This window comes from Haemaphysalis longicornis, unplaced genomic scaffold (assembly GCF_048455015.1).
Source record: "Haemaphysalis longicornis isolate Haplotype H1 unplaced genomic scaffold, Haemaphysalis longicornis Haplotype H1 scaffold_2, whole genome shotgun sequence".
Classification (NCBI taxonomy): domain Eukaryota; kingdom Metazoa; phylum Arthropoda; class Arachnida; order Ixodida; family Ixodidae; genus Haemaphysalis; species Haemaphysalis longicornis.
In genome coordinates, this window is record NW_027526295.1 from 52,032,220 (window position 1) to 52,104,308 (window position 72,089).

At 45.2% G+C, this 72,089-nt stretch overlaps 1 protein-coding gene across 1 annotated transcript; it reads left to right on the forward strand.

Moving 5' to 3' along the window:
• Nucleotides 1-4,016: 4,016 nt before the first annotated feature.
• Nucleotides 4,017-45,351, forward strand: LOC144167965 (uncharacterized). The gene is made up of 5 exons (XM_077697077.1): nt 4,017-4,031; nt 4,102-4,296; nt 6,585-6,869; nt 11,327-11,389; nt 44,333-45,351. Exons 1-5 carry the CDS (start codon nt 4,017-4,019, stop codon nt 44,348-44,350), a joined length of 576 nt encoding a protein of 191 aa, XP_077553203.1. The 3' UTR covers nt 44,351-45,351.
• The last annotated feature ends 26,738 nt before the right edge of the window (nt 45,352-72,089 follow it).

Consider the following 72,089-nt stretch of genomic DNA (forward strand, 5'->3'; position numbering starts at 1 on the left):
AATTAGTTTTTTGAAATATCTGGGTCTTTCCCATCATATATGTCAGGATTTAGGCCACGTCGGCGCACTATGGACAGTGTTCTAGACCTGAACAAGAGCGCTCTCGAAGAAACATGACAATAGCTGCTTTTTTGGATAATGGTCAAGCATTCGACACCGCGAGTCATTACCGTATTCTTGAAGGCCTTGTCAAAATGGGAATTTGTGGCAAAATACTTCGTTGAATTGAGAACTTCTTGAAGAACAGAAGAGTGTATATGTGCACCAGCCAAGGAGACAGCCAACATCATGCAGTGGAAGAAGGAGTTCCTCAGGGAAGCGGCTAAGTCCGCTGTTGTTTAATGTTGTTATGGCGAACTTGCCAGCGTTGCTTTACCCGCAGCTACAAGTAAGCATCTACGCTGATGACAGTTACAATTGGTGCAGCAGTGCTTGTTACGTGGCGATTCAAGCTGACCTCCAAGCCGGCATGGACAGCATTGAGAAGTTTCTACGTGCTCGAGGAATGGGTGTCTGCAACAAAATCCGGCATGCTTGCTTTCACGCGAAAGAAGCTGCATGCATTACGGCTCACCATGGGTGGTCAAGAAATCCCTCAAGAAAAATGTCACAAGTTCTTTGGAATATAGATTGAAAAATCGCTCACATGGTGCCGACATATGGATTATCTGCAGGAAAGGCATCACGTGTAATCAACGTTTTGCGTTACCTCGCAGGCACCGGATGGGGTTGTTCGTCCGATTCTATGCTACGACTGCATGCTGCACTTCTCCGTCAGGCCGTAGCCTATCCTATACCTGTTCTGCATGGCCTGTCAAATCGCAAGAGCAGCGACTGCAGGCATTGGTAACCGGAAGCCTAAATCTCTGCCTCGGAGTGCCCAGGCCAACGTCGGGAAATATGGATCTTGCAGAAGCAAGAGAGCCACCTGTAAATGCTTTGCGCGTGCAGGAGGTGCGCCGCCATTACCTGCGCCTGACTACGCAGCATGATTCACACCCTTTGATTTTCCACCTTCAAGAGCGTTCAGCATCAAAGGTTCATCAGGCCATCTTTGGTTATGTAATGGCCCTGCCCCTTCTGTATCAATGGCAACACAGAACTGGGTTGCCTCCATGTACTGTTCTCTGAATTGAAACCAATGCTGATATTCTCGGGATGCCCAAACAATTATCTATATCTACAGTGGCAGCAAGGCAGATGACGCTCAATTACATGCATGGACGTTATGCTGATTATGTGGATATATACACTGATGGATCGTCGACAACCTCGTTGTAGTCGTCTGCTTTCACAATACCGAGGCTCCACATCCATAACGTGGTGAAGCTTTCCCACCGCACATCGTCGACAGCTCCAGAGCTTTACGCAATCTATATTGCAGTCAAATGTATCGCTACTATGACTTCACCGACTAAATGGGCACTTCTCACAAATTCAAAAGCGGCTCTGCAAGCCCTAAATTCAATTTCAGCTTACAGTCATCACAATCTCCTTGCAAGACATATATGTGATGTGATGGCAACTGAAATAGGAAAAACTCAGAAAATAACATATCAGTGGATTCCGGGGCGCATTGGAATAAGTGGAAATTCACGAGCTGCCCATCTAGCACCAACCGCCCATTCCAATTCTATGTGTAGCGACGTGCCTTCTACCAGAGGTCATGTGAAAAATGTTTTGTAAAAACTAAGGACACGCATTACTTTGGAAACCTGGTTGACCAATAAATATCGTTCATCGCTGTTATACCAAGTGAACCCGTACCTTGGATAACGTGTGCGTCTCATCTCGGTCGCTCGGTCGACACGTTAATACATCGCTTTCGTCTTGACGTGGCCTGCAAAACGCGCTTCAGAGCGCGTTTTGCAGAACTGACGGTGTGCATCATGTCCTGCTTGAGTGCCCCTATATACGACCGAGCGGAAAAAATTGAGTGACAAGATTAGCCTGCTATCTCTGACACCCTTATATTTGCCGTACTGTTGGGTCCGTGGTACAATTTACGCAACCAAACGAAAGCCTTCCTTGCCTTAAGGGAGTTTTTTCAAGTGACGAAGATGTTCGAACACTAATTAATGCGTGCACATTCCTATGAATGGGTGCGGAAACACACAAGGGTGTTATGTATATTGGCGACATTATCTGTGTCTCATCGTGGATATTGTTTGTATATAGATGTATATAGGTTTTTTTTCACTATATTCCGCTGCTGTAAAGAATCATGTAATCATGTATATAAATATATATATATATATATATATATATATATATATATATATGTGTGTGTGTATATATATATATATATATATACGATAGAGAAGTCAAACTGAAAATCATAACAACATTTTTCAGTTTGACCTCTATCGTACCGCTAACTTCATAGCCAGTAACCTTTTCTCTAACTGTATATATATATATATATATATATATATATATATATATATATATATATATATATATATATATATATACATATATATATATATTGTGAGGTGACGGGACCGTTGCTTTCGCAGCTCCTTTATTCCAAGGCGTCAGGCGGGGAAGAACCAAGATGGCAACCCAGCGTCCCTGCTGATGATGATTAGCCGAAGACGAGGTTGTGCCGGTGATGATGAGTATGTACAGCAGATGATGCGGTAGCCACAAGCTACTGGTGATGATGATTAATACCAATGGGGACGAATATATGCTAGCAGGCAGCAAGACACAAACTCAGCTCACACTATTATCCCCCTCGTTGAAAGAAGTGGCCGCCTGGCCGCGTTTCAGAGTTCGTCGCGGCGGTTAAAAACCTTGAGCCGGGAAACGTGAACTATCTCGGTGCCACGATGGCGGCGGTCGGAACTTGGGCAGGCAGCAGGCAGGCTGCTGCAGGCAGCCTGCCTGCTTCGACCTAGCTCCGAGTCTCCTAGCAGGCAGCAAGACACAAACACAGCTCACAATATATATATATATATATATATATATATATATATATATATATATATATATATATATATATATATATATATATATATATATACGTGCTTGTGTACTATACAGAGCAAGTAGTTACGGAGTGCGCATGCGATATTTCAGCCACTGCTGTCTCAATGTACTTAATCTAACCTTGTGGTTCCTTAGGGCGACTATTGCACGTTTTGTATACTCCAATACCTGGAGTAGCCAGCTCGTGTTTGGGTTCCAGCTAAACTCTAATAAAAAAATTATTTCTCTCTGAGTTCTTGGATCACCACTCGCTTAACTTGCCCAAACGTGACATTTTGCCGATTCGAGGCACTGAAAAGGTCTGCGTTTGACAGCGTGGCTTCCGAAGCTGCATCATGGCTAAATTAGGGCATTGGGGTGACAAGGGGCGTTTCTTGACGGTCCGTCAAAGAACCCATTGCCGGAGTGCTGGCGTAATCCTAAAGAAGGTGCAGTATTTGTCCGTCGCTTTGTCCGTTCACAGTGCGTGGCTGAGCCTGCTCAGTTGTTACTGGGACACTTTCTTAGGCTACGCGGGTCGCCGAACTTCCTCGTCGCCACATGCGATAACTTCGACACCGGCGTCCATATTCTGCTGGGCGTCCGATGCGCGCCAGATAAGATCCGGCGGCAATGCGGTGGGGTTGCTCTCCGGTGGGGCCTCACGCGATTGACTCGGAGCGAAAACGTCAACCGGCCTGCGTCACGCGGCTATATTTTGGCTACATTTTGGTGACGTCACGTAGCCAAACGACTCCCGCGAACGAGAGGTGAAATCTGGCGCGGTTGAGAGCACGTCAGGCTGCGTTTATGCCGCCTCTGTTTGCACTTTTGTTGGAGCTTCTGGAGGAGGATCCCGTGTCTGAGCGTCGACTGAGTGACGACGACTTTAAGCGCCGTTTCCGTGTCAAAAAGGACACGGAGCGGATGCTGTGCGACGCAAGCTAGGCGTCGAGGTGCGACGGGGCTGTCTACAGAAGCGAAGTGATGTGCGTGCTGAGGTTCTTCGCTTCCGGCTGCTTTCAACAGATTGTTGGTAGCAGATGACGCAGCCGTCGGTCAGCCGCAGCATTCACGCCGTTGCCGAGGCGCTGAAATTAGAAGCCCTTATCGGCCATCGAGGTGCAGCGAAGTGTCAAAAGAAACGAAGGTGCGCTGCGTGCTGTGTCTCTCTTCGCAACTGACACTTTGCAAAGCGTTTTCTGCCACCATAAAACACTGTCGCCCCCCCGCCGCCAGTCGCAGCGTTCAGACTGTGGTGTCGGTACTGGTGGAGCTCCGACACACGAGGGGTTTGGATACCCCGGCGACGTAAGCACGGTGGTAAGTACTACTTCTTTCTGGCTACGTATGTTACGGAAGCAAAAAATGATGTAGCCTCATTGTTTTGCATTGACGGGACAAGGAGCGCGATGTCTGAAAAGCAGTCACTGAAATGCGTTTGTTTTGAACGGTGTCGTGTTTTGGCAGTGCTCTCCCATAAATTTCGCAATTGTGGATGGTCAAATAGTGTGTCAAAAAAAGTTAGCAGATGCATATTTAAATAATATTTTACCTCTCCCGCCTATGTTCGCTTAAGTGAAATAATATCGAAAAGGTATGTCAATAAATGTACCTAAAATGAACACGTTCAAAGGTATCGAATAGGGTGGCGTCTTGAAAAAAAAAAAGCTTATAAAGAAAGATAAATAGGTGTATCGTGTTGGGCGTGTAACTGACTTCAGAACGAACCGTGTAATATATGCGTAACGTATATCGCCCTCGCCCCCCCCCCCCTCGCCCCCCCCCCCATCGTGTGTCAACTGCTTCGGCGCCTTGTCACTTCGGCTAACATGTTATCTTCAATCCTATCTTCATTTCAAAAATTAAGGAGGGCGCATTGATGTTTGTGATGCAACGCAAAAACTGCTTTCTCTACTCCAGCTTGTTAAAATGCTTATAGTTGGCACCTATTCTTGTTGAGGCCCACAGTACTGCTTGTTCGTTCAGGTCCTTCCACGTCCAGCAGCTCTCCAAATTCAGTGTGTCTGAAAATTTATTCATTAAGAGCTTAACGCCCAAAAGTTGCGTATTGCGATATCTTTTAAACGTTGCTTATCTCAGTTGCATATTGCGATATAATTTACCCATTTAACCCTCAAGGATAGAGGCATTAAATAGGGAAGTGGAATTGCAAGATATGCTAACGTAAGGATACAGCGCAGGTGCTCAATTACAAAAATTACACCTCTTTGCACAGTTGTACCGATGCTTGTTGAAACAAGTGGTTATTGCGGATGGAAACAATACCTGCAGGAAGGCGGCTTGATTCGAGAGATGTTTTAAGAAAAAAACTCAGCAAAGTACTTAATGTTGCATGGTTAAACACCAAATTATAGGGCGTGGTCAATGTGACGTGATAAATGCTGAGGCTGTTAGAGCAGGTCGTCACGCAGAATAGCATGTCAATATAGCCCATTAAAGAAAGCTAGGTGGGAAACGTATCCTCGGGATGCTAAAGATGCGGGGCCAGTACTATTTTTCATTGATGTACATTGCAGTTGTGGCCCTGCTTTCATTAAAAAAATTAAAACGAGCTTGCCATGATGTTGCCGCGAAACATGTATGGGTTTTTTTATTTATTGTTTGTTTTTACCACGCATCCTCGCCTGGCTCTGTTATTTGTGTCCGCGAAGCGCGCCTTCCATTCTTTATTTTTATGCCGCACTGGCCATCTCATTCAGATAAGCAGACTGACTGTTTTTCCCTAACGGCACTAGCCCACAATAATCTTCTCTGATGTACAAAGTTCCGGATGTGAATCGACGGTTCCAGAAACAATTGCGCCGAAAGATAAAAGCGTGCAGAGCAGACGCCGCCCCAATCGATTCGACGAAACTGGCCCGCGCAAGTCACTTTGTTGACCGCTGCTTCGCCGCCTCTATTCTTTTGAGTTGTTAGGGAAGCACAAGTTCGCTCCAATAAACGTGCTTCTCCTTCAAGACAACTGCGTCATCCTTGGCTTCGGGACAATATAAGTACGCAATCTGATCGTGCGCTAAACAAGCACACACACGTTTTGAAAAACGGTTTTAATTCCCTGTACAAGCAAGAGTGGCCGAACAATAACATGACGTTAGAAAATCGATAAAAATATCATACTTACTTCACATTCCTCACATAACTGCCGCTTTGGCAACAGTTTTTTTCTCCCACTATAGAGTGGGCGCTCAAGTCTCAGAAAACGATAGAATGGTCCTCTGCAAGCTGCACAAGAAAGTGCCCTGCCGTTTACGTCGCTCTTCGTCCCAAGAGAACACTCTGGTGGGACGAAATCTTTGTCCAGTGCCTGCACTCAGCGTTCAAATATCCCTCCTTTAAAATCAGCTGTACCGCACGCAGCGCGCCCTGGCGCCTCATAACAGAACAAAGTAAAAAAAATAATTGCGTGTAAACATGTTCAACTAGCATTAGCAGCAACGACAGTGCTAGTGAAAACAAACAAACAGAAAATGCTTTGTTATATCTAAAGTACCGACTACAAGTACCGCAGCCATCCGGACGCGCCTTTCAGTGGGCTTGGTTGCACCGAAACCAGACGGATGCTGATCAACTCTTTCTTCGTGATACAGATCGCGCTGTGGCGGAGCGGCTTCGTAGCAAGATGGGACGACTACGGAAGGAGACTGGCCCATGATTCGCCGCTTGCAGCCAGCGTGGTCAACGGCTTTTCACGGCAGTTATCGCCGAATCCCTTCCACAGCGTGACGAGCCGATACCAAGGCATCGACACCGTGACATCACCAGAACTACCTCGGCTCGACTATAAGTACCGTAGCCATCCGGACGCGCCTTTCAGTGGGCTTGGTTGCACCGAAACCGGACGGATGCTGATCAACTCTTTCTTCGTGATACAGGTTGCTGTAAAATACCAAACATATTCTATTCGAAACAATTCCGTTAGGTTGACGGTGCTGCCAAGCCCCTACTTTCTTGTTACCATGATGTTTGATTGTATAAGTGTTATCAAATTATTGTTGCTAACGTCGGGTGATGTTGAACTGAACCCGGGGCCGTCCTCGGCCTCTGAGTCTGATTCTGAAGCAATGACTACGAAGCAAATGCTAGAAAAAATATTCAAGGAACAAACCAAGACAACCCAGACATTGAAGGAACTAACAAAAAACTTAAAACATGTTGAAACAACTGTTGCTAACATCCAGGAAAGAATTAAGGCGATTGAGACTGATATGGGTCGTTTGACAAAGTTTGAAGAACAAATTGCGGAATTCGAAGAAACCTGTCAGTCAACTAGTAAGCTGGTTCAAGATATAGTGACAAAAATAGACGACTTAGAGAACCGGAGCCGGAGGAATAATCTTGTCATTTACGGAGTTACTGAGGGTCCGAGGGAGGATACCCAGTCATTGGAACAAAAAGTGAAGAAAGACATTTTTAAGGACATATTAGGTATCGATGTAGCCTCCATAGAACGAATTCATAGAGTTGGTTACCCTCAAAGCGGGTGTCAGCGACCAGTCGTTCTCAGGCTTTATAACTTCCCCGAAAAATACAAAATTCTCTCCTGTTGCAATAAGCTCAAAGGTTCCGACATCTCAATTTCTGAAGATTTTTCAAAGACAGTTAGGGAAATACGCGCAAAACTTTGGAAATCTGCCGCGGGTGATAAAGGTAAAGGAGCAAAGGTATCGCTTGTTTATGACAAAATAAAAATTGACGACAAGCTATATGTTTGGGATGCTGAAAAGAACTGTCGAATTGAACAGGCCAAAATTCGCGCGAATTCACAGAAACGCCCAGGAACTCCTGAAGGCAAATGACAGGAAAACATAAAAACTCTCCGAATTATCAGCCTTAATGCTCGCAGCGTAGTAAATAAATTCGCACTGCTTGAAAGTATCATCTTAATTGATTGATTTGATTGATTGATTGTGAGGTTTAACGCGCCGACGCAACGCAGGCGATGAGGCGCGCCGTAGTGGAGGGCTCCGGATTAATTTTGACCACCTGGGGATCTTTAACGTGCGCCGCAATGATCGAGGCTCAGGGGGTGGTGGGGTAGCTATTGCCATAAAAAAAACGTTAAATTTTCTCGCATGCCTGACATCATTACCCATGAAAGTGTGTGGTGCAAACTGGCATATTGTGACAAAGCAATTACTTTAGGGGGCGTATACCGACCACCTAAATCTGGTCCAGAATATGTTGAAGTAATTCATGATTACTTAGGTCGACACACTAATTCTCGCTCAAAAATAATTATTACGGGCGATTTTAATCTACCAGGTATCAACTGGCTTAACCTGACGCAAGATGGCAAGGAAACCTCAAGTGCCGATTCTTTACTGTTCACTGCCTTCAGTTTCTCATTAAACCAGCTTGTTGCCGACAACACTAGATATTCCTCTACGCTTGATCTTATGCGTGTTAGTAGTTCGTTAGAAGATTGTAGGACCACAGTAGAGACTGGTATTTCCGATCACATGATGATAAACCTAACCTGTCCATTTTCAACTTGCGAAAAAGGGTAAAGCCCAAACCCACCTTTTTTAAAGACTACACCCGTGCAAACGACGCGGCTATCATGAAATACGTAGAATCCTGTTTCGCCCAATTCGCTGTTATTACTGATGTATGCACGATGTGGTCCTGCTTTAAGGCCATTGTCTCGTTTTGCGAAACACACTTTATACCAGTACGAAAGCAACGGGTGAACCGCGAATACCCTTGGGTGACAAGAGAAATAATTCACCTAAAAAGAAAGGTAAAAAAGCGACGCAAGCATGGCGACACAAGCCAGCTTCAAATCCTTATCACTGAGATGCGAGATAAAGTGCGCGCCGCAAAGGAGCATTTCTTCACGAACACGCTTCCTTCGTTTATGCGCCATGAGCCGTATAAGTTTTGGCGTTACCTATCTGCTGAAAAGACCCCAGTCCCAGAAATAAAATCGCCAAATGAAATGTTGGTTGATCCTGTAACCGTAGCCGAAAAGTTTAATAGGTTTTTCCAGTCAGTATTTACCCGTTCTTGCTCACAAGTAGCCCTAAAACCATATACTGTTAATAACCCTATGCCGGAAATAAATATCAGCGAGGAAGGTGTCCTCAGCCTTTTACGCAAGCTCGACTTAAAAAAATCTCCTGGCCTTGATAGCATAACAAACAACTTCCTATTTAAATACACTGAGTGGACTTCAAAATACCTGTACAATATTTACACAGCCTCTCTTAACACCGCCACAATTCCAGATGATTGGCGCTGTGCAAAAATAAAACTGATCCATAAGTCAGGCTCAAACCAAGATTTTAATAATTATAGGCCAATTTCATTGACAAGCACGTGCTGTAAAATGCTTGAACATATTATCTTCAAAGCAATTATGACCCATTTAGAGTCTAATTCTCTGCTTTACGAGCGTCAACATGGTTTTAGAGTTGGCCTGTCAACGGTTACCCAACTGCCTGAATTTACTAACGATATTGCCGACACACTAAATGAAAGAGGACAATTAGATGCGATCTTTTTAGATTTTTCTAAAGCCAATGATGTCGTTCCCCATCAGGACCTTATAACAAAACTAAATGCCATAGGAGTAGAAACGAAAGTTGTCTCATGGATTCAGTGCTATTTAAAAAACCGAAAACAATATGTTGCTTTAAATGAACACAATTCGAAGACTCTGGATGTATTTTCTGGTGTGCCACAAGGCTCAGTCCTTGGCCAAATTTTATTTTTAATTTATATCAACGATATCCGATTCTCTGTTGACCCATCTATTACAACTAGACTGTTCGCAGATGACTGTGTGATGTATACAGCAGTTAACAACACAGAAGATCAGCTAAAACTTAACAAATCGGTAACTTCTATCCAGGCGTGGTGCAAAGACTGGGGCATGAAACTAAACAAAACCAAAACGTTCAGCATCAGTTTCACCAATAAGAAAGCTCCTTTAAATTTCCAGTATAAAATTCAGGATACTGAAGTGGTCAAGGTTGACCAGGTAAAGTATTTAGGTGTCACCTTTTCTAGCAACTTATCCTGGGAAAGCCATATTGTCAACATATGTAGTAAAGCACTAGGTAAGCTGAACTTCTTAAGACGGCGCCTACGCCAGGCACCCTTAAAGGTTAAACTTAATGCCTATAAATCTCTGATTAAGCCAACTCTAGAGTACGCCGACATTATATGGAGCCCCCAGCAAAAATATTTAGTATACAAACTTGAACGCGTACAGAACTTGGCTTTGCGTTTTATCTTTTCCGACTACTCCCGCTTTACTAGCGTTTCCGATCTACGAAAACGGGCAGACCACCGAACTCTCTCAGACTGCAGAATGATATCTAGATTAAAGTTCCTTTATCTTTTGTTCCACGATCATTATAAAATACCCCGAACTAACTACCTCCAAGCTCCCTTCAGGCACTCTTCGCGCACAAATCATGATAGGACTATCAGGCAACCTCATAGCAACATAAACACACATAAGCACTCGTTATTTCCATCAGCCATCGGACTGTGGAACAGATTACCGGCGGACGCCGTCAACAGCACATCTGTAGAGTGTTTTCTAAGAGCCATAAATGATCTAGAATTTTAACGCTTGATAAAAGAAAAATTGCATATTTAGTGTTTATATAACTTCCTTTTGTGAACTAAACGTTTACACTGTATAGTATGCTTCCGTCCATGTGTATTCTATATTGTTCGTGTTTCTTGCCTTTTGAATACCTATGTTATCCTTACGATGAAAACTTGAATTCATTGTAACCACTCCTGCATGGGCCCTGAAGGGCCTGCAGTATGTTGAAATAAATAATAAAAAAAAATAAATAAATAATTTTAATATTTCGCTCAGCAGCATTTCAAAGATATGAGATTGTCCCAGAAGGCGCTTAATTGTCTCGATTGTCTCGAAAAGCGCTCGATTGTCCGAGAAGGAACATAATGTGCTACCCGCGTCACGATCATCCGAAGCGCACGGGATCAGCAGATTACGGGCCCGGTAGTCATGACGAAGAATCAGCCTCTATTCGGCGCTGACAAACTCAGATATATGGGAGCAGATTGACGCCACCGGCTGCAATTGATAACAGCGAGGCGGCTAAACACACAGGGAAACCAACAGCGTTCGGCGCTATCACCGCTCTTTGGCCGTCGCTATCACCTTACCATAGCGAGATTGCTTTTTTGTGTCCCGCCAGCAATCTATCTTCCCGGAGAGAAGCACTCATAGCAACCACCACGCAAGCAATCATTTTTTCGCTTCCTCTTTCATGTCCTTTTCCGCTCCGAGCTCACTGCGCGATAAAATAGAAGCTCTGGGGCCAACTCTTTGCCTTTATTGCAGAGAGAAACTCAGAGGAGTGTTGCTCAGGATACCTCGTCGCGGAACGTCATGCAGTACAACGGTGTAAGTGAATTCCACTTCTCATTCTTGTTATTACGTCACGTGCACTACGTAGTCGCGTAAGCAAAAGTCTTCCCAGTTGCAGCGAAAATCCGCCGTGTAAATATTGTGAAATCCGCATCTTTAAGGAGTTTATGGGGCGCATATAGTATGACTACATTCTTAGAGTTTCACAACATATCAGCTACATAACCGCATCGGTGATATCTCTGTGTAAAGTACAGTAGTTGCGGTTGTAGTTTTACATTGTATAATACATTCTGAAAAAAAAAACAGTTTCTTATGCACAGAGGCAAGTATGGTAGGTTCACGTTTGGAACGGTGATACGTCAATTGCTCACACGTTTAAAGGTGGGTTGACAAAAAGACACTGTAGAGTTGGTGTCATTCCAATCACTCCGAAATATACGAACGGGAGAAATAATTCACCTTCAAAAACGAGATCAAGGCTCAATAATTCTGTTAGAGCCTTAAATATGTTATATGAGATTGATGATCTTACAGATATTGCTTTAAATCGTGTGCTTTACTATGTGGGACTTCACAACAAGGTGCAATACTCCAATAATACTAGAGTTTAATGTACGACTTGGATCATAGGGAACAAACATGCACGTACTGGGGCAATCAGTTGAGTAGCAAAGAACGGCAAATTTCTACACGGCCCATGGATGTTTGCTTACGGTTGAAATATTGAAAAAAATTGCAGGTCTAGAGAAACAGAGGGCTGCGCTTTCAACAAACGCGTTTCAGAAAAATCTGTCAAAAGTAGTAAAATTAGTAATCGCTTTCATGCAAAATGAAATCACCGCTTTATTTTTTGCAATTGAAACGCGCAGTGCTTCGACATCTGGTGAGGAAGAAATCGCACCCGTTTTTTTTATTTAGCACTCGTGACGTTAAAAACATTAGTTATTTGATATCTGCATTCATAACTGTTCCAGATTGCCATGCGTTGGAAGACGCATATGTTCTTTCTGTGGATCTGGGTATGCTCAACCGAAGGAATCTCGGCCTATCTTCCCTGCCAGCAAACCACGAACCAGACGACACTCCCCCGTGAATTCAAAAACTGCAACCTGAGCTTCGAAAACGGCCATCTTCAAGCTCTTTGTCACATGCATGTCAAGCCCCCTATTCGTAACGGGTCTGATCCTGCTGATACCGAGATAATGACAATGGAGCAACTACTGGTATCAGAAGATGCCGTTCGCCCTGTGTCTTATGGCTATGCTCCAGTCTGCCTGTCTCTCCGACGTGTGCGATTAAAGAAATGGGACGACTTTCATGACAATTTAAATAGTAGTTACGATCACATCGAGATGGCCAAAGGGGGCAACCTCGGACTGCGTCTTTGGTATTCAATGCAGATATACATGCAGCAGATGACATTTGACGTGACATTCGGCAAGCCGCCGCCGGTAGCTGTCGCCATGTGTGACAGCAAGCAGGTCAACCGAAATGGCATTTTCAGCGTTTACAGCTTTGCTGACCCGTTACTCTACGCATTCCCGGGCCCGGAATATTTTCGTACTCCCGCAAATACCACCATGCCCTGGAACATTTCCTTCTTCTCCACCGATGCAGTTATTACGTTGGATGAGACATGGGAAGAAATCCCCACGGCGATTTTGGAGTTAGTCGCGGTCACACCTGTTAGGCATTTCGCGTTCTACAGATGTAATTTCCACCACATCTCCTTCAACGATATTCCTCCCATGAAGAGTATTCAGCATCTTGAATTTTCACAATCTCCTATTAAGACCGTTCATCCGGAGGCGTTTAACCGCATTCCATCGGTTGAGAAAATTTCTCTTACAAGCACTAAGCTCCCCGGTATACCAGAAGCAATATTTTCTTTGAAAACACTGGCATGTGTAAACATGTCTGGCACAAATGTTCCTCCTGGAGTGGAGTTTAACTTTTGGCCCGGCAGCCGTAATAGAAATAGCAGTGCTGTGCAATTAATTACAAGTGGAAGCAACGTGACACTGTTACGTGATCGTGACCTATGTGGCTTCCCGGATTTGCGTGAGCTATACATGGACGGGTGCCACCTGAAGATTCTACTAGGCTCCCCATTTATATGCCTGGAGAAACTGAAGGTTCTTTCTTTGCAAGCAAACAAAATAACAGAGCTCAACGAAGCGACGCTGGCCGGTTTGAAAAGATTATTAGTGTTGAACCTGAACCACAACCGCCTCACTGTCTTAAATGGCACAAATGTACTTATTCCGCTGATGTCCTTACGAGTGCTTGATATATCCTTCAACAGTATACAACAACTCCATGTGGACAAACCTCTCAACAGTTCCCCAGAAGTGCTTTTCGCCCAGCATAATCGGATAAAGAAGTGGACGCCGCCAACCTTTTCTCGAATGACTAAGCTAAAAATGTTGGATCTCAGCCATAATGAGCTCGCATGGCTGGACAACGACATGTTTCTCGACCTGAACGGCACAAACAACGTGAGCCTCAGCTACAATCCATGGGATTGCTACAGTTGCTACCTCAACAACCTTCACAACTTTATTGACAAACACCAAGTGCAGTGCGCGGAGTGCATGGACTGTAAGGTTCCAGAGGAACAACACGGATACCCCGTTCGGAGCGTTGCATGGAGAGAGGAAGAGTGCGCAGGTGTGGACTAATAAAGCGTGTACGCCACTCTGGGGATACGTTTATCATGCTTTCCGCCATGCTTGTTTATGGCGCTTACTAATGCCGCTGGTACTTTATATATATATATATCTTTGTACCTTAAAGTTGGCATCAAAGGCTGCAGGAGGCACGTGAACGTGGAGAATTACGCATGGGACGCTTTCACATCCTACAATGCCTCTGACTCAGTTTGGGTTCACGACGTTCTGCTGCCTAAACTCGAATCGCCTCCGCTCAAGTTCCGAATGTGCGTCGCCAAGAGTGACTTCATACCGGGTATTCCAATCACCGAGAATATATGCCGAGCCATTTTCCAGAGTCGCGTCTCCCACTCTAATTGAGCTCTGCCTTTTGCCGCAGGTGCTGGTGCATGTTTGAACTCAGCCTCGCTTAACATAGGTTGTCTGACAGCGAACGACACGACGGATTGATCTTCCCCAAAAAGGAGCATATGCACGAGTGTGAAATGAGCAACATGGTGCTGTTTCTCACAAAATCGAGAACCTACATAGAAGTGTCCCCGACAAATGCAACTGAGATGCGGAATAACCTTTTTTGCTTGCAGCTCAAAGCGGCTTTGCAGCGACAGAATTCTAACAGAAGCTATGATTTTAACAATAAAGAGACCGAATATATGCAAATTTGTCCTTGTTTTGTGATCAGAAGTTATCCTATAGTCTTGTTTGTGCCCATTATACCGTTAGCGCTCAGCTTATTTTATAGCCCCGTATTTTCTGATAAGTTTAGTTCATTTGCATACAAAACATAACAACAATTTGGCAGTGCAACCTCTGTCATACCAATCTCATTTCACTCCCATTTCAATTTCACTACGCAATCCCCTTACTTTCTGCGGAACAGAGAAGGTTCTGGATTATATGAGCCGCGTGAAACACGAAGCAAACTTTTGCCGCTTTTGTACTCGCAACGACACCGGCCCGCGGAAAAAAAATTCTTGTAAATTCGGCCCTTCTATTATTCGACACTATGTTGAGCTGTGTGAGCTTTGCACTATTACAAAGGTCGCATACCTTTGGTGTAATATAAATATACCCTACGTACCTACAATAGAAATTGAAGCTGGTGATGTCTTTACAACTGAGGTTATTTTAACGCCAAACAACATAACACTGAGAACACCACATTGAGGCGTAGCGTTTTTTGCGCATGTGATTTACATATGCTTCACAACCTATCGGTATTCTAACCTTTGTTCTGTTGAGCTTGTAGCCTGACACAGCTAAATTACGAATAACCAGAAGAATCCTTGGGTTAAGGGCCCATTTTGTCTTCTAGTTTCTTGTGTGCATATGCAAGAAAGGTAAACTGAACAACCGCTCCTATCTAGATTCCGTGGAGAGCAGCATGAATTCCCAGCCTGCAAAATTTTGGGAGTATATCTGGTCTCGTCAAAACACTCCTGTGATCGCATCAGCCTGGTTAATTCCTCTGGGGAACAGGTGCATGACGTCGCCAACTACGTTGCGCAGCAATTTAGCGCTACATATGGCCTGCGCGATCAGACGGTAATGAACCTTTTGTTAAACCATGTTCAAGGCCCAAGCCCTATACTATTAGACGAAGAGCTGGTTCTTGAGAGCCTAAAGCGCATGAAACCATCTTTGTCCTGTGGCCCTGACGGAATACCTCCAGCCATTGTTAAAACCTATGGCAGTATTTTTGTACCTGTTCTAACTTATATATTCAATAATTGTCTAAAAAGAAACGGCTTCCCTCACATGTGGAAAATCTCTCGAGTGCGTCCAATTTTAAAGGCAGGCCCGACGTCTGACGCAACAAATTATAGGGCTGTTTCTCTCCTTTGTGCCTGCTCCAAGCTGTTTGAGCCAGCGCTTCACAAAGTCTTATCAAGTTCTGTACAAAACGTCCTTATACCTAACCAACATGGTTTTATATCAAGGAAGTCGACAATAACAAACCTCGCCTGCTTCATGGAGCAGGCCTCCGCAGCAGTTTCAGAGAGGGGCCAGTTGGACGTTGTATACTGCGACCTGAGCAAGGCATTCGATGTTGTCTGCCACTCGTTGTTATTTAGAAGCTTTTACTGTCTGCCATTGATGCACCACTCGTGGCGTTGTTATGGAGTTATCTACACACTCGGTTTTGTTATGTGAGTGTTCACGGCAAGAAGTTCGCTATGTACAGGACAACAAGTGGAGTGCCCCAAGGCTCTGTGTTGGGCCCTCTGTTGTTTTCTATTTTTATAAACCATGTGTCAGCTGCAATCAAGAAGTCTTCGTTCCTAATATATGCTGACGACATCAAAATATTCAAACGTATTGAGTCTTCTAAGGACTGTGTTTTCCTAAACAAAAATGTGTCCTTGTTCTCGAAATGGTGTTCAGAGAATACATTAAATCTTAATCCAAAGAAAACGAGCGTCATCTCTTATAGTCGAAAAACAAACATCCTTTACTTTCCTCACACCATTGAGGGCGGCCCCCTGTCGATAGTCTCTTTGACATCACCTTAACTTTCTCGCCCCATGTCGATCAACTTACTCGGCGGGCTCTTACTCTCTTGGTTCTGTATGCAGATTTTCACGGGACTTTCGGTCTCCTAATTCATTCCTGAAACTATTCAAAACACTTTGTATTCCTCAACTAGAATATGCCTCTGACGTGTGGAATGGAACCTGTCATTCTAACAGCAAACGTATAGAGCGTGTTGAGACCAAATTTGTATCAATATGCAGGCATCGTTTTTCCTCTGGGCCTCCCGAGACTGCCTCAGCAGTATCCAGATTCCCATTACCTGTCTCTCTGAGTTGTCGGCGAACCCGCCTAGATCTTTTTCTATATAAATTGCTTCATGATATTATCACATGCCAGGAACTACTTGCACAAGTCAGCCTTCGTGTTTCGCAAAAAACAACAAGGCTTACCCCCCTTTCCATAATGCTACAGCACTCAACACCCATTCCCGCCTCCAAAGAGTGCAGCGTCTCTATAACTGTCACTCTGGGAAACTTGATATATTTCAACGGCCCCTTCGGGAGTTTTTGACTTGGTTGTTAGCTGTAATACAATAATTATTTTTCTTTTCGGCACAGTTTTTCTTATTTTTTTGTAGTTCTTTGATGTCGTTTTTATGTGTGCAATGTCTTCATAGTTCTTGTTTCTTGTTTGTACGTCCTATATATTCGTGACTTTGTGGCTGTAATTGCTTCATTGACTTTCATATATTACGGTATGCTACTTGCCTTCCATCGCACCCGACTTATTGTGCCGCGAGGAGCCACAGTGATGTGTCTGGTACTTTCCATCTTCTGTTGCTGTAATTTCATAAATCAGTTCCTGTATTTTGTTTCACACATTCATGTTTAATTGAAGCTTTGTGTTTTCGCCTATATCTGCGAATATGTTTTTATGTCTGCTTGCTTCACCCAACTGCTGTGACCATTGTTCCACATACTTTTGCCATTGATCCACCTTTAGAGTTTCGTAATCGTCTAATTTTGGTTGGAATACCTTTTTATTATCCTTAGGGTTTTATTGCTCTTTTTTTTCTTCCCTCGTTCTTCTCGTTGACTGTTTATATTTTGAGTTTCTGCTGTATATTAGTGCCGCATTTTGTCTTCCTCAGTGCGCCAGAACCAAGGCCTCGGCTGTTCCTGGGCACTCTAATAAACATTGATTGATTGATTCATTATTAATATTAATATTGTCAATATTATTATTAATATTAAAGTTGTATTCGGCTATCTGCTTACCTCTTCTCGAATACGGTTCTGTTGTTTTGAATGGAACTTACAAGTCCAATACTGATCGTATCGAAAGCGTTCAAAATACGTTCCTTTCTATCTTTAAGCACCGTTTCCGTCATTTGCAAGAAGACGCAAACGGCAGCATGTCTTGTCTCAACAGTATTCTTTCCCTTTGGTGTCGACGAATGCGAGCTGATATTAACTTTCTTTATAAACTTCTTCATGGTAATATTTTGTGTGATTACTTGGTTGCACTTATCAATGTCAACTTGCCGAACAAATTTTTTCGAACATTTCGAACTTTCAGAACAGATGCTTTAAGCAGACGATGCTCGTCCATCTGCAGAATACAATGTGCATATAATGAATATTCCGGTCGTCTTGATATATTCCAGAGCTCATTTTCTTTGTTCTCTAATGAATTGAAAACTGTTGTAGCCTAATTGACTTGGTGTCATTACAAATTGCTGCGCCGTATTTATTTTATGCAAATCATTTTCTCGCTTCTTTGTTTTCCACTTTTCTTGGTTTTGTGTTGCTTGAATTTCTGTAGGTTTGAGTGTCAGTGCTTGTAACGCTGAACTTCGTTTTCCTATTTTGAAACTTCGTAATATTTTGTAACGAAACCTTCGCTATATGTGTATAATCTATCTTCATCATGTTCATTGAGTATTTGATTGTGTATTTTCAATTTTTCACGTGCCTTCAACGTTTTTCTGGCCGGGTGTCATGGCTTATAACAATAGGCTTCCTTTTTTGCTGTTTTGCTTTCTGGGATCTCTGTAACTATTTTTACTTCATTGTTTCTGTCATACATATGGTTTTATGAGTTGTGTTGTCTTGATTTAATTGGTTTTTATGAATGTTTGCATATGGTGTAAGTAAAGATCGTTTCCCCGAAGTCCGGTGTCGATCAGGAACCCAATCGCCCGGGCTCCGGTTCATTTGGCAGGAGGCTGGCTGGGCGATGGTGTTGAAGTTCTTGGAGACGGCGGTCGAATCGACAAACTCGAGGCGTTGGGGTTGATTAAGTGAAACGACGAGTTTATATACAGCTATTTACAGTAGAAAAACTGAGTACATGAGTAATAAAAAGAAAAACTTCGAATTTCCGCTAGACGCTAGCTCCGAGTGCGCACAAATCACTCGAGCTCCTCAACTTCGTCTAACTCTCCTATTCTGGGAGCGTACACAAACCGCTCGAGAAACGACGGCCGAGACCCTGTCTCGCCGCAAGATCCGTCTAGTTGTCCGGTACGGCGTTTCACCCTAAACCTCCGACGCGAGCTTAACCTCTAGCCTAGGGGCTCATAAATCACAACCTTGCTTTAACTGTCGAGACTCCTTGTCCCGCCGGGAACTGCCCAGCTCGGCGCTCAGACAAGAACGATTTCCAATGGCCAAGTTCGGTCTTATAAAACCTTGAGATCACCCTCTCTCGGGAACGCCCATGTAGCGTTCGTACACGTGTATGGGAGTGCCCAAATTCACGTAGACAGCTGTCACTCAGCAAGCCACGGAATATTCAATGAGGCGCCGCCATCTTCGGGTCAAAGGCACGCTCGCAGATGAGCAGGTGCGGGCGACCCCGCGGGGTGAAAGCGAAATACGGCGACAGTGCACTGCGACGGCGGGGGCCCTTTAACAATGGCTTCGACGCAGGTAATCCCACCACCTCCGCGCGTCACGCCGACGGTCGTTCCCGGAATCCGACGGCGCCGACTGCATACTCAATGGGGTATTATCCCGGTGGTATGCGGAGGGCCAGACAATCCGTCTCCCGTGCACGTCGTGACGAATTGGCGATGGCTGCAGCGTAGAATCTATAGGGCTGGGCCACCAGACAGAGCGGCGGGTTCTCACACGCAGCCCGGGCGCCTAGCCGCTAATCTCATAAGTGGACCTTACAGTGTACCAGTACCAACACCCTAGGGTTGTTCCTGGGCACCGAAAATAAAGGTTGATTGATTTATTGATTATTATGATTATTATATTATATTATTATTATTATTATTATTATTACTACTATTGCCGCATGATGGCGCCAAGTAAGGACAAGTGTCTCCTCTGCTGCCTCGCGTTCTTCGGCAGGCAGGAGTTTTTTCAATGTTCTGCGTGTAAACGCCGTGCGCACGGAAATTGCATTGTTTTTCCGGACGAGGAACTGCAGTGTCTGATCTCCGGTAAGCAGCCGTTCGTGTGTAATCTCTGTGTGGCTGCGGCGTCACCCGCTTGGCCTAGCGACCGTGTTGAGCAAACCAGCGAAGACGGTCAGCCAGCGAACATCCCGGCCGAACGAGTGGCGTCCCCTGTCAGAGCAAGTTTCGTCCCTTCTGCAGACCTATGCGCAGAGGTCGGTGCCCTGAGGAATCTCCTCTCCGAAGCCTGCGCCAGCCTTTCCTTTCTCGGCGATGTAGTCACCGAGCTGCGCGAGGAGAACCGGCTTCTGCGACGGGACAATGTGGCTGGGCTTGCCCAGCAGGCTGCAATCGTCACTTCCCTGCATGAGGAGGTTCGCTGCCTCCGAGGGGAGCTCGCGCGTCCCCCGCCTCCTCCGCCTGCTTCCCCGAACCCTGCTAATCCCTTTATGCCGCCGGTGACGTCACCGCAGTCTGGTATCCGTACGAGGTCGTCGTTCGCCGAAGCCGCCGAAGGTGCAGCTGGTGAAGGTGCCCTCTTCCTGTCCTCTATCACCGCTATGCCGTTCGTTGAACACCCCAGCAGTCAACCTGCTACGGCCTTGAGCACTTCAGTTTCCCCTTCGGTCTACCCTCTGCCCCCACCTCCAAGGTCCGACACTGTGTTTAATCGCCCGCCGACGAACTTGCAGAAGAAAAGGAGCCCTCCCCGCGTGGGTGCGTCGGAAGCTTCTCAGTTGGTTGTGGTACACCGACCACCGAGCTTCAGGGCCATCTTTGTTTCAAAACTGTCGGCTAACACCATATCTGCTCAACTTTTGGCCCACTTGTCAACTGTGCAAGTTACGCTATTGTCGTCCAAACGCCTTAGGACCAAGTACGACTCCAATTCTTCTTTTTGCGTAACTGTTAATGAGGAGTGTTTTAGGCGCCTGAGCGACCCATCTATGTGGCCAAAAGGCTGCCTCTTCAAGCCGTTCCAAGGCAACGTCCACCCTGGTATGCTGCACAGCTGTGAAATAACTGAAAATTATCAGTAAGTACGATAGTCTCGACACATACTATCAAAACACTCGAGGTCTATGAACTAAGACTTCTGAATTTTTTATAAATATTGTATGCTCTAAATTTTCTGCGATTGTCATTAGTGAAACCTGGATTTCCGATGATATCTCGTCTTCCGACTATTTCCCTCCTAACTATCAAATCTTTAGAAGCGACAGAAAATTAACTGGACCTAAACAAATAGGTGGCGGGGTTCTCATTGCTATTGATCATTCAGTGCACTGCATGCGGCGTGCTGACCTCGAGACCCTAGACGAATCAGTCTGGATTGAGGTAGGCCTCACGAGGGGCGAGAAGCTACTCATCGGTGCATTCTATATATCCCCGGATGTATTACCTTCTGAATTTAATGGAACACTCACATCCATAGAAAATGTCTGAAATCCACACTCCAACCATAAGCTTATTACACTTGGGGACTTCAACACCCCAGGTATTCGCTGGAACAGTCTTTCCTCTGAGCACAAAAAGCATTATGCAGCGCAGAAATGCAGCATGCTATTAGATTTTCAATCGTTCACCTCCATGAAGCAGTTTTGCCGCATAGAAATCTTTTGTGGTAATGTTCTAGATGTGTGTTCTAGATCGGAGGCGCACAGCATCGCTCTGTCGGTGTTGACAATTGTGCAGTCCCGCGATATGCTTTCAAGCGTGGAGATTATGCTGGGCTGTATCACTTCTATTCATCTGCTCAATGGTCAAGTGTTTTTAATGTTAATGATGTTGACGAACAGGTTAGACGTTTTACCGAAATCGTCAGGAGTGGCATGGCAAAGTACATCCCTTGTTATAAACCTGTTCATTCCAAATTTCCCCACTGGTTTTCTAAAGAACTTCGAAGTTCGCTTAAACTTAAGGACAGCGCCCACAAAAATGCCAAGCGTTCTGGGCTTGACAAGTGCAAAGCGGAGTTTAGTCGGCATCGCTCACTGTGTAAAATGCTCTACCGGCGTGATCACCAGCCCTAGAGTCGTTAGAGGCTGCTGCGTCTCAGAAACCGGCTGAATTCTGGAGGTATGTACGCGGCCGTTCTAAGGCGTCTAAAGAACACGTTAGCCTGCTTAATTCCGATGGTGAAGAGGTTGAGGATGTTGCCACCAGTTTTGCTCAGTACTTTCATTCTGTATTCCAACTGCCAGATAGCAGCGGCGAACGCCTATCGTTTAATAACTCTAATTTTATTACACTTATGTTCGATGAAAAATTTTAATACACTTATGTCAATGATAGCCTTCAACGGATGAAACCATCATTTTCCTGTGGTGCAGATGGAATTCCAGCAGCCCTAATGAAGCCTTACGGCAACATTTTCGTGCCTGTCTTAACTTCCATTTATAATAACTGCTTACTTTTCGGCAAATTTCCTCTTGAATGGAAGATCGCTCGAATTTTTCCAAAATTGAACTCTGCTGATAAGTCAGCCGTTTCTAACTATCGCCCGATCTCACTCCTTCGTGTCGCCTCAAAACTCTTTGATTCAGCTCTGCACAAAGTTCTTGCTGCCTGTGTCAGGAACGTTGTGATACCAAATCAGCACAGCTTTTTTTTGGGACGATCAACGGTCATAAATCTTGCAAGCTTTACGACAAAGGCTTCAGCTGCAGTTTGTGAAAACGTCCAGTTGGAAGTTATTTCTTTTGACCTCAGTAAGGCGTTTCATGTGGTGAACCATCAGTTATTAATTAAAAAGCTTGCTACGGCAGGTGTAGACGCAAGCCTTGTTGCCTTGTTGTCCAACTATCTCCTTGACCGGTCCTTTTATGTAGATGTAAACTACAAAAAGTCTAGTGTTTACCCTGCTACAAGTGGTGTACCTCAGGGTTCCGTGCTGGGTCCATTATTGTTTTCTGTTTTTATCAATGATGTGTCAACAGTGTTAACAATCTCTTCTTTTCTTCTTTATGCGGATGATGTCAAACTATTTAGGCACATTAGCGGTGTTCAGGACTGCTGTGCCTTGCAGATATATGTGTCGGAATTATCGGTCTGGTGCAGGAAAAACTGCCTAATTTTAAACCCTGCTAAAACAAAGGTTGTCACCTACAGCCGGAAAACTCACCGTCTGCTGTTTTCCTACAGTATTGAGGGAGCTCCTCTGCAAAGGGTTGAGGAGATTAGGGACCTAGGGGTGCTTTTCTACAGTACCCTGTCTTTTTCTCCTCATATTACGCTCATCACCCAGCGAGCGCTCCGAAGTCTTAGAAATGTGTGTCCGATTACAAAGGAATTCTCTTCTGAAGATTCATTTCTTATGCTATACAATGCAATATGTATACCACAGTTAGAATGTGCTTCTGTGCCTGGAACGGCATCTCCAAATCTAGTAGTGAATTATTAGAACGTTTGCAGAAAAAGTTTTTATCCATATTTAGGCACCGTTATCACAATCACAGTTTTCATCCTGATTCTGACTTACCCATAGTCCCTTCCATCCCTTCCTTGAACTGCAGACGTATGCGTGCTGATCTTACATTTCTTCACAAAATTGTTCATGGTGACCTTTCTTGCGCAGACATGCTTAACTGTTTAGAGTTTAGTGTTACACAAAGGCCCACCACGTCGCATCGCCCGTTCTTGACCGCTGCGCGCAACTTCAATCATTCTCCTATACGCAGAATACCGAATTGTTACAACCGCTTCTTTGAACGCCTTGACATCTTTCAGAAATCCTTTACAATTTACCGTACAGCGCTGTTGAATACAGTATGTTAAATATGTATATGTCTGTCGTTTTTTTTTTTCTAGAATTTGGTTTCTCTGCGGTTGTGGCTATCCAACTGATAGTTGCCTATTTTTGAAACTGTTTACTGTCATTTGTTCGTCTTATCATTTGTCTCTACACTCTTGCCGTTGTTTTTGTTGTATTTCTGTCACACTTTGTTGCTCTGCCTGTCGTGTGGACCTTTACGACAGGCAGAGCAATATAGGCATCTTCTTTTTTTATTTTTTTACCTGTACCCAGGCTCCGCCTGTGCTTTATTTCTGTCATTTTCACTACTTCAATTTGTGGGTGTCTTGTCGGTTGTTTGTTTCTTGATATATGTAACTTGTATTATGTTTTTATGTAACTTTCTGTGCTCCAGCACACAGGCCTCTGACTGTTCCTGGGCACGCAAATAAACATGTATGATTGATTGATTGAATATTATTATTATTATTATTTTTATTATTGCAGGAAAAACTGCCTAATTTTAAACCCCACTAAAACAAAGGTTGTCACATACATCCGGAATACCCACCGTCTGCTTTTTCCTACAGTATGGAGGGAGCTCCTCTGCCAAGGGTTGAGGAGATTAGGGACCTAGGGGTGCTTTTCGACAGTACCCTGTCTTTTTCTCCTCATATTAGGCTCATCACCCGGCGAGCACTCTGAAGTCTTGGAAATGTGTGCCGGATTACAAAGGGATTCTTTTCTCCAGATCCATTTCTAATGCTGTACAATGCAATATGTATACCACAGTTAGAATATGCTTCTGTTGCCTAGAATGGCATCTCCAAATCTAGTAGTGAATTAATAGAACGTGTGCAGAAAAAGTTTTTATCCCTATATATAAGCAGCGTCATCATAGTCACAGTTTTCATCCTGATTCTGACTTACCCATAGTCCCACCCCTTCCTTGAACTGCAGACGTATGCGTGCAGACCTTACATTTCTTCACAAAATTGTTCATGGTGACCTTTCTTGCGCAGACCTGCTTAACTGTTTAGAGTTTAGTGTACCACGAAGGCCCACCAGGTCGCATCGCCCGTTCTTGACCGCTGCGCGTAACTCCAATCATTCTCCTGTGCGCAGAATACAGAATTGTTACAACCGCTTCTTTAAACGCCTTGACATTTCAGAAATCTTTTACAATTTACCGTACAGCGGTGTTGAATACACTATGTTAACCACCTGTGATATGTCTGTCGTTCTTTTTTTTCTTTTTTTTTCTGGAATTTGGTTTCTCTGCCGTTGTGCCTATGCAACTGATAGTTGCCTATTTTTGAAACTTTACTGTCATTTGTTTGTTTTATCATTTGTCTCTACACTCTTGCCGTTGTTTTTGTTGTATTACTGTCAAACTTTGTTGCTCTGCCCGTCGTGTGGCCTTTACGACAGGCAGAGGAACAAAGCATTTTCTTTTTTTATTTTTTACCTGTACCCAGGCTCCGCCTGTGCTTTATTTCTGTCATTTTCACTACTTCAATTTTTGTGTGTCTTGTCGCTTGTTTGTTTCTTGCTATATGTTTATTGAATTTTGTTTTCATGTAACTACCCGTGTGCTAGCACTCAGGCCTCTGGCTGTTCCTGGGCATGTAAACAAACATGATTGATTGATTGATTATTATTATTATTATTATTATTATTATTTTTATTATGTAAGCACACGGGTAGTTACATGAAAACAAAATTCAATAAACATATAGTAAGAAACAAACAAGCGACAAGACACACAAAAATTGAAGTAGTGAAAATGACAGAAATAAAGCACAAAATATCCCCATGAAGAAGTCTATAAAGAAAGATAATATCAGCTCGCATTCGTCGACACCGAAGTCTTCCTTCCCTTCGGTGTCGACGAATGCGAGCTGATATTATCTTTCTTTATAGACTTCTTCATGGGGATATTTTGTGTGACGACTTGGTTACACTTATCAATGTCAACTTGCCGAACAAACTTTTCCGAACATTTCGAACTTTTAGAACAGATGCTTTAAGTAGAAGACGCTCGTCCATCTGCAGAATACAATGTGCATATAATGAATATTCTGATCGTCTTGATATTTTCCAGAGCTCTTTTTCTTTGTTCTCAAACGACTTGAAAACTGTTGTAGCTTAAGTGCCTTTATGTCATTGCGAATTTATGTGCCGTATTTATTTTAGGCAAATCATGTTCTTGTTTGTTTGGTTTTTACATTTCCTGGTTTTGTGTTGCTTGAATTTCTGTAGGTTTGAGTGCCAGTGCTTGTAATGCTGAGCTTCTTTCAAAGTTGAAACTTCCGAACATTTCGTTATGAAACCTTCGTTTTATGCGTATAACTTATCTCTGTCATGTTCAGTGAGTACTTCCTGTTTTTCAGGTGCCTTGAACATTTCTCTGTCCGAGTGTCATGGCTTGCAACGCTAGGTCTCCTGTTTCTTTTCTTTTCTTTTTTTTTTTGGTGTTTTGCTTTCTGAGATTACTGTAACTATCTTTACTTTATTGTTTCTTTCATGCATATGGTTTTGGGTGTTGTGTTGTCTTGATTTTAGTTTGTTTTTATGTATGTTTTGTATATGGTGTACCAGTACCAAGACCCTAGGGTTGTTCCTGGGCACCGAAAATAAAGGTTGATTGATTGATTGATTGATTGATTGATTGATTATTATTATTCCTGATTCATTCTGATTCTGACTTACCCATAGTCCCTTCCATCCCTTCCTTGAACTGCAGACGTATGCGTGCAGACCTTACATTTCTTCACAAAATTGTTCATGGCGACCTTTCTTCCGCAGACCTGCTTAACTGTTTAGAGTTTAGTGTACCACAAAAGCCCACCAGGTCGCATCGCCCGTTCTTGACCGCTGCGCGCAACTCCAATCATTCTCCTGTGCGTAGAATACAGAATTGTTACAACCACTTCTTTGAACGCCTTGACATCTTTCAGAAATCCTTTACAATTTACCGTACAGCGCTGTTGAATACAGTATGTTAAACACCTATGATATGTCTGTCGCTCTTTTTTTTTTCTGGAATTTGGTTTCTCTGCGGTTGTGTCTATCCAACTGATAGTTGCCTATTTTTGAAACTGTTTACTGTCATTTGTTCGTATTATCATTTGTCTCTACACTCCGTTGTTTTTGTTGTATTACTGTCAAACTTTGTTGCTCTGCCTGTCGTGTGGCCTTTACGACAGGCAGAGCAACATAGGCATCTTCTTTTTTTATTTTTTACCTGTACCCAGGCTCCGCCTGTGCTGTATTTGTCATTTTCACTACTTCAATTTGTGTGTCTTGTCGCTTGTTTGTTTCTTGCTATATGTTTCTTGTATTTTGTTTTCATGTAACTACCCGTGCGCTAGCACTCAGGCCTCTGGCTGTTCCTGGGCACGTAAATAAACATGATTGATTGATTGATTGATTGATTGATTGATTATTATTATTATTATTATTATTATTATTATTGCCCGCTGTTCAGGCTGCATAGCACGTGTAACTTCTACTCTGCAGACGTAGATAATTTTAACAGCTCCCTCAATCAGTTGAGTTCAGACAGTTGCAGAATTTTTGTTCGCTAATACGCTCCCTCATATTCGCCTACATGGAACTAGACGGAATATTTCCTTGCTCCGTCATACTGAATGGATCTTGTTCTGGTTATAGTAACTTCTTTTTTACCTGCTTGCCTTACTATATGAATAGTATGCTGTTTATATGACTGTTTTGTTGTTTTCCATTTTGTGGATTGCTGTTATAACGTTACACGATTATCTGTAGTGTTCAAATGTTTTATTTCATCTTGTATGATTTATTTACGAATTCGGTTGTATCCTATCAGTTTTGGTTGTGTTCATTGCATGTAGTGTATATGCTATCTACGTTTTGTAGTGGTTTGTGCGGTAATCTTTGTAATATACATTGTAAAAGTTATTTTTTTACTCTTTTATCATATATGTTGTCTAAGTGTTCTTTCCTTTCACTCTTTTCCCTTTTTTTCACTTGTATCCATCTGTGTGCCAGAACCAAGGCCTCACGGCTGTTCCTGGGCACAATAAGTATACATGATTGATTGATTGAATAATATTATTGTTCAAAACACCCATTTTGGTTCTCTAATGAACTTCGTACCACCCTTAAGTTAAAAGACCGCTGCCATAGAAAATATAAGAAAACCGGGCTTGTTGAATGGAAAAAGGACTTCCGCTCTCACCGCAAGACGTGTAAAAGTCTTTATTAGCGGGACCAGCGCTCTTATCTCAACTCTGTGGACAGCAGCCTTGATTCCCAGCCAGCAACATTCTGGAATATATTCGATCCCCTAACAATAACTCATTTGAGCAAATTCGTCTTGATGATTCCTCTTAAAAAGAAGTTCGTGATGTTGCCAAACATTCTGCGCAGAAATTTAGTGCTACATATGGCCAGCACGATGACACTGAAATAAACGTAATGTTAAATAATGTACAGGGTTCCAGCTTAGTACAATTGGACGAGCAGTTGGTGCTTGAGAGTCTAAGGCGCATGAAACCGTGGCTGTCGTGCGGCCCGGACGGAATACCTCCCGCTATTGTAAGAACATTCCGCAGCATTTTTGTTCCTGTTTTAACTGCGATATTCAATCACTGTCTAAAAAGGACACATTTCCTCGTACGTGGAAAATTTCTTGAGTGCGCCCCATTTTCAAGTCAGGGACCAAATCTAATGCAAAAAAACAATAGAGCAGTTTTATCCTCTGTGCTGCCTCCAAGATTTTTGAGGCAGCGCTGCACAAAGTATTGTCAAGTTCTCTACAGCAGTTTCTTACAAGTAAACAGCATGGTTTTATGTCAGGAAGGTCGACAACAACAAATCTCGCCTGTGTTACGAATCGGCCAGCGCCGCCGTACTGTCCCGCATCACTCCTCGGCTGTGCGGCGAAGCCCCTGCGTGCTCCTTCGAAAACAGGCGCAACCATGTCGGTGGCAAGTTGCGACAAGCCGCGTCAGACGCTTCGCTCTCAGCGCATCAATAACTTCGGCGGCTGGCGGCGTGGCTCGTCTCCACGCTCTTTAAGGACACAGAGGCCCCGTCGATCGGAACGGAGTCCTCCTCTCTCCCCTCTCTCGGACTCAACGTGCCCGAGGCTATGAACGTCTTACGAACTCTGGAAAGAGTGTTGTGCGTGTTCCCACTTGTTGCGTTTGACCGTTATCGCTTTTGGGTATAAATAGAGCTGCCCAAGCGTTGTAACTCATTCCTGTTATAGCAGCCAATCGATGTTGTCGCTCTGCTCGAGTCCTGTATTGTAACCTCGCCCGTCGGGGCATTGTTCTTTGGCTTCGGCTCACCTCTAGCTATGAGGTAAACAGTTTAGGTTGGCCTATCAGCTCTGGACTTCTTCACGGCTGCAGTCGGCCTACCCGGTTTGAACAATTGGTTGGCAGCAGTGGGATGGCAACTTCGTAACACCTGAAGCCAGCGGTGCGAGACCCAACACCACGGACGTCAAGGTGGCTTTGGACTTCGCAGAATTCACGGCAGTCAAGGGTGAGTGCGGGACTTTTCTTCACTGAGTTTTACCAGGCTTCTGAGGATAGCCGGTAGGGCGTGTGTTTTTGTCGCGTGGGTTATTCGCGCAAACCATTTTTGGAGCAGTGGGAAAGCAGTACTCTAGACCGGCCATGAATTTGAAAGCGTTGAAAAAACCGCAGTTGTTGGAGCTTGCAAAAGAGTTGCGCTTGGATGTTACGGACGCGCTGAGAAAGCCAGAGCTGATACAGGCTATACTCGCTGTCGGCGCTGACGATGAGGAGCTGTCGGAATGCATTGAACGGATCAATGGCAGGGAGACCGCGAAACGTCAGGCCGCAGAGGCGGAGGCAGAGGCTGAGCGTCAGCGTGAGGAGCTCGAAAGGCAGGAACCCGAGGAAAGAAAGCGAGTACGGGAGCTCGAGTGGCAGAAACAAGAACAGGAACGCAAGGAAAAAATACGCGATCTGGAACTCAAACACGAGGAAAAGATGCGATGGTACGCCCTCGATATCGAGCGAATCCGAAGGGAAAGAAAGAGGCTCGAAAAAGAGAGACTCCAACGGGAGAACAAGCACCTAGAGCACAAAATTCAACTCGAGCAGGAAGAAGTGAAGCCCGAGTTTGAATTGTTGCTCGAAAAAGACCTCGTTGTCGAGGAAAGCACCGTGCCAGCGCTGCCAGTAGCAGACGCTGCTCGGGAGCGCGAGTCGGAAGCGACCGTTGCTGCACCGTAGCGCGTCAAGGTTGCGGAGAGAGATAACGACGGCGCATTAGCTCAGACTGTCGGCAGAGGGCAGTGCGTGTCCACTGAGTGTGATAATGTGTCGACTAGAGATGGGCAAAACGGCTCACTTCAGTGAGCGGCTCAGAACGGCTCAGTTCACTGAAGTGAACCGGTTCATTTGAACGGTTCAGCGGTTCATTTAGGTTTGTAACTTCTGTTAAGCATCCATAATCTAAATTATTATTCAATTGTTATTGAGTCATTTATTTTGTAACAACATCCGCTGTATTTGTGCTGAAAAGAATTGGCCGCACCATCATTACAAAAGTTTTTATGTGTCAGTGGTATTTCAGAATCACTCTCGGTCGATATATAAAGAAGAAAATGCAACTTTTTGTCAACTTTATAACCTCACAAATATGATCTCTACTAGTGAGCTGTGACGCCAGAAAAAATGATTCTGGAAAACATGATACAAGAAACTAATTTTAATATTGTGGTGGTGAACAACACTTTGTTCAGTTTATTCGAAGCGAGGTCGACGGGTCCGCTTTTTGGCAGCGATAATAGATGACGCGAAAGTTGCACACAAGACCCAGCTGGGTTGGCCGATACGCCTCTAATAACTCTACCGGAACGTGCCGACACGACTCCTTCAGAGCCATGCTCAGCACGATTCTCTAATCGAGCGAGCAGCCGCTGAACCTCGGTTCTTAGGAGAGCCGCTCTGCCAAAGAACCGCCGGGAGCCGATAATCGCCGCGGAACTGAGCGGTTGAGAAGATGCGGCTCGTTCCTGACTCGGACAACAGCTACACGCACAAATGTAACTGTAGTGATTCTAGTGAATTATATGGTCACAGGAGTTTATTTGCCTATTACTTTGAAAATACAGACGCAGTTCATTCACTGCTGCCATTGCGGCCTCCCGATCTGTCATTCACCGCCGCCGCCATCGCGGTTCCCAAATGGCGCCTGAGAAGATCCGCTTCGCGAAGAGCGGATCTCGAAAAGAGCGAGAGCCATTCTTCGGTTCTTCAGTTCAGTAACTGAACGGAAAGAGCCGGAAGAGCCGAAGAACGGGTCAAAACTGCATCCGGTTCTTCTGACTCGAATTGTCTGCTCCCACAACAGGAGGCGCGCTGGAGGAGTTTGAAAAATTAGCCCCAGCCGGCCCGGCAGTACAGTTGCTTTCCCGCGCCGATAACAGATGGCGCAGAGAGACGGCTCATTTGACCCGGGTCTTCGGTTCTTTCGCTCAGTAACTGAGCGGATTCCGCTCACCGGAAGAGCCGATGAACGGGTCAAAACTGCATCCGGTTCTCCTGGCTCGAATCGTCTGCTCCCACGACAGGGGGCGCGCTGGAGGAATTTGAAAAATTAGCCCCCAGCTGGCATGGCAGTACAGTTGCTTTCCCGCGCCGATAATAGATGGCGCAGAGAGACGGCTCATTTGACCCGGGTCTTCGGTTCTTTCGCTCAGTAACTGAGCGGATTCCGCTCACCGGAAGAGCCGATGAACGGGTCATAACTGCATCCGGTTCTCCTGGCTCGAATTGTCTGCTCCCACGACAGGGGGCGCGCTGGAGGAATTTGAAAAATTAGCCCCCAGCTGGCATGGCAGTACAGTTGCTTTCCCGCGCCGATAACAGATGGCGCAGAGCGACGGCTCATTTGACCCGGGTCTTCGGTTCTTTCGCTCAGTAACTGAGCGGATTCCGCTCACCGGAAGAGCCGATGAACGGGTCAAAACTGCATCCGGTTCTCCTGGCTCGAATCGTCTGCTCCCACGACAGGGGGCGCGCTGCAGGAATTTGAAAAATTAGCCCCCAGCTGGCATGGCAGTACAGTTGCTTTCCCGCGCCGATAACAGATGGCGCAGAGCGACGGCTCATTTGACCCGGGTCTTCGGTTCTTTCGCTCAGTAACTGAGCGGATTCCGCTCACCGGAAGAGCCGATGAACGGGTCAAAACTGCATCCGGTTCTCCTGGCTCGAATCGTCTGCTCCCACGACAGGGGGCGCGCTGGAGGAATTTGAAAAATTAGCCCCCAGCTGGCATGGCAGTACAGTTGCTTTCCCGCGCCGATAATAGATGGCGCAGAGAGACGGCTCATTTGACCCGGGTCTTCGGTTCTTTCGCTCAGTAACTGAGCGGATTCCGCTCACCGGAAGAGCCGATAAACCGGTCATAACTGCATCCGGTTCTCCTGGCTCGAATTGTCTGCTCCCACGACAGGGGGCGCGCTGGAGGAATTTGAAAAATTAGCCCCCAGCTGGCATGGCAGTACAGTTGCTTTCCCGCGCCGATAACAGATGGCGCAGAGCGACGGCTCATTTGACCCGGGTCTTCGGTTCTTTCGCTCAGTAACTGAGCGGATTCCGCTCACCGGAAGAGCCGATGAACGGGTCAAAACTGCATCCGGTTCTCCTGGCTCAAATTGTCTGCTCCCACGACAGGGGGCGCGCTGGAGGAATTTGAAAAATTAGCCCCCAGCTGGCATGGCAGTACAGTTGCTTTCCCGCGCCGATAATAGATGGCGCAGAGAAACGGCTCATTTGACCCGGGTCTTCGGTTCTTTCGCTCAGTAACTGAGCGGATTCCGCTCACCGGAAGAGCCGATGAACGGGTCAAAACTGCATCCGGTTCTCCTGGCTCGAATTGTCTGCTCCCACGACAGGGGGCGCGCTGGAGGAATTTGAAAAATTAGCCCCCAGCTGGCATGGCAGTACAGTTGCTTTCCCGCGCCGATAATAGATGGCGCAGAGAAACGGCTCATTTGACCCGGGTCTTCGGTTCTTTCGCTCAGTAACTGAGCGGATTCCGCTCACCGGAAGAGCCGATGAACGGGTCAAAACTGCATCCGGTTCTCCTGGCTCAAATTGTCTGCTCCCACGACAGGGGGCGCGCTGGAGGAATTTGAAAAATTAGCCCCCAGCTGGCATGGCAGTGCAGTTGCTTTCCCGCGCCGATAATAGATGGCGCAGAGAGACGGCTCATTTGACCCGGGTCTTCGTTTCGTTCGCTCAGTAACTGAGCGGATTCCGCTCACCGGAAGAGCCGATGAACGGGTCAAAACTGCATCCGGTTCTCCTGGCTCGAATTGTCTGCTCCCACGACAGGGGGCGCGCTGGAGGAATTTGAAAAATTAGCCCCCAGCTGGCATGGCAGTACAGTTGCTTTCCCGCGCCGATAATAGATGGCGCAGAGAAACGGCTCATTTCACCCGGGTCTTCGGTTCTTTCGCTCAGTAACTGAGCGGATTCCGCTCACCGGAAGAGCCGATGAACGGGTCAAAACTGCATCCGGTTCTCCTGGCTCGAATTGTCTGCTCCCACGACAGGGGGCGCGCTGGAGGAATTTGAAAAATTAGCCCCCAGCTGGCATGGCAGTACAGTTGCTTTCCCGCGCCGATAATAGATGGCGCAGAGAAACGGCTCATTTGACCCGGGTCTTCGGTTCTTTCGCTCAGTAACTGAGCGGATTCCGCTCACCGGAAGAGCCGATGAACGGGTCAAAACTGCATCCGGTTCTCCTGGCTCGAATTGTCTGCTCCCACGACAGGGGGCGCGCTGGAGGAATTTGAAAAATTAGCCCCCAGCTGGCATGGCAGTACAGTTGCTTTCCCGCGCCGATAATAGATGGCGCAGAGAAACGGCTCATTTGACTCGGGTCTTCGGTTCTTTCGCTCAGTAACTGAGCGGATTCCGCTCACCGGAAGAGCCGATGAACGGGTCAAAACTGCATCCGGTTCTCCTGGCTCGAATTGTCTGCTCCCACGACAGGGGGCGCGCTGGAGGAATTTGAAAAATTAGCCCCCAGCTGGCATGGCAGTACAGTTGCTTTCCCGCGCCGATAACAGATGGCGCAGAGCGACGGCTCATTTGACCCGGGTCTTCGGTTCTTTCGCTCAGTAACTGAGCGGATTCCGCTCACCGGAAGAGCCGATGAACGGGTCAAAACTGCATCCGGTTCTCCTGGCTCGAATTGTCTGCTCCCACGACAGGGGGCGCGCTGGAGGAATTTGAAAAATTAGCCCCCAGCTGGCATGGCAGTGCAGTTGCTTTCCCGCGCCGATAATAGATGGCGCAGAGAGACGGCTCATTTGACCCGGGTCTTCGTTTCGTTCGCTCAGTAACTGAGCGGATTCCGCTCACCGGAAGAGCCGATGAACGGGTCAAAACTGCATCCGGTTCTCCTGGCTCAAATTGTCTGCTCCCACGACAGGGGGCGCGCTGGAGGAATTTGAAAAATTAGCCCCCAGCTGGCATGGCAGTGCAGTTGCTTTCCCGCGCCGATAATAGATGGCGCAGAGAGACGGCTCATTTGACCAGGGTCTTCGGTTCTTTCGCTCAGTAACTGAGCGGATTCCGCTCACCGGAAGAGCCGATGAACGAGTCAAAACTGCATCCGGTTCTCCTGGCTCAAATTGTCTGCTCCCACGACAGGGGGCGCGCTGGAGGAATTTGAAAAATTAGCCCCCAGCTGGCATGGCAGTACAGTTGCTTTCCCGCGCCAATAACAGATGGCGCAGAGCGACGGCTCATTTGACCCGGGTCTTCGGTTCTTTCGCTCAGTAACTGAGCGGATTCCGCTCACCGGAAGAGCCGATGAACGGGTCAAAACTGCATCCGGTTCTCCTGGCTCGAATTGTCTGCTCCCACGACAGGGGGCGCGCTGGAGGAATTTGAAAAATTAGCCCCCAGCTGGCATGGCAGTACAGTTGCTTTCCCGCGCCGATAATAGATGGCGCAGAGAAACGGCTCATTTGACCAGGGTCTTCGGTTCTTTCGCTCAGTAACTGAGCGGATTCCGCTCACCGGAAGAGCCGATGAACGAGTCAAAACTGCATCCGGTTCTCCTGGCTCAAATTGTCTGCTCCCACGACAGGGGGCGCGCTGGAGGAATTTGAAAAATTAGCCCCCAGCTGGCATGGCAGTACAGTTGCTTTCCCGCGCCGATAACAGATGGCGCAGAGCGACGGCTCATTTGACCCGGGTCTTCGGTTCTTTCGCTCAGTAACTGAGCGGATTCCGCTCACCGGAAGAGCCGATGAACGGGTCAAAACTGCATCCGGTTCTCCTGGCTCGAATTGTCTGCTCCCACGACAGGGGGCGCGCTGGAGGAATTTGAAAAATTAGCCCCCAGCTGGCATGGCAGTACAGTTGCTTTCCCGCGCCGATAATAGATGGCGCAGAGAAACGGCTCATTTGACCCGGGTCTTCGGTTCTTTCGCTCAGTAACTGAGCGGATTCCGCTCACCGGAAGAGCCGATGAACGGGTCAAAACTGCATCCGGTTCTCCTGGCTCAAATTGTCTGCTCCCACGACAGGGGGCGCGCTGGAGGAATTTGAAAAATTAGCCCCCAGCTGGCATGGCAGTGCAGTTGCTTTCCCGCGCCGATAATAGATGGCGCAGAGAGACGGCTCATTTGACCAGGGTCTTCGGTTCTTTCGCTCAGTAAATGAGCGGATTTCGCTCACCGGAAGAGCCGATGAACGGGTCAAAACTGCATCCGGTTCTCCTGGCTCGAATTGTCTGCTCCCACGACAGGGGGCGCTGGAGAAATTTGGAAAATTAGCCCCAGCTGGCCCGGCAGTGGAATTGCTTTCTCGCGCCGGCAATAGCTGGCGCAGAGAGCGTTGACCCGGCTTTTAGGCTCTGTTGGCTCTTTCTCCATGGTTTACAGTGCTGTGGCTCGCCCCGTTCGACACGGATCACTGAGGGGGCGAGAAGGGTCCCCCTCTCTCCAAAAGAACCGCCACTAACTTTTACTGAGCCACGGCCCACTAGTTCTTTAAAAAGAACGGCTCAAAAGAACCGGATCACTCCTGAGCGACGTATCTCTAGTGTCGACGTTTGTTTTGGAAATCTCGGCGAGTGTTCGGACGGTTCAAATTCGCGGGAGGCATTGGAAACGGCTACCGGCTTGAACGTGAACATTTCGCGAGATAGCGACGTTTCGCAGGATTGCGTAAACGATGAGGCTACCGAAAGGCAACACGAGTCCGCTGAAACGGAAGTTGTTCCTTCGGACGGTAGTTCAGAAGAGAGTGAGGTGGTGGCAAAGCCTGCAGCCGAGGCAGCGAACGGTTTGCACGGTTCAGTTGGGAGTCATGACGATCGCGCCACTGAGCAAGCCGATTCTGTCCTGTCACCAGCTCAGGTAACTGACCTCGAGCGAAGATCAGCCGAGTTCGTAGAGATTCCGGCGACACGGGCAACTGAGCCGTCTTTTGAGACAGGGCAGCCTGCTTGTAGTGTAGTTCTGGCAGTGAGGAATAAGAACGGGAACACGCTTCGGTCTTCGCGTGCTGAGGCTGCCACCGAAACAGCGAGGCACGACAAAGTAGTGACTGATGGATGCTACGAGGCGTCTAATGAGCACATCGTGCCCTTGTCACTCCCAGCTAATGCTCCTGACGATAAGCCAACATCAGCTGAGCTAATTGAGATTCCAGTTTCTCTTGTGGCTGAGCCGAAGTCGGGAACCGACCAGCCAAAGGGAAGGAGCGCAAACGCGTTCCGGCGTTTGCTTTCCGAACGCGTTCGCGAAAAGGCGAGCAAGAAGGATAGAGGGAAAAGTTCCGCACGTACTTGTGGCGCGTGTTTCAGTTCGGGCACGCCACCGGGCAAAGCCGTGAGCTTGCATCGCGCCAAGGGAACGCCGCCTCCAGGAAGGAGTGCGCGCCTTACGTTCGAACGCTGGAAAATCTCGCTCGCTCCTCCGCGCGCTCGGCCTTTGTCGAAAACAACGGCCGGTGTCCTTTCACGCGGTCGCAGCAGTCGCTTTCAGGAAGCAGGTGCACCTAAAGTGCGATACAAGAAGGGGAAAACTCGGAGCAATGATGAGAGCTCGAATCGCAGATCTCAGCGCGAGAAGTGGCTTGTAGACGCCTGACTTTCTCAATTTCATTGTTTTTCCTGGGGCAGGTTTCGCCCTTTACGATTACATTTCTTTTTGTGTGGGACATTTCCATTCAAGCGAAATGTCACCTTTCAGGTTTGTCACTTGTCTAAAGTACTGCTGGGCAAAAATATAACTAGACTAGTTAGTTATTAGCGTATTTTATCGCAACTAAAAGCCTGGTAGATCTTCAGTGTTGATTTGTCTTCGCACTTGCCGGCGATGCGGTTGTGTCTTCCTGTGTTGTTCTGTTGCTTGCCTGACCAACCCAGAGACGTTCTTGGGGAGCCACTACTCGTCCAGTGACCCACCCGGTGAAGCTCCAGCACGGTGTCGTACAGACAAGGCCTGGAGTCGAGCGTCTGCCGAGCACTTCACTTCGACAGCATCCCTCCGGACAACGGTTGAAGACCCTTGTCCATCGGGATCTCGGACCCCCGGCGGAGAAGCTGTTACGAATCGGCCAGCGCCGCCGTACTGTCATGCATCACTCCTCGGCTGTGCGGCGAAGCCCCTGCGTGCTCCTTCGAAAACAGGCGCAACCATGTCGGTGGCAAGTTGCGACAAGCCGCGTCAGACGCTTCGCTCTCAGCGCATCAAAACTTCGGCGGCTGGCGGCGTGGCTCGTCTCCACGCTCTTCAAGGACACAGAGGCCCCGTCGATCGCAACGGAGTCCTCCTCTCTCCCCTGTCTCGGCTCAACATGCCGAGGCTATGAACGGCTTACGAACTCTGGAAAGAGTGTTGCGCGTGTTCCCACTTGTTGCGTTTGACCGTTATCGCTTTTGGGTATAAATAGAGCTGCCCAAGCGTTGTAACTCATTCCTGTTAGAGCAGCGAATCGATGTTGTCGCTCTGCTCGAGTCCTGTATTGTAACCTCGCCCGTCGGGGCATTGTTCTTTGCTTCGGCTCAACTCTCGCTATGAAGTAAACAGTTTACGTTGGCCTATCAGCTCTGGACGTCTTCCCGGCTGCAGTCGGCCTTCGCGGTCGCAACACCTGCTTCATGGAGCAGGCTTCCGCTGCACTCTCCGAGCGAGGCCAGTTGGACGTTCTCTACTGTGACCTGAGCAAAGCATTTGATGTTGCCTGGCATGTGTTGTTACTTGATAAGCTTTTGCAGTTGGGCATTGCTACACCCGTCGTGGCATTGCTGGGTAGCTATCTAAGCAATCAATTCAGTTTCCTTATTGTTAGTGTGCAGGCGTCCTCTATGCATAGATCAACAAGCCATGTGCCCAAAGGCTCCGTGTTGGGCCCTCTCTTGTTCCTTATTTTTGTGAGTGATGTATCAGTTGTAACTAAAAAGTCTTCGTTTCTTCTCTATGCTGACGACATGAAAATATTCAGCTGTATAAAGTCCATCGATGACTGTGATTCCCTGCAGCAAGATAGATTCACCTTTGCTAACTGGTGCTCAGATAACAGACTAAATCTAAATCCCGCGAAACAAAGGTCATGTCTGATACCCGAAAAACGAACCCCATTTTCTTTCGCTACAGTATTGATGACGGTTTTCTGTCTAGAGTACACGAGGTGAAGAGCTCGGACTGCTCTTCGACAGCGCCTTAACTTTCTCGCCTCATGCCACTCAACTGACTCGGCGGGCGCTCCGCTTGCTTGGTGCTGTATGAAAATTTTCACGAGACTTCCAGTCCCCTGATTCGTTCCTAAACCTTTGTATGGTAATTTGTATTCCTGCTCTTAAATATGCCTCTGTCATTTGGAATGGAACCTGCATATCTAACTGTCAACGTGTAGAGCGTGTACAGACAAAATGTTTATCAATATTTATGCATCGTTTTCCCTCTGAGCCTCTCCCAATAACTGTATGTTTAAGTTACCAGCGAACCCGCTAAGACATTCTTTTCTTATACAAACTGCTTCATGGTACAATTTCATGCCCAGAACTGCTTGCAGCAATCGGTTTTCGTATTCCGAAAAAAGCAACAAGGCTTAACCACCCTCTCCACACAGCTGCACAACTTAGCACATATTCTCCTGATAGGCTGCAACGCCTATATAACCTTCATTCTGGGGAACTTGATATCGTTTGCCCAACGCCTATATAACCTTCACTCCGGGGAACTTGATATCGTTTGCCCTCTCCTTGGGGGGTTTTACACCGGGCTGTTAGCCGTGCCTTGCTAACTTCATTTCGACAGTACTCGTGTTCTTCAGTTATTTTCTCATGTGTGCGTTGGTTTCACAGAGTTTGTTTTCGTTTGTTCATGTATGATGCTGGTGCTGCGGGTGTAATCGTTGTATGTACAATGACACACTTCTGTGGTCAACTCTTCATACATATTTTTAAGTGGCCTGGGCAGGGCACCATAACAAATGTTTCTATAACTTATCACTTTCTGTGAATAGTTAGAAATATTTCCTGCACTTTCTTCCATACGTTTTTGTGCAACTGATGCTTCATCCTAATGCTATGGTCATTGTACGATGTGTTTTTGTAATGTATCATAATTTGCAGTCTCTGTTAGTCGTGTAATGTAGTTTGGATACCACTTTAAATGCTATTCGAGTTAGTATTCCTGTTTATTGTTCTTCCATCACCCACCTTTTTTCCTGGCAGTTTATGTGTCAGCCGCTGATGTATGTCAATGCGGTCTTTTAATTCCCTCTCAGTGCACCAGCACGAGGGCTTCAGCAGTTCCTGGGCACTTGAATAAACGTTGATTGGTCGATTTATTATTATTATTAATATTGTTATTTTTCATATTAGCATTATTATTATTCCTATTATTATTTGACGGTACCGCGATTAATATCGGGGTGCAATAAAGCAGATCTTCTCTACCTATTAAAAATTATTCACGGCTCAGTGTCTTGTGTAGTGCTGCTACAACATGTTCCACTCTATGTGCCACAGAAATTGACCAGGAAGCATGATGTTCTTCATAATCCGAACTGTCTGCGTGGCTTGTGCCCTCTGTTCAGAATGCAGTGTTTGTGCAGCCGGTACTCTGAATACTTAGATATATTTATTAATTCCCTGACTCCCTTTCGCAAGTAAGTCCGTGAGCTTCTCATGCCATAACTTTGCTCTTTTTCATTCTTGTCCTCATGATGTACAGGCTGACTTTTATGCTGTTACTTCGGCGTGGATCGCTAGCAACTCAAGCCTTTGTTCTTCTTTCTTTTTGCTTTTTTATTTCCTCCTATCTTTTATTGTATCCATTACTTTCATGCTGTTTATATGGAGTGGAAGCCATCTAAGATAACGCCGTTTTTATACGGCTTACACTATTCTATCTGTATATTTCTCTTGCCAGTTTACGTGCATGCGCAAAAACCTTTCGCTTGCATTGTCCTATTGCTCTAGGCACTTCAATTTGTATACATTGAAAGGGGGTCTATTTTCTTGTAGACACAGATGGTCACAGAGGTCCAGAACCGCAGAGGGAGCCGACAAACGATCACACCCTAAGCCGCGCAGACCGAGCTTCTTCTTCATTCACACGTTCGTCTGGTTGTCTGCCAGCAACACGGCGGTGTCTGATGGCACATAACCATTAAAAGGGATTGTCCACAGTTCCTAATTAATGCAGCCAGCATTCCATCATTACAATATATACGTGTGTTTGCGTTTGTCAAAGCGTGTTTTGTTGTTCAGCGCAAGAAATGATATTTTCTCCTTTGTGTGTGGGAGATGTGCACTTCTTGCGTCACCTGTTTTCTTTTGTTTTTGTTTCTTTTTTTGTTTTTTTTCGTGCACCAGCAAAAAGGCCCCCGGCTGTTCCTGGGCACGCTAATAAACACCGATTCATTGATTATAATTATAATTAATATTATTATTATCGGTTCGCGATAACGGTCATGTGGTTGTTGTGGGCAAGCGAATGAGCGAATAAGTGATTGGTTGTTCTCTACAGCGCATATATGTATCGTACGATGCACTAGATGTCCGTAAGGTTAAAAAAACCGCAGTGCCTAGAGTTATGTCCGACAAAAACTAAAATTAAAAATTACGCCCACCTCCCCTCGCGGGAACCCTGGTGTGATGCAACGCATCTCATTGGGGGTTCCATTGGCGTTTTCCATCGTATTGATTACGCTTATAGCAGGGATTCTCACGCGAAGGGGAGGTGGGCGTAATTTTCCATTTTCACCATGCAATGCACATGCAGTACACGTATGCTCAGGTACGGTCTTTATTGCAGACGAGAATGAGTACCTTGTGGTCCGTAAAGCGCACAGTTAGGGGCTCGACGATTGCACCGTCGAGCACTGCGAGAGAGTGCAAGCGCAACGCGTACGACCGTCGACTGAGACTGTCGGAGCGCGGCATGCCGCTTTATATTGACAGCGCCCGAAGGAGAGGAGAGCGCAGAGACAGAGAGTACTGCCCATGCGCAGCACGCGCACCGCCGAGCGCAGCACCGCCTACCGGTGCCTAGCAACGGAGTGAGAGCTCGCTGCGCCAACCCGCAGCTGTTTGGGAGAGAGTGTTCGCTATAGGAGAGAGGAGAGGAGGAGAGGCACAGCTGTGCGGACAACGCCGGACAGACGCAGGAGGGACAGAGGGGCGAGCATGAGATGCGTTGCATCTAAAAATTAAAAACTAAAGTTATGTCCTACGGGACTTTAGGATATTATTTTGAGTTACGTCCGAAGGGCCAAAAAATTTAAAATTAAATTTCCAACCGATAACATTTCAGACAGTGTGTCCAGTTTTGTCCTACGAACAAAAAAAAATTTAAAATGGAAATTGTGTGCGACAGAACTTTATGCTAGTGTTTTGAGTTGCCTCCGGTGTAACAGCCTGCAAGTGACATTGATGTTACATCCGACGTATGCCACAGTAAAAATTGAAGTCTGAACGTTCGACGTAAGGTAACCACTAAAAAACATTTACAGCTGTTGGTACTAAATACCGCGAAGTTCAATGATATTCTACGCAACATTATTGCAAGGCTCCATTGTACAATAGGTGACGTTTTAACTCTTTCGCTACCGCAGAAAATTGACCAATTTTGGGGGGTCCAAGAAAACATTTTTTTTTCTGCTAAAAAATTATTTAGGCACTAATTGCAGGAGCACGAAATGCAGATTATTTAACGGCCTTTCCAATAACACCAGTTTTTTAAAGGTTTTCATATATCATAGTTGTGAAAAAAAATATCAAAATCAAAAGTTTTGTCAAGTTGTCGAAAAAAATGATAAAAAAGGAGTTGTGTATATCAAACCACCGGTAGTAGAAAAAAATTAGAATATACATTTTGCAGGGAAACATTTCAAAAACACACCCTAAAAAAAATGTCGACTTGCGCGGAACAGTTTTTCAGATATAAAAAAAAATGTTAGCACGCACGGTGCTCGTGTCATGCGGTGAAGCCCAACCTCTAATTCAAACTGTGCAATTTTGGGTGGTTCCCTGGAATAAATCTGGCGGTTTGACGTTATCAGAGGCACCAATTTGCCCCCACATAACGTAAAAACATCTTGTCAATGGCTGACTTTGCATTTACAGCGAGCACAATATTTGGGACAAGCACGCGATGCAGAAAAAAACATGCATGAAGTTGAAAACGGAGCGCCGTGGCTGATGTTTGTTGTCGTTCACGGTCAGTTATCTCTCAAAACATAAAGCTGAGCTTTATTATCATCTTCTTACTCGCAATTGTAGCCTTGCTCGCAAAAATGAGGTACAATGAGCTAGAATCGTCCCCTGCGATCTTTGGCCGAGTAGCAGTCGCGCGATAAAAAAGATCAGCACAACGAGCCTCCTCTATTGCAGCGCCACCTAACATTTTTCAAATGAAACAGTACAAAAACTTATCAGAGACTCCGTCCGAATAGACAGTTCAACTAAGCAGCAACATTAGACACCCGGATATACCCTCGCATGAAAACGAAACTGGAAGGCGAACAGCTGGCAGTGTAAGGCCGGTTTGAAGCGCTGTCCTCGGCGGAACAGATATCTGGCGACTGGGTGTGACCTTTTGACTTGCATCTGAAGTTCTTATCGCAGAAATCGGGTTAGGGTGGGGGGAAATGAGGAGCGGCGTGCTTTGTTCGAGGATCAGTCGCGGACGCTTCAGGCGCCATGGCAGTTAGCCTTGAAGTTGGGTAACTGCGTAGTTGCGCTAAATATGAATTTCGCGATGCAGAAACGAAACCGAAACTGTTGCAAACTGTTTGGGAATGGTCCTGGGGTAAGTAGAACTACCAGAGTACTTAGGACAACTTGCGCAAAGGCAATAAAACTGCCTAAAATCATAAAGTAGCTTTGCAACCAGGCACTGCTTGACATTTTCAGCCGATTTCTGGGATTATTACTGTCAGAGCGTGAACCTGATGATTGAAAATCGTTTGCTAGTTCCCCATTCACGCCCTGATAGCAAAAAACAAGCGCTGGTGCAGAGTAATTACGAGTTGCACGCATTCTTCGTTGGTAGCCTTGAGGCGCGATGACCACGCCCCTTTTCCACAACCAGGTGATTCAAAAGCGTGTCAAAAATCACGTTTCCGTTGCAAAAATGAAAACAAAACTGATTTTGAAACGTCATTTTCTGATCTAACTCCGAACAGCTTTACTTGTTCGAGAAACGCCTGGAACGCTATGAAAAGGCGCTCCCAAAAGTATCGATCAAATTGATCGATTTTGATAGGCGCGGTAGCGAAAGAGTTAATTGGCAAACAACACGTATGTTGCTGATATACGGCCTACCCGAATTGGTAAATAATAGTTGAAACGGTTACGTTGGTTCGTCCTGTCATCTTCGATATATAGGGTGAGATTTGATGACTAGTTTTTCATTCAGTAATGACAAAAATGTCCATTTGTTCGAGCGGTTTGGAGCGCGTTATTTGCAGCCGTTCAATGAAGCGATGTGCGTCAGAATTCCGCCTGGGTTATTGAACTTCTCTCAAAATTTTTTTTATTCGAATGCACGTACACTTGTTTTCATATCCAACATACGAAATGAAAGGAGAAGTCGGGAATTACAAAATAGAACCTCTTGTCGAGGGGCGGCAAAGTTCCAGTTCATAGCGTCTGCAGCTCGTGCCGAGAACAAAGTGTACATGGGCCAAGAAATTTTTACAAATACAATTAATAATTGATGTGGGTTAGAGAAGCGAATGCCCTGGTACTCTCTTATTCTTCCCAGGGAAAACGAAAGATCAAAAAAATTTAAATATTATACCCAGCTAACTAACGGAAAATGTGTTTTATAAAAGCGGTAACTATTATGGGCAGACGGGGTGTTTGTTGCGCCATATTTAATTGGTGCGCGTGCAGTCACTTTGTATGCAGATGTAAGTAAAATGACATCCATTGAAGTATAAAGCTGACATTTTGTCTTGAAGGAAATGGTTCACCCCAATTTTTTGTTCTTTGCCTTCATAGAGTTCCATACTAAAATACCTATATCAGTACCAAACTATATATTGCCGTACACGCTGTACAGAAAATAAATAGGCGGGCACGCGGTAAATGGTAAAGCATAAAATAAACTTTATATTAAAGTGCCGACTTATGTGGTGACCTTTTAATTTATTTCTCCACTCGTCGGCAAGCCTGATGCTCATTCCTAGAGGAAGCTGCTACAAGGCTGTCTGCCCCGGCTGGTGCTTACACGCTGCGACGGGTGATGAAGAAACGTCAGGGGCGCTGCCGCCCCTCACTGTTGTGCGGAACGGCGTTCCTGGAACTAGTTCCTGTTGGAGAGAACGGAGGTACGCTACCGTTCCACTGAGGGCCGGTGGGACAGTAATGGCAACTCGTTAGGCTTACTAAGCAACAGCGAGGGAACAACGGCGTTCCTTCTGTAAACATGCCATAGGTATAGGACTTGACTGCTTTTGAAGCCGAGGCTTCAGGGCGCTGAAATTAGTACAAAACGCCACAGACCGCTGCTGTGTTTTTCTTCCTATAGGCTGCCAAATTTTGCCGCCCTTCGCGGGACACGCATCCTCAAAGGTCAAAGGCAGAAGAATAACCCGCAGCGGGCCGCACCTGTCGTCAGGCCGCACTTAGTGCGCGTGGCCTTCTCGCAACGGCAGGTGCAGACGCCAATGAGACACGAGCATTGGTGCCCCTTTAAATCGCGCCGTAGGAATATATGTGAAAAACAAATGCCGGATTCCGGCTGGGAAAGACTCCGGTGAGTTCAGGACTGCCTGCGGCGATCCTGAACGACTTCCTGCGGGAATCAAAGGTTAGTTACCTAGATGACCTGGCAGAAACAGTTAAAAAAAGGCCGCTGTCACGTCCAGTGCGTATAGAGCAATCGATACAAGTATGGTGTGTTTTGTGAAATCAACTCAAGCCAATATGAAAGGCCCGGATGTCCTCCTCTGTCATTATTTACTTTATAACGCGTCCGCACGCAAGGGTTTATGGACAAGGCGCGGTGCGAAAGCATTAGACAGGTGTGTACGACCACGTCGTCAGCATGTTCATCTGGCCGTCGCGGATTTACAAGCCACGCAGCCCGTGCCGCACACTGCATTCAAGTGACACGCACGTACTTGGCGCGTAATATACTGTTAGGATTGCCTACCACATGAGGCGCAAAGAACTACTTCCGCTTGCCTGTAACTTGACTATAGTGCGTTTTTTTCGTGAGCTCTTTGTTATATTTTTTATGACTAGGCAGCACAACAGGGAGCCGGGTAGGCTTCAAGCTTGTCCCATGACGGTCCCTCCTGTAGTAACCTTCCAACATGCCGACATAGGAAGTTGGAGATAATTTGTGTGGGAGAAAAAATTCGTGTGGGAGCGTTGATTTCGGTTCTTCTTATCGCCAGATAATGTGCTACCGGCGGTGTTCATATTCGTATAATATACGTAGTTCGATGTGAGTTTTGAATTGCTCACTTTATTCGGCCTCAGCATTATCTAGCACACATATCTTAATAAAGAAAAATCAAATGTAACGTTAATGTAACGATAACTTTCAATGATGGAAATATAACTGGAACGCGTTCCTTTTGCAATGAACTTGCTACGGGAACTCACTTCGGGACGCAACAATAATTAAAAGCAACCTTTCTAGTGCGAGAACATCCAGGAAACAACATCAACATTACATGCGACCAATCTTGCGACCTAATATAAACCAAAAATTACTCATAAAAAAGTATCAAACAGCTATACCAAAAGTACACGCATTTTGTTATGCCACACTGCGAAACCATTAAAATGTATACAACATTTCGCTATGCACATCAATATTATTTACAAAAATATAGAAAAAATTCAAAATCTCAGCCATATCATATAAACAAAAAAATATAAACAGCTTAAATTGGTGTAGTACAAGTATACTCACGTCAGTAATTTTTTAACGCATTGCTTACACGCACGTATCAATAGTATTAAGTCTATCTTACAGTTCATATGCGCCTCGCTTCCTTGGGAGCTCAGTGGACAATCGGGCCCCCGGTGCCACGTCAGGAAAGGCGACTGTTGCTGGCTCACCCGTGCTGGAACTGTTTGTGGGCAAGACAATATGTCCTACAACGGCCCTAAGAAGCCATATGGCACACGGAGCACCACAAGCGCCGGTACTACGATCACTCATGCGGGCTTCTATAAAGACCTTCACGCGGTTTCAGTTAATACCACTTCAAAAATACTCACTGAACATAGCTTCTTTGGTGCGTGCAGGACAGGATTTGAGCAGTTCAACATTTATACGTATGGCTTGGCGGATTTCAGTGACGTCCCTCGAGGCCTCCATTAGAGTTTAACATTTTGGAATATGCCTTGCGCTGTAGGAAACGTGAGGCAGTGAGATGAAGATGCATGCGTTACGGCAGCCTTTTATGATATCGCGGGATACATACGAACGTGCTTGCACGTATTACGTCTTTGCGTTATTAATGCGAAGCTTTCTACGCTTGGCTTTGTGGCCACGTTGACCATATCAATATCCTCACGCCGAAAATTCATTGTAGGAAACCCAAATTAGATAATGGGTTTTGATAAAGGCCCATCAAGCGTCCCAAGGGGGAAAAAACACTTCTTGTAGTTAGAATCGAACTTCGGTCCCTCGCGTTGGGGAGACAACGTCCACCCCACTGTGCTGTTCCGATCTGATCGAAGCAGTTTGGATTTGGGACAAGGACTTTAATTCAACTTCTATGGGAGAAAGCTCCGCGTTTTAACCATCTGTCTCTTAGAAAAGGGCGGTCGACTGTTCAGCTACTTTTGCGTTTTTGTGGAATAACTATACGTTATTGTACTGGGCCGTGGCAAATAAAGGCAGCCCTGTATTAGGACTTTTCCATCGGCAAAGTGTCAAAATAGCCGTAGTAAATTCACGTGCAAAAAAAAATCCCGCCTTCTCCAAGAAGTGAATGATGATGAGAGGGGCGAAGCTAAAATTCTTATATCTAAAACCGTGAAACATTCACCCACACATCATATAAAGACTCGACACGTTAAGCTTTCCACCGCTCCGTAGACAAGCTCGTCGACGAGGTTGATGTTTGTGGTGATTATGTAGGGCTTGTTTGGGACGATGAGAATCTTCATAGGTAAGTTGGCAAATGCGGTGTGTCACATTTTAGCCACCTTGGCCGTCGCCTTCTCGAGAGCGTCTTGTGTTGCGTATCCCCGGTACGTGTCTTCAGCTCGCAGGCGTCGAAAGACAACCTCTTCTTCTTCCTCTCCTCCTTGTTGGGTAGCAACGAACGCGTTGAACGTTTTGACCTCTTCGGCCAATCTTCGGTTGGCCAATTCCTGGGGGGATCTTGCCGCACTAATCATCATTCCGCCGTGTATGGCAGCAACGAGGCACGGGACAGGGCCCGAGCAAGTGTCTTGAGCTCGCAGGCGACGAACGATGTCCTCCCCTTCTTCCTCTCCACATTGTTGGGTAGCAACGAACGCGCTAACGTTATGACCTCTTCGGTCAATCTTTGGTTGACCAATCCCTACGGGGATCCTGCCACAATCACCATTAATGTGCCGTGTACAATGGGTCGTGTACGGCCGGGACAGGGCCGGAGCAAGAGGAGCTTCGCCCCTAATATACCATAAAGGAAATACGTTGAACTGAACAAAACACACAACCGTACCACAGGCTTACGGGAACGGAGAAAATGTTAAGTGTACCTTCGTGAAACGGGCCATGTTACCTCGCTGTGTTCCGACAGAAAGGGAATTCGCATAGTCCATTCATCCGCCAGCGAGATAATCGAGTGCGGTGTTGCAAAAAGCACTCTTACTCATAGCATGTAGGAAGCCATTCTTTCCGCTCAAGATGGTCCGCCTAATATTTGGATGCGGCTCGAAGAGCTTCGATTTCCGCTTATTACCGTGGGGGCATTAAAGCCGTTGCGACTACCGTTTCAGAAATGTTTTTTTCGGAGTCGTTCTTTATTTTGGACGTTCAGCCTGTAATGGAAATCATTATTTCAGCCAGAGATTGTAGCCGGCGATTATGAAAACGGGCATAGCATGTTTGGCCAACTGTAAAAACAAACCCTTCTATTACTATATTGAGAATTACAATCACAGCTTCAATGTTAGTTCTATGTCTTAAGTCTAGTTCGTCGTATTTTAGGGTGAGTCAGATTACTCTGCATACGTTTTTCCCCTGTTCGTAAGCCGCTCAGTTTATTTTATCTCAACCCCGAGTTTTTGAAGCCCCATTGACTAGATTATAGACACTACATTTATTTTTGTGGGCGCACATATAAATAAAGCTAGAAATCTAACGCGGCAGTCGGCCCTCAACACCCTGCTGAACCGCTATCGGTGGCGTTTATAACACATTACTCTGTCGCCACTTCTGCACATTGCGAATCGGCGAGGAGAAAGTCCCTGTGCAATCAAAAGCTGCGGGACTGGTACCACCACTCTCATCGTCGGCCTATTCCATGTAGTCATGGTATAGGAAAGACGCTCAAAACATTTTATTCTGAGTAGTGGCGCCCTATATCGGTGACTGCCACCTTATGACGGAGAGTACACGCAGAAAATTTTCAAAGCTAAAAAAGCGGCGAATGTGAGCTACTCACGTTCCACTTTTCTTTGGAGTGGGTCATGAACAAGGTGGAAAGTTGCCGCTGGGAGCAAAAAAAATAACCCACAGTTTTAAGGAGATAGCATTTTTATGCTCATTATAGAAGTTTCCGTCGGTGTTAGCCGCCCGCTGAAAACCATGCTCATTAGGCGCCCATAGAAGTACGCCGTCACTGCCAACCGTAAGCTACTGCTCGCCTCGCCTTATCTGCCTTATCTGCACTTATGATCAATATGTTCCTCGCCTTATCCGCACTTATGGTCATTACTGTTCCGGCAACTTACCTCATTCCACCAATGCTCTTTACCACATGAAATGATGACTGAACTGCCATTGTGTCAGGTAACTAATAAAGGGGGAAAATTATTACCGCTACGTTCTCAAAAACCAAGGAAGGCGTATCGGAAATACGAAAAAATAAAATACGTCCTGAGGAGAAGTAAAACCGAGCATATTGTGTCGAATCACCAAGAGGTTTTAACTACTATTATAATTTTACTGTTATAATTATTAATGATTATACAATCACACTATTGCCCTCCAGGCACTCGATAAGCGCGCAAGAGATCTTTGGGAGATGCCTTGGTCCTTCAGTGAACACAACCGGGCATAACATTGACATGCATCTTTTCTGCACTGCCACCGAAGCAGGCTCTGTCAGGAACATGATGAATGATTCCAGCCAGCCATTTCAAAACTCCACCCAACAATTTGGTTGGGTGGAAACGAACGAACGTCCTGAACACTACCATCGCCCTAGACAATGGTGAACTTACACCCCACTTAATAAAAAACAGAGGGCAGGCAGCAGTACCTATTCATCACCTACGACATCTAAACAAGGGATCTCGGTAGGAGTCGCTACAAAATTCAGAAGATTATGCAGTGATGACAGACACTACGTAAAAGTTCTCGACAAGCTGAAGTCCAACCAAGCAACCAAGAGTAACCCGGTCTGCTAGCTGCATCTGACCTGCGAACGTTCATTGATTCTAGCATGGGACGTATCGCTGAAACAAGCAGTGTTCAAATGAACTCATTGGTCGCCGGCCCTAATAACCTCATATTCTTACGTGCTCCCTATTAGAAACAGTATTGTCACGTAGCCAAAGGCGCTGCAGGTATCTTAAAAAAAGTATTTTGTACGAAACTTGTGCTCTTGTAACAACTAAAAGAATACACAGGTGGTGAAGCACCAGTCAAAAAAGTGACTTGCACAGGCGAGTATCAGCGAATCGAATACTGCGACGGCTGCGCCGGAAGAACTTAGCTTTCGACGCAATTTTTTCTCGAAATGTCGAAAACAAACAGAACAAAAGAGATAAATAAGATTATTCTAGGCAGGTGACGTCAGGGCGAAACACTCTTCCTATGAGAGTAAGATGGCCCGTGTGGCATTCAAAACAAACGAATGGACGGTTACATGCACTTCGATTGAAACACTAATAACACAGCCGGGTGACTGCGGATGGCAAAAACAAAAAGGAAGCAGAAAAAAAAATCCTGCGCCCGCCCGCGAGGGGAACACGAGTAAATGCAGAGCATTGGGGGTCGTTAACGCCGCGTAAAGTCGCGTTACGGTGGGTAGTTGGGTCGTAGTTGCGTTGGTGTTGGTTTGGGGTAGAGAGAGGAGAGTAAAGTCGCGTTAGGGTGGAGCGAGCGTCAACCAAGGAAGGAAGGAGCAATGCAGTGACTGAAGCACGAGCGACCGCTAGCCGCTTTATATTTGCAGCGCGCGCAGTAGAGGGAGAGCAGTACGGGGGGGAGAGCGCGCATGCGCAAGCAGCGCGCCCGACGCCTCACCGCACTGCTATCACACACCTGTTACGCCGAGACCGCGAAGGAGCGAACGGGCTGACTACGACGCATGCGCGCGCCAGCTGCTGTTGAGAGAGAGGAGGAAAGGAGGAGAGGCGCACCTGCTGCGGACGCGGAGCTGTGGACGCCGTCCGACGCAGGAAGAGGCGAGGCTAAGAAATGCTCTGCATTTGAAACAGAATACATTCTTCGCAGCACCGTCCATCCTCTAAGAGTGCATCAGTCTGATGCTAAAATAAAACGACTGTTCCAACAAACAAAACAAAGGGTGTCCCATTGCACATTATGGCTTGAAGATAACCGCGTGGAATACTTCGCGTGGCGTGCATCGTTGTCGTGTGCGCGAATCACTGCCGGGGAAAACCTCGTAGGTAAGTTGGCCAACATATAATTGGGTTCTTTAGGAAGCAAAATACAGTCGCAGGAGCTTCCCACTCTGACCGCGTTCTCGAGTGGTAGTTAAAAATACAAGATATTTAAAGGTGAGTTGACTTAAAAGACACTATAGTGTTGGTGTCATTCCAATCATTCCGAACTATAGGTATGGGAGAAATAGTTCACGTTTAAAAACGAGATCAAAGCTCATTAATTTTGTTAGAACCTCAAAAATCCTACATGAGAAGGGTTAGCTTATGAGTATTGCTGAAAACCGGGTACTTCACTATCACGGATTTCACAACAAGGTGCAGTACGCCAATAATACTTGAGTTCAATGTACCAGTTGGATCTTGGGGAACATGCAAGTACTGGGGCAATCTGTTCAGTAGCAAAGAACGGCAAGTTGCTACACGCCAAATACGCATGTTTGTTTATTAATGGTTGAAATATTCTAAAAATATCAGGTCTAGAGAAACAGAGGGCAGCACTTTCAACAAACGCGTTTAAGCAAAATCTCAGACAAACGTAGTAACATTGGTAATCTCTTTCATGCAACGCGAAATCACCACTATTATTTTGCGATTGAAATGAAAAGTGCGTCGACATCAGATTAGGAAGAAATCACTTTTCTTTCTTATGTATTCGGTACTCGTGAACTTAAATCGAAGTTATTTGATATCTGCATTCCTAACTGTTCCAGATTGCCACGCGTTCGAAGACGCATGTGTTCTTTCCGTGGACCTGGGTATGCTTAACCGAAGGAATGTCGGCCTATCTGCCATGCCAAAAAACAACGAACCTGACAATACTTCCCTCTGAATTCAACAACTAGACCCTGAGCTGTGAAAACGGCCATCTTCAAGCTCTTTTGTCACATTCCTGCCAAGTCACCTCTTCATAATGAGTCTGATCCTGCTATTACCGAGGTAATGATATTAGAGCAACTACTGGTTTCAGAAGATACCGTTCGCCCTGTGTCTCAGGGATGTGCTCCAGTCTGCTTGTCTCTCCGACGGGAGGGAATAAAGAAATGGGACGACTTTCCCGAAAATTTAAACAGTAGCTACGATCACTTCGACACGGCGGAGAGGCGCTACTTCGAACAGTTTAGTTTTTATTCTCTCCTGATGTACATTCGGCAGATATCATTTCACGTAATCTTCCATACACCCCCGCCGGTAGTTGTCGCCACGTGTGACAACAAGCGGGTGAACCAAAGCGGCATTTTCAGGGTTTACGGTTTTGCTGAGCGGTACCACGACCCATTCATGGTCTCGCATAACATAAGTGGTATCACAGATTTCATAGGGCTCTGGAACATTGCCTTCGTATCCACCAATTCTGTAAATATTACGTTTACAGAGACTGTGAAGGAATTCCCAAGATGCTTCTCGAGCTTTTCGCCTTCACACATATTAAGCATTTAGCGTTCTACAGACGTAAGTTCCGACATATTTTATTCAACGTTATTCCTCACATGAAGAGTAACCTAGTAACGTTGACGTCTGGTCTAGTTGGTTCAACATGTTAAATTTACAGCACAATAAAGACACACACAAGTCCGATTAAGGGACATACGTAGCGCTGACTTCCAACTCATGGTTTATTGACACGAGAAAAACATTTATGCACTCAAGATATAGTGACACTACAGCATAAAAGTAGATAAACCAGATATCAAATACACTGCACTTAATCTGCCCGCCGTTGCCGTCCAGTGCCAACACGTTCTTCGTGTAAGCGATTTCCTTTGCAGTTAGTAAGATTGAAGCACCACTAAGCACCAGAATAGTTATGTGAAGTGTGTCGAAGGTATCGTGTACCGTATTGCTCTTTCATGTGGAAAGTGCTACGTAGGCCAGAGCGGCCGATGCCTAAATGACCGCTTGTGGGAACACGATAGCAATGTGAAAGGGGGCTGACAGAGCACTTGGCGACGCATTGTCGGAATCACAAGTGCGTACCGAAGTTTGAAGAGTGTACGGTGTTGAGCGGAGTGGCAATCAGACCACAAGGGAGATAATCGAAGCAGACGAGATTGTACGGTTCGGGTACGACTGCATCAGTGTTCCTTCAATCTCACTAACTGCAAAGAAAATGGCTTACTTACACGAAGCGCGTGTTGGCATTGGACGCAACGGCGGGCAGATTTAATGTAGGGCATTTGATGTCTTCTTTATCTACTTTTATGCTGTAGTGATATATTTTGCACGTCTATATGTTTTTCCCATATCAATAAACTATGAGTTGGAAGTCAGCGCTGCATATGACCCTCACTCGTACTTGTGTGTGGTTTTATTGCGCTGCAAATTTAACATGAAGACTATTCAGCATCTTGAATTTTCACAATATCCTTTTGATACCATTCATCCGGAGGCATTTGACCTCATTCCGTCAGTTAAGAAAATTTCTCTCGCGAGCAGGACGCTCCCCGGTATAGCAGATGCAACATTTTCTTTGAAAACAGTAGGATGTTTAAACATGTCTAATACAAATGTTCCTCCTGGAGCGGAGTTTAACTTTTTACCCGGAAGCCATAATAAAAATAGCAGTGCTGTGCAATTAATCCCACGTGGAAGCAACGTGAGGTGGTTACGTGATCAGGACCCTATCCGGTTTCCCGAATTTGCATGAGCTACACATCGACGGGTGCCACCTGAAGATGCTACTGGGTTCTCCATTTATATACCTCAACAAGCCGGAGGTGCTTTCTTTGCAGTCAAACAAAATACCAGAGCTCAATGAAGCGACGCTGGCATGTTTGACAAGCTTATTAGTGTTGAACCTGAACCGCAACCACCTCACTCTCTTAAATGGCACAAATACAGTTACTCCGCTGGAGTCCTTGCCAGTGCTTGACATATCCTTCAACAGCATACAACAACTGTGTGGAGAAACCTCTCAACAGTTTCCCAGAAGTGCTTTTCGCCCAGCACATTGGGATAAAGAAGTGGACGCGACCGATCTTTGGGACGCGAGAGAACTAAAAGTGTTGGATCTTAGCCATAACGATCTTGCGTGACTGAAGGAAATGTTTCGTGACCTGAACGGCCAAAAGATCATTAACCACACTTTCAATCCCTGGGAATGCTACAGTTGCTACCTCAACAACCTTCACAACTTTCTTGACAATCACCATATGCAGTGCGTGGAGTGCGTAGCCTGCCATGTTCCTAAGGAACAAAGGGGATATCATGTTCGAAGCATTGCATGGAGAGAGCACGAGTGCGGACCTCTGGACTATTCTCGCGTGTAAGCTGTACCGGCGATACTATGTATCATGCTAGCCACTATTCTTGTTTCTTGCCCTTACAAATCCGGCTGGTACTTCATGTATGTGTTTTTGTACCTTAAAGTTGGCATCAAAGGCTAGAGGAGGAACAGGAGCGTGAAGAGTTATGCACAAGACGCCTTCGTATCCTATTATGCCTCTGATTCTGATTGGGTTCATGGAGTGCTGCTCCACGGACTCGAATCGCCTCCCCTCAAGTTCCGACTTTGCGTCACCGAGAGGGACTTCATACCGGGTATTCCAATCAACAAAAATATATGCCCAGCCATTTCGCAGAGTCGCGTCTCCCTCTTCGTGTTAGCCCTGCGTTCCGGCGCAGCCGCTGGTGCATGTTTGAACTGAGTCTCGCTCAACATAGGTTGTCTGACAGCGATCGTTACGACGGATTGATCTTCGTCAAAAAGGAGCATATCCACGAATGTGAGATGAGCAACATGGTGCTGTTTCTCACAAAATCGAGAACCTACATACAAGTTCCCCCGTCAAATGCAATTGAGAGGCGGAATAACCTTTTCTGGTTGCAGCTCGAAGCGATCTGCAGCGATATACTCTAACAGTGTCTTACTAATTTTAACAGTAAAGAGATGGCATATATGCAGATGTGTCATCTTTTATTGTCATTAAAAATTACACTATAGTCATGGTTGTGGCGTAATATACGGTTAGTACTGGGTTTATTTTAGGGTACCATTGTTTTCGGATAAATATGGCTAATTTGCGTAGAAAACGTAGCAGCATTTTGACAGTACCACCTGCCTTTTTCTGATCTCATTTCATTCACGTTTGAAATTCACAAAGCAATCCTCCTGCGTTCAGAAGATCCGAGAAGGTTCTACGTTATATGAGCCGCTCAAAAAACGAGGCAACTTTTGCCAATGTAAAGGTTTTGCGGAAACAAACCAGCCTGTTAAAAAAATTCTTGTGAATTGGCCTCATCTACTCAGTTTATGTTATTTATTGGAGGTTTTTTTTCGACCGTATGCAAAGCTGTATCTACCCTGTGTAATAACGAGGGTCGCATAACTTTGGAATGATATGGACATCGTCTACGTACCTGCTGTAGTAATTGACGCTGGTAACGGTTTTGCAAGTCATGTTATTTCAGCTCTAAAAAACATGCAACAGAAAATACCCAGTTAAGGCGCACCCTCTTTATGAATGCATGTTTCTTACAGTTCGTCACCTGTTGGTACCCTAACCTTTGTTCTGTTGAATTTGTAGTGAGATAAAGCTAGATCGGTAAAAACCTGAGGGATATTTTCGTTAAGGGCCCATTTGTCATCCAGTTTACTGTGTGCGTCTGCAAGAGAGATAAATCGAATTAAGACTCTGATACGCAGCGATTTGTTTCTGCGAAAGGGAGGAGGTTAAGAAAAAATTACGCCCACCTCCCCTCGCGTGAACCCTGGCGTGAAACGACACTGAGGGGGGTTCAAGCGCAACCGGAGCGGCACACCGGTTATATGCGCAGCACGCCAGAAGGAGAGGAGACCGCGTAGAGAGAGAGTACTGTACATGCGCAGCACCGCGCGAAGCGCCGCCCACAGGCGGAGTGAGAGCGCGCTGGGCCGCACACCCGCAGATGTTGAGAGAGAGTGCTCGCTCTCACCTGGTCACGCGCCGGCGGCGGCTATGACGCAGCACAATCCAACACAATCCGCTTTAATCCCATCCAATCCAAATCTAATCCCAGCCAACCCAAGCCAAGCCAAGCCAATCCAATCGAATCCAATCTAATGCCCCTCTCAAGAGAGTGTTCGCTATCGGACATGAGAGGGGGTTAGCGGAGGAGAATGCGAACGCCGACGACGACGACGACGGACGCACGCAGGAAGGACAGTGCCGCCGACAAGAGATGCTCTCAGCCTCGCATCTAAAAACCATAATGCTACTACTGGTTATCTACTAAGCATGTTCACATTGTTTGTAGATAACCTCATCACGCCGCTAGTCTTAAAGGAACACTAATGTGGCTTGTAAAAATTGTATAAATATTGCGATAAATAAAATATATGATTAAGGGCTGTGCCTTGCGGAATCGCCGCGAGTAATGAGCACTTGCATGATGAAAAACTTTGGAAAGGGCAGGTTCTCTTGCATCGTCTTCCCAGCCAATTTTTACGTCGGCGAATACGATACCGTTGTAAGACGGCCGGGCCAAGAAAAGATACCAAGCCTATCTAACCTGAGCACCCTGTATGTGAACAAATAAAACGCATGCATACCTATTTCGCATATTCTTGTTTATATACAGGCGTTTCAATCGATATTTCGAAAAACAAACAACCTCAAACGACCCTGTGAACCAGCGGGTTATTACTGCGGTACTTGATGGGGTGAACGCGACCAGAGCATTCTGTTTACTGTTCTGCTAGAGATTACAAATAGACGAAATGTATGTTCTCTCTCTAAACAATCATATATAAATTGAAAATAAAGTGCAAACTACATCCACACATTAAATTTCAATACACGCGCTGCCCTGTCTTTGAGAATGCTTGTTCAGAGGGAGCGGTATCGATTGAACCTATCAGAAAAGCGCCCTTTTGATAAGTGCTGGGATTCCTGATTGTGTTGTTTCGCAGCATCACTGGCAGGTGTGCTAGTTTCATGAAACAACTTTACGACTTGACAGACTTGAAAGAATCCCTCTGAAAACGACACGCACGAACAGACACCACAAATGTAGGCATGGTGATGAAGCAGCTGTGTGTGTAGTAAATATACTTAAATATGTATATCACATCAGACATACGATTAAAAAGACAAGTAATGTGCACAAACCTCCGAGGATATTTAGAATAGATAATGTCTATATAACAATAATAGCATTCAGCGAATTGTGTACCACCAGAGCTTATGTCAATTTACCAGAATCGCCTGAGGTTGTAGTTAATATTTAATTTCTAAACAGAAACTCTGCTTGATGCAGAATTGTGGAGCAACTTCAATTAACCTTTCGAAAGTGAGCTGTCTTGTAACTCATCATTGCACCCTTAATAAACACACGTCTAACGCGGTGTCGACAGCTTCCACTTGTCCGACACGTTGCGGTGCCATAAACAGGTATGTGAGTGCCAAAATAAGTGCTCGGTACCAGCTTTAGAAAGGCAATAATAAATCAATGTGGCACACGACAGAAGCGCACAATACAGTTGTTTTAAATAGTGAACGTTCCGTCGCGTTATGCTGGACCTTAGCCAGAATAGATGATTTCGACATCGAGTTTTTCTGGTTTTTTTTTCTTTTTTTATGCATAGGTGTAACCTCTTTATAAGCCCCTGAGCCAGCTCAATCGCACGGAGACCCGTCGGAGCAACCCGTTCCCTTCTGGTTCCAAGGTTTCTGTTGCCCATGCCAATTTGTACTACTGCTCCACGCTGACACATTGCGCAGCAGACACATTGGCCGTGTCTGCTGCGCGAAGCCGTCTTCGAGCTTGAAAAAGGCTGGAAACGGGAGAGTTCCAGATTTCTGAACCGGTTATACGCCGTATTCGTCATGTGTAGCCCTGCAGTATTACTAAACGGCCTTAAGATTACGATGTACCCGCCGGAACACTGGATGTCTTAGGTTCGCTATGGAAGTTTAACGACAGAATTGTCTTGTCCAATGTTTTTCGTGATACCAGAGCCACCTGCTGCTTTCTATGTCTTTGTAAGACTGAGTAAGTGAACAAGAATGAAGCTTAGGTTCGCTGTTATCACTTCTGTTGAATCGAATCATGCGTAGACAAACAGACAAAAATGATTTTGATAATCATTTACGAACAAACAAGGTGACCTTAAAACACCATCTCTTAATTAAACTATAGTTGCCTAGTTTCAGCTTCGTTTTACAAATTAACTTGCTGTTTATGAATAATTAAACAAGAATGTCTCTTCACTGATTGTTTCCTTTGCATTTGTAGAGGTACATGAGACCAATTCTGTGGCATTGTTACGGATTGCGAAGACAAACGATGACACCGGCATCATCACTACAGCGGATCCTGCAATTAAGGCCCCACCAAAATGACCGGCGGTTTTTGTGGCACTGAGAACGCACAGTACACAATAAAGGAGGCTGTGGCGTAGCAGAAGGCTAATTATCGCGGAAGTATATTAAGTTGTCACCTCAGTTATGCAAACCGAACTTTTGGGAGTCATGCCTGTTTTGGGAATACCAAGGGTCGCTCCTTAAAATTTATTGTACGTTTAAAGCCTTTGAGCAAAATAATCTTGGATTCATCGACAACGCGTTTCCCCCACTGCGGAAGAGTGTGCCCGAGCTGTTCTGCTTTATTCTTTGACATACATATTTCTCAACTTTCACGCGTACGCGTATGTGGCTTGCACGTTTCGTCGTCATAACCCTTTGATGTGACCGCATTACAACGTTTTCAGCGCTCCAAATGATAAGACGTCATATAAACATTGCAGGGTGTTTTCAGTAGATAGAACGTGCGGGTCTGGTTCACATTTTAATTATGAAGAAAATTTTACATTTAGTCTCATATGCACAGGGTATAATTTATATCAAGATAAGTTCCGGAAAAAATTTTCCTATACCAAAATAAAATTCACAAAGCCGCCTCCGCAGCCGGGTGCAATGGACTGTCGCGCAAAATTCGAAGCTTTTCCAGCAACAAAACATCAAAGATTGCAGCTGTTTCCGGAGGTGTATTCTCCGGAGTCTTTGTATACGTATACCTGAGTTCACATGCGTCATTTTTAGTTTCAAAAAAGTATTTTTATCAAAGATACAATCTTGACATATCTCCAAAAAGTATCAAAATGTCTGGAACATTTGTCTGCTTCCAGAAGAGCTAGGGAGCTCAATTGTTCTTGTTATATTTCTAAAACCTTTTTCATTCTTCGCGCAAACTTTTAGTTTGTATACTAACAACGGTTCATTATTAAAAATGCGCTGCATTGCAGATCAGTCGCGCGATTTCGTCTAATTTGAGAACCAATCTGAAGAAGACAATCGTCGGTTTTGCTTTTCCAACTTTCACACATTTATGGAAAAGTGTTTCTCTAACACCGGCTTGAAACGTGCTCGCCTCGTTTTTTGCCTTGAATTTTTGCCTCGAAGCCGCAGTATCTACCGTCCAGGACTCGCCAGATGTAAACCGCCACATATGACCGAAGGCAGAATACATTACTTAAAAAAAGCTTAGGAGGCAGAAGAACAACACCTTGGGGTCTGGAATACTGGCCAGGTGCATTTGGGTCCCGGCTTATCATCACTAAAGTGTACAACAAGCTTTTCCTTATGTCATGATACTTCTGTAATCTATGCTGAAATAAAATGCGTTTCAATAATTCCCTTCTACAGCATCGAGCCACTCTAAGCAGAATTTCAGAGCAATGCACTGTTTGCTTTTCCCATATAGTAAACGCTCGTTTCCTTGAGACCTCTCCGGGCTCTTTGGAACAAACTGGCACCGCGTGTATTTTTTTCACTAGAAAAAAATACCATACATGTAGATAAACTAGGCTATTACAATTCCTCATCCTCTATTTGTGTATCAACTGTTCATGATAATGGATTTTATTTTTGTACTGTTGCGTAAAGAACTCGTCATAATGAATAACAAGACCATAAGTGCCAGTCTTCTTGAATAGAAAAAAAATTGATTCACTAAAAAGTCCCTCTATAGACCATACTGTTATAACGAAACCTGTCCTAAAGACACCACTTAACTTCATCGAAGCTCAGAAACACGACATCGCGAAGCTCTGTAGGGGGCTATCATTACATTAAAATCTGCAAGCCCTAGAGTAGCTATCGCAACAAGCAACAAGAATCGTGGAAGGCAGGAACGCCGATGACGGCATCAATCTGTTTCATACTCCGGTTCTGGAGTGAATCACGTCTGCTGCGCTAAACTTCCTTGTCTATAGGTTGCACTGGTTCCGGTGACCTCAGAAGTTCCGGCCATGTGGCAATCTCTGAAACGTCCGCTTCCCCACAAGGCGGGTAGCAATAAGCTCCATGTTCTGGCTCTTCTGTAGAATGCACAGAGTAGAGGAGGAGACTTATCGCGCGCAATTTTCTGTTTTTCTATCGGGCGTTCTTCAAAGAACTTTATTTCGCATTGAATACGGAAAACCATGCGGTTTATTGCTTGGCGAAGTTTATTTCGACGCACTGAATAACACAGAAAATAGTGGCAGAAATATTGCGCGTTTGCTACACATTGTATTTTTTTAGATAAAGTTATGGCCGATGCTTCGAAGATTGTTTTTTAATTCCGAAATCAGAATTTTGTTCGGGAGAGCATGAAGGGAATTAAGAACTCTGAACCCAGGATGTTGAACAGTAGACCTCGGCTTTGAACTATAAAATGCATTATTGTGCATCTGTTCCCTATCAAGCGAAGTTAGATCCTACTAAAAGTACCTTGAGAAGTGTGTTCATTATGAATTATTATCTTAAGCCCCGTACCTCACAAATACCCCGACTCAACTACAACTTGAGCCTCTTTTGTTGCATGTCCTGCTCTGCGAGAGCAATTTGCGTCTTAGAAACATTTTCAGGAAATACGATCCTCCGTAATTTCACATGTTTCCATGTCGGGCTGTACACATTGCCGTACCGCCTGTGTTGCAGCTTGTTCGGTGTGTTCTTAGTTATTTTAGATTACAACACAAGCTGCACCCTAAATACAATCTTTAGACTGTGAACTGCGCTTGCCCATATTTGGCCGACAACATAGAAGCACTTTAAAGATGTGAACCCGCTGGGATGGTTCAGTTCCTATCGCGTTGCGCTGCTTATGCTAAGGACGCAGGTTTGATCACAGCGGCGGTGGCTGCTTTTCTGACAGAGGCTTAAAGGGAAAAGTCCCGTGTTTGGAGATTTCGGATCACGGTTAATATCCCCACGTTGCAAAAATCAAACAGGAGCCCTCCACTGCCGCTCGCCTCTTAGCCGACGTGTAGCATCGGAGCGTTAAACACCACAATTATCTTGAGTCGCACAAATACGTAGCTGGCCGATGTTGTTCCTGCGTAAACAAGCGAACGATTAAATCACGATTCCTAAAATGCACAAGTGTGGTTGCTAGTGATTCTATGCTGATGAAAAAAAGCCACAAAGTACAGACTGCTCCTATCTGTGATGCGTAGTTGTAAAGTATCGCTACTTATTCCTGCTATAAAAAACAGCGGCAGATGCGTAGTTGAGAGAAACATTATAGCTGAATGAAGGTTTGGGTCTTTTTGTTTTCAATTCCGCAATTTTTCTCCTCCATAGGCTGCTTTACCACAATGATATAATATACGCGCTCGACATTTTTCGGGACAAAAATGGCCCACAAGTTTATTTTAATACATGAGCCACTCAAACATCTACACAGGAATCATCTTCCCCATCACAGTGGAAAAGGTTTAACATTCAAGTTTGGTGCTGACACAGGCTCCAGACTTAATAGGTATTTTTGTTACGTTTTTTTGAGCAAAGTGTGTAATTTCGTAGAGCAAGCACCCCATGCAGTTTTACAAAAACAATTTTTGCTGTTCAGGATGCTGAAATCCAGTTTTGGCAGTGTGCTCACGCAAAAATAAAAACAAGTTTAAAGAAATTTCCCTTGGGATTTTTGGCTGGTCAGTTCGGACAATTTCATAACCCGACTGTCGCTTCCACGCAAGCTAATAATGTTCCAAAATAAAATGCCAGAAACAGTGTTTTCTGAGCGTAAGTTTATAGACATTACATGAATTTTTCTTTTACTTGTCCTAGTAACACTGTTGCCAATCGCAAGCGTAAAATAAGTGTTTCTTTCATTTATTTCATTCAAACACTTTTTATTACAACAGACCTAAACACATGGTCTCCTCAAGCGGCAGAGACTGCAGGCACAATCCCCTGATGAGGATTCTGCCTCTCTGAATTCAACAGCCGTTTGCATAAATTTCACACATAACAAAAGTTGCATTGTTACATTGCGTAGCTGTTGAGAAAAGTACACAAGGTAATTTAAAGCAGCCGTTCTAATACAGGAGTATCAAATAGCTACAGCAAACGTGCACGTAATTTTAGGCACACTGAAAATCCATACAAATATATATATATATATACATATATATATATATATATATATACAATATATATATATATATATATATATATATATATATATATATATATATATATATATATATATATATATATATATATATATATATATATATATATATATATATATATATATATATATATATATAAGGTTAGTAGAGACAGAGACAAACAAGAAAGACTTAGAAAATAAAAATAAGTTTACTGACGTTTCAGGGAGAGGACTCCCTTTCTTCAGAGTACAAAATAAGTTCGTTTCAGAGCTATATATACAGAAAATGTAGCAAGCGCGAGGGCAAGGTAAGAGGAGGGAGAGTTTGTACAAATGGATTCATGGTTGGTGGGTAGCAAAAGAATGAAGGGAGAGAGGGAAAATTAATTACAACAAGGATAATAAGAACACACAGTCACGCGGTACGAACTTGGAAAAAAAGAGAGAGAGAAGAACCAAACACAGAGAAAAAATAATACATAATTAAAAAATAAAAATAATAATAAATAACAAGGTAATTTTCCTCCCCCGTGGCAACGGGGGTGAAAGAGGGGTCAAAACAAGATAGGCCCATGCCCGTGTTTGACATGGGCAAAAAGATTAGTCACGCGGAAGACGTTCCAAACAAGATATGCACACAAAGGGCGAACATCTGCCCATTCACACCTGTTCTAGGAATCCAAGTAAGGTCATTGAAACAAGAGATACGTGGCTTCTGTTGGTGGGAGGCGGGGGTCGCGCCCAAAAGCAGTAGGACAGGCAGTTTCGACAGGAAAGAGTGTACATTGGTATACAAAGAGCGAAAAAAATAATAAATAAATAAAAATAACCAGGAAATTTTCCCCTCCCTTGTGGCAACAGGGGTGAAAGAGGGGTCAAAACAAGATATGTCCATGCACGTGTTTGACATGGGCAAAAAGATTAGTCACGCGGAACAAGGAAACGAAGATATGCAAATGCACACAAAGGATGAACACCTGCCCATTCACACCCGTTCTAAGAATCCTGGTAAGGTAATTGAAACGTGAGACACGTGGCTTCTGTTGGTGGGAGGCGGGGGTCGCGCCCAAAAGCAGTAGGATAGGTTGTTTCGACTCGAAATGAGTTTACATTGATAGGGGAAAAAAGACAAGGTCAAACAAGTCATGAAAAAAAAAAAAAAACAGGCAGGTGCACGCGTATGACGCGGCAGCAAGTGGTATTCATCTGCCCGGCGCATGGTGCCAGTTCAGGGAATGCCGAGGCGGTCAGCAACGAATATTAGAAAACAACAATACAAAAAAGAAAGAAACAGGACACGAAAACAATCACACACGCTCGCGTTCACAAATTAATTGCAAGGTGAGAATATCAAAGCTAAAAATGGTACTGCAGCCTTCTACCCAGAACACAATGTCCAGACTTGTTCATCGAATTTGCTTCAGTGAAGCCATTGTGCTAAAAAACGTCGTGCTAGCACGAAATTATACCCAACTACGAGAGCTCGCCAACTAATGGGAGAATATTATTGAGGGAAAGAAATGAACAGGCATAACACTAGCCTGAGAAATGCAGCCGAAATTTTAATCGGAGGAAAGACAGGTTAATTTCCCATAACTTTCATTTATGCCAAACGACGCTGATTTAAACTTATAGCTAAGGTAAGACTCACGAACCTCGCGATCGTGATGCGTTTTAAAACTAGATTCAAGAATTGTGGCCTTCAGTTGTTCAAAAGAATGACCAGGAGTGTTAACATGCTTTGATAGAGGCAAAGAAGGGCAGGTTTTTGCATGGGAGCGGTGATTGTTAAACCTCAAACGAAAGGGTGTTTCAGTCTGGCCAATGTATTGTTTGCCGCAGAGGGTGCATTCCAGCAGGTATACGACGTTGGCGGAATCACAGTTAAAGTTCCCTTTTACATTAACATAATAGTTTGAAGCTGTGCTGGCGGCGCGCTGTGTGGTGGTCATTTGTGGGCATACCTTACACCGTGGTTTGTTACAGGGCATGCAACCAGTAGTCTGTGGTCGGCTGATGCTGGATTTAGTGAGAACGTCGCCCAAATTTTTGCTGCGTCTATAAACAACACGTGGTGGCTCGGGGAATATTCTCTTTAGGCGTTCACTTTGAGCGAGGATATTGTGATGTTTCCTTAGTATGGAAGCAACTTTCGGAGAAGAGGCCGAATGGGTCAAAACGAGGTTGGTTTGTTGATTGGGTTTTGGAGCTTTTTTTCGGAGAATTTCGGTGCGGTTCAACTGGTTAGCTCGTGTAATCGCGTCATCGATGACCTGCTCTGGGTATTTTTGATTTAAGAGTGCGGTTTTAAGTTCTCTGCAGTTAGAATCGAAATCCGCCTGGCTTGTGCAGATTCGCCTAAAACGGTGAGATTGGCTGTAAGGTATTGCAGTCTTGCAGTGCCTGACATGGCTGCTGTGGAAGTGCAAATACTGGCGCGTGTCCGTAGGTTTCCTGTAGAGATTAGTCTGAAGTCTGCCCTGAGAAACTGTGACAGTAACATCCAGGAAATTTATGCTGTGCTTAGAGTAGGAATGAGAGAGGGAGATGGTAGGATGCGCAAGGTTAAAAGCCTCAATAAACGCAAGAAGTTCCATTTCACCGTGCTGCCAAATCATGAATATATCATCTATATACCTTTTGTAGTACAATGGCTTCAAACTTTGGGTTGCGAGGAAGTTTGTCTCTAGACATCCCATAAAGTCGCCCATTGTCTCTGGCATTGGTACTGTCACCGAGAACCTCTCGCGGTATGTCGACTCTCTCATTCGCGACATTCCCCCCAGCTTTCCATCCTTCATTAAGGATACAAATGATTTTCTCTCAGATATCATGAAGATGGAAATTCCCAACAACTGTTTACTTGTTACCCTAGATGTCGTGTCGCTGTACACTAACATTCCGCATGCCGATGGGATCACCGCTGTATCATGTGCTTATGAGGGGTCGGCGGGTGACAAACCTATCGATTCTCTCACCCTTGAAACTTTCCTTCACCTTATCCTTGAACTTAACAATTTTGAGTTTGATGGTGTCAATTACGTGCAAGTCAGCGGAACATCAATGGGAACCAAAATCGGGCCCAACTATGCGAACATCTTTATGGGATGTCTAGAGACAAACTTCCTCGCAACCCAAAGTTTGAAGCCATTGTACTACAAAAGGTATATAGATGATATATTCATGATTTGGCAGCACGGTGAAATGGAACTTCTTGCGTTTATTGAGGCTTTTAACCTTGCGCATCCTACCATCTCCCTCTCTCATTCCTACTCTAAGCACAGCATAAATTTCCTGGATGTTACTGTCACAGTTTCTCAGGGCAGACTTCAGACTAATCTCTACAGGAAACCTACGGACACGCGCCAGTATTTGCACTTCCACAGCAGCCATGTCAGGCACTGCAAGACTGCAATACCTTACAGCCAATCTCACCGTTTTAGGCGAATCTGCACAAGCCAGGCGGATTTCGATTCTAACTGCAGAGAACTTAAAACCGCACTCTTAAATCAAAAATACCCAGAGCAGGTCATCGATGACGCGATTACACGAGCTAACCAGTTGAACCGCACCGAAATTCTCCGAAAAAAAGCTCCAAAACCCAATCAACAAACCAACCTCGTTTTGACCCATTCGGCCTCTTCTCCGAAAGTTGCTTCCATACTAAGGAAACATCACAATATCCTCGCTCAAAGTGAACGCCTAAAGAGAATATTCCCCGAGCCACCACGTGTTGTTCATAGACGCAGCAAAAATTTGGGCGACGTTCTCACTAAATCCAGCATCAGCCGACCACAGACTACTGGTTGCATGCCCTGTAACAAACCACGGTGTAAGGTATGCCCACAAATGACCACCACACAGCGCGCCGCCAGCACAGCTTCAAACTATTATGTTAATGTAAAAGGGAACTTTAACTGTGATTCCGCCAACGTCGTATACCTGCTGGAATGCACCCTCTGCGGCAAACAATACATTGGCCAGACTGAAACACCCTTTCGTTTGAGGTTTAACAATCACCGCTCCCATGCAAAAACCTGCCCTTCTTTGCCTCTATCAAAGCATGTTAACACTCCTGGTCATTCTTTTGAACAACTGAAGGCCACAATTCTTGAATCTAGTTTTAAAACGCATCACGATCGCGAGGTTCGTGAGTCTTACCTTATCTATAAGTTTAAATCAGCGTCGTTTGGCATAAATGAAAGTTATGGGAAATTAACCTGTCTTTCCTCCGATTAAAATTTCGGCTGCATTTCTCAGGCTAGTGTTATGCCTGTTCATTTCTTTCCCTCAATAATATTCTCCCATTAGTTGGCGAGCTCTCGTAGTTGGGTATAATTTCGTGCTAGCACGACGTTTTTTAGCACAATGGCTTCACTGAAGCAAATTCGATGAACAAGTCTGGACATTGTGTTCTGGGTAGAAGGCTGCAGTACCATTTTTAGCTTTGATATTCTCACCTTGCAATTAATTTGTGAACGCGAGCGTGTGTGATTGTTTTCGTGTCCTGTTTCTTTCTTTTTTGTATTGTTGTTTTCTAATATTCGTTGCTGACCGCCTCGGCATTCCCTGAACTGGCACCATGCGCCGGGCAGATGAATACCACTTGCTGCCGCGTCATACGCGTGCACCTGCCTGTTTTTTTTTTTTTTTCATGACTTGTTTGACCTTGTCTTTTTTCCCTTATCAATGTAAACTCATTTCGAGTCGAAACAACCTATCCTACTGCTTTTGGGCGCGACCCCCGCCTCCCACCAACAGAAGCCACGTGTCTCACGTTTCAATTACCTTACCAGGATTCTTAGAACGGGTGTGAATGGGCAGGTGTTCATCCTTTGTGTGCATTTGCATATCTTCGTTTCCTTGTTCCGCGTGACTAATCTTTTTGCCCATGTCAAACACGTGCATGGACATATCTTGTTTTGACCCCTCTTTCACCCCTGTTGCCACAAGGGAGGGGAAAATTTTCTGGTTATTTTTATTTATTTATTATTTTTTTCGCTCTTTGTATACCAATGTACACTCTTTCCTGTCGAAACTGCCTGTCCTACTGCTTTTGGGCGCGACCCCCGCCTCCCACCAACAGAAGCCACGTATCTCTTGTTTCAATGACCTTACTTGGATTCCTAGAACAGGTGTGAATGGGCAGATGTTCGCCCTTTGTGTGCATATCTTCTTTGGAACGTCTTCCGCGTGACTAATCTTTTTGCCCATGTCAAACACGGGCATGGGCCTATCTTGTTTTGACCCCTCTTTCACCCCCGTTGCCACGGGGGAGGAAAATTACCTTGTTATTTATTATTATTTTTATTTTTAATTATGTATTATTTTTTCTCTGTGTTTGGTTCTTCTCTCTCTCTTTTTTTCCAAGTTCGTACCGCGTGACTGTGTGTTCTTATTATCCTTGTTGTAATTAATTTTCCCTCTCTCCCTTCATTCTTTTGCTACCCACCAACCATGAATCCATTTGTACAAACTCTCCCTCCTCTTACCTTGCCCTCGCGCTTGCTACATTTTCTGTATATATAGCTCTGAAACGAACTTATTTTGTACTCTGAAGAAAGGGAGTCCTCTCCCTGAAACGTCAGTAAACTTATTTTTATTTTCTAAGTCTTTCTTGTTTGTCTCTGTCTCTACTAACCTTATTTTTTTCGCGCTCTGTGTGAGTTTTTATCTTTTCAGTCTATATATATATATATATATATATATATATATATATATATATATATATATATATATATATACATAAAGTCTTATCAAGATCATGTAAGAAAACATTTTAAGCAGCCTAAATTGCTTCAGTGCAAATCTACTGACGTAAATATTTTTTCAAAGTCTAGTTAAACGCGCATTTCCAAATCGGGAAGTCTATCTTGAGGCGTTACATATTAAGCATGAAAGGTGTCTCCTATGCAGTTGTGTGCACCCATAATTTGTCTCTGTTGATGCCTAGCCCCGGTTTTGTCGGGTATATATAAGCGAATCATCATCCCCGCAATGCCTGTTCAGTGTACAGTGAACAGTGAAGCCACTTTACTCGGCACCGCTTTGCTGCTATTCCTCTCTCTGGCCGACGCCTCATTCGCGTGTTTTACATACCTCGTCTCCACCAATCCATCTTTCACGAGTTCTTCTTTTGTTTAAAACGGTCTTAGCCAGTTATCAGTCATTGCACTACTAGCTCGCTACGGAACTGACGCTTTCCAGTCGATCGGAGGAAGAAGAGCGGTAATTAGGGACCGTCGGTGCGCAAAGAAGCACGAATGCGCACAAAAACAACATATTTCCGTTTGTGCAGAACCTGCACCCGCAGCCGTGCCCGCCTTCTGTTCCACCTCGACGAGTAGCTGCGACTCCATTACGGATAAAGAGTACATCCCGGTTTTAAACGCCCACTTGAGGCGATGTTCTTTGTTTAGCGTGAAGGTTGTCCGGTGCGACATTTGTGTTGGTGTCGCTCATGTCTAAGCAAATCCCCAGTATCCGCTTTATATGTGTACTGTTGGGAGGCGGAGGGGAAGAGGCGTGAGGACGCAACTAGGTTTCCAGTCGTCATCAATGACGTACACGTTGTGCTTGTGGGAGAATCGAATGAGGGTGTTTCAAGAGCTTCTGCTTTCCTGTGTTGGTGTACTACATATAGAGAAGTTGGTTACAACGATGGAGAGAAAAAGGCAGCCCCGTGTTTATCCGCTAGAAAAAAGCTCGAGTCCTTCCTAGTTACCTTTTTTTTAATTGTCTAGGAAGTCGGCTCAAACGCAAATTTCAAACAAACCTGGGGTTGTTTCGTGCATTCCACGAACTGCGCCAGCTTAGCTCGTCATTCTCCCCCCTGAGTAGAAGGGCAATGGAGAAAGGGCAATGCTGCTCTAGAATTTATGAGTTCACATGAAATGACCCCATCATGTGAACTCATAAATTCTAGAGCAGCATTTACATGAAGAGGTACTACTCTCAGCCACTTGGTTAGAACCCTAGAGTTTCTTACAATATACACTTTAGAGACATGTGACGCCAGCGTCTGTGCGGCTCACACCACGGCCGTCTGCGTCGTCATAGGCCTCAAATATTCCGCAGGATCGCCTAATTTTCGTGAATATCTAGAAATAAAACGATTTAGCGGCCATAAATTCAAGCACACTGTCACAAAGACCGCCAAGAATTGTGTTTTATGCTATATGAAGGAAAATAAAACACGCGATTTTAAGGCTAAGAAAAAAAGGAAGTAAATAGTAGTACTTTTAATAGAAGTCTGTCGGAACGGTTGTCTCGGCGCGCATGACATATCAATGCTTAGTGAAGAAAGAGTATACTGAAATAAAAAAAAGCTTAAGAATGCAAAGGTCATGCCTAGCATGAACCAGAAGCTTTACTGTTCCCATAATCGCCCATTACGCATGCTCTCCAAGGCAGTTTCATCTCTCGTATACGCACTAAAAAACTGTATGGTTTCAAATAACACACTAAAAAATAGCGGGAAAACTTGGACCGTGAAAAGGAGAAATACGATCTCAGTGTGTGGCCCTTCAGATTCTGTATTCTGTTCAGTAAAATTACTGCGTATCTGCATACAGCTATGGTTCCATACTACATCCTGTGTCCACAACTCAAAACGCCATGCCCTTTATGACTGCGCAAAAGAAACCAGCAGGTAGGTGATGACACCCTCCAAATGCTACATCGCTCAAAGCGCAAGGTGCTAACGGAGCCTAATGCCGCGATGGTAAACAGAGCGCCGAAGAGGGAGTAGCAATTTGAATATCACAAAGGCGCGTGTAAAAAACTTCTTTGATACTAGCGTGAGACATATTTCGCATACAGTTATGGGATCAGCGGCAGGCTAGGCTTCGAGTGCGTTTTCATGAGTTATTGGCAACGTTGAGGGGGTCGTGATGCGTTGCTGTGCAAGAGATGTTTTTTACGTACCTATTCTGAAATGGCCGAAGTGCCAAATAGGTGGGATACGAGAAGATTTTCACTTCGCGGAGTGTTGTCGCCGCCCGGTACGATAAACGGCACGTGTTATCCCAGGTCCTATACCACGCTTGCAATAGCCATTATCACGCTCTGGTGGGCTAAGAGGTTTTGCTTCCCAATGCATTCTAGCCTGGTTTTGTACCCTAATACAAAGACGCAAAAAGAAGTGCGAAAGTAAGGATTTGCACTGTGTGTAAAGTTTTTATAAAGAGCAGCATATTATCCCGCACAGGCTATGAAATCAACGTGTACAGTCACCAATGAATGAATATGGACGTGCGCTGAAAGCCGCGCTTTAACCGCCGATAAATGTTTCAATACTAGCAACATAGGTCTGGGAAACAGATGTATCATGTGAAGAAACCTGTATCGTCAGATTGGGATCCACTTTAATGACTTGCGTGTTTTCCGCGCAACGAGGAAATCACTATTAAAGCAAAAACTGGCGCAAATAAAGTCACCGTGGCACCGTACGGCTGATGCGATGGCGTTTCCGATTGAGAACCGAGGACTGTAACCAGGCAATATAACATCATTACCAGCTTATATTGCTGTGAACAGCTTACGAGCTGTTTAGAAGCGCAAACATACACGCATATATTGCCGTTAGAATCCCAACTTGAGATAAGCGAATTATGTGCTCCGCAGTAGTAGTCACGAAGTCGATATTAGTTAGTGAGATGTGAAGAAATGGTTTTGTACCGTTATCCCCAAAAGCAAGAGAAATCCAATATTTAACTTCCTTCAAGCACAAATCTTCCTCCATTAATGGAAACATTTGTTTTTCCAACTCGCTTTCAATTCCGGTCAGACCTGTGGATCGAAGTAACTTTGTGCAGTTGCCTCGTCACTGACTTCACACCTTTCAAGAAGAAAATGAGCACCCGTCGTGTTGTATTTAAAAAGTAAACGGGCATTCTGCACCAGAGCGGACCCTCTTGTTGTAACCAAACACAACCGAAATATGCGGTACTGAAGGGTAAGATTGGCGAGAGGAGCGCCGAGTATAAAAGGAATGTTTATTGAAACCACGTGAAATGGTACAGCCAATGGTGTGATTTGAAGACTACGCTTGTGTCCTCTATTCCTTCAGTGTGTGTTCTAGGCGTCGTTCGCAGAATTTTCGCTTTGCGCGTGCACCAGGCCACTTTCGTAGCGGTACATTAGGAAAGAAACAGTCAGACAGCCCTCCTTCGGTGGACGTCCAAGGTGGTAGACAAGGTGGTAGAAGTCGACAATACGAGAAGGGCCACGAGTAGTGGCCAGGTAAACTTGAGGACGAAGTTGTTCCCTCTATCCACCATGGCAAGCTGTACAAGTACAGCGTATGTGCCTAACTCACCAAGTTATGATGCAGGTACAGGAGTCACTAAAGGGTTGTACGCAAGGAGTCTGGACCCGGGATGCACTGTGGCGCGAATTTTTCTTCCAAGCAGGACATCGTACACCACCGGCTGCAAGTCCATGTGACCGCTGATTGTCACCTATTCGTACAAGGAATGTGATGGTGTATCCAAGAACATGGAGGCACTCACGCGTCACATCCGCAAGCGTTATTCCACAAAATGTTTCTTTCTGAAGACTGCTGTCGCGATTTCTCGACGTCAACGAACCTTCTTCAGCACAAGAGGTAGTCAAGGTGCGGCCTAATGGCTCAGTAGGGAAATGAAGAGGTGCAAGGTGTCCTCCCCGATACCAAGCGTTCCAGGAACCATCTTCCCTGTGCGAGAGGTACTGAGCAACAGCGAACCTCGGAAGAAGAACTGGGCCAAAGCA

Bases quoted from the DNA above. Each gene is read 5' to 3' on its own strand.
- LOC144167965 (XM_077697077.1), top strand. The intron at 4,297-6,584 runs GTAAGTACTACT...TTCGTGATACAG, and splicing joins CCGGCGACGTAAGCACGGTG to ATCGCGCTGTGGCGGAGCGG. The intron at 6,870-11,326 runs GTTGCTGTAAAA...CCTTTATTGCAG, and splicing joins ACTCTTTCTTCGTGATACAG to AGAGAAACTCAGAGGAGTGT.